This window comes from Aulostomus chinensis, chromosome 7, assembly GCF_037954235.1.
Source record: "Aulostomus chinensis isolate RoL2024-O1b breed Wild chromosome 7, RoL_Achi_v1.0, whole genome shotgun sequence".
Taxonomy (NCBI): Eukaryota; Metazoa; Chordata; class Actinopteri; order Syngnathiformes; family Aulostomidae; genus Aulostomus; species Aulostomus chinensis.
Window position 1 is genome coordinate 11,162,673 of NC_141326.1, and position 72,089 is coordinate 11,234,761.

The window sequence follows — 72,089 nt, forward strand, 5'->3', positions numbered from 1 at the left end:
AACTCAACATTCGGGTCTACAGGAAACCCACCCACACGGATCAGTATCTCCTGTTTGACTCACACCACCCACTCGAGCACAAACTAGGGGTGATCCGAACTCTCAAACACAGAGCACAAAATATCCCTTCCAAAACAGATGGGAAAAGAAGGGAACACAACCACATCCACTCAGCTCTCCAAAATTGTGGGCATCCGAATTGGGCTTTCATTAAAACTGCCAAGAAGCCCAGGGTGCCATTCACACTCACAGCCACACCTACGGTCAATTTGGAGTATCAATCAGCCTCGTCTTCAGTATTTCTCACAATATTTAAGAACCTAAAGGCGTAATTAATGTAATCTAAATCTAATCCAAAGAAATGCAATTACTCCTGTATATATATATTTTTTAAAACAGGATGTGACCTTAAATATCTTAAACCTGTGACTGTATCGTCTGGCACTCTCCACCTTTTTTATGTGTGCTGCCATTTTCAAACTCCTCCTCACCACGTGAAACAACAACAAAATAGCTAGTAAGGCCGAGGATCATTAAATGAGCTTGATGTGTTAGTTGTGAAAATATGCAACAAATAGAGCCAATTTCTGGCCATTTATGGGCCCTTAATAACCCTTTAACATCATCTCAACTCAATCCCGCAGGAGGACGCACCATTTCAAGCTCGATGCTCCGTGGTCTTCACCCGCGAAAAGCATTTTCTATGCAAGATTAGTCCCATCATATATCTTTCGCTTTGACTGAATAAATGAATCTGAAAATTTAAAAAAAGGCTAGAAAAGAAATGAGTGATTGTTCATTCTGAATAATTACCATATAGTACACCCACCTAACTGATGTGGGTTGTGTCTGAATGCACCATTGCGTATCCAATTGAACTTTTTCACATTTCGAAATTGAAAGGGGTGTAGTGGTTTCTATTACTTACTTTGAATTCCTGAAACAGTTCATGACAATATCAGATATAAAAAGAAACACAAATGTATTCATTATTATCCTGTGAAATCTGTAATTCATCGGGGCAAGATTTCAAATATGATTGTCACATTTTCTAAATGCCTCCTTCCGCTTGTTCTTTTTAACTTTGTGATTATGATTCAGCCGAGATATGCACAAGCCAGCCTCTCTGTCTCTGCTGTCAGATGTGGTTTCTTCCTTCCTTTAACAATACCTTTGTAATAATACATAACAGGTAAAACCGCTCTACCTACTTCCTCTAACTGCAGAGATTTTCCCACAGTGAAACAAAAATGTGAAGGTACACCATGTACTTAAATATGTAGCCACCAAAAACTTCCTCTCCCACCCAACAGCCAGCATGCTGCCAGCTTCTCACCAGTTTCTTGCCAGAGGAGTCAACCTCACCATCTTGGAAATGTCCTGAAATTCCACAGTAAACATGCCCTCTCCGTCAATGGAGGGGTGTCACTATAAGACTGGGCAGCCACTCACAAAAAGAGCTAAACTTATTGCAGCATTTCCTGTATGAAACTATAAATTATAATTCCACATAATAATACATGCATTCATTATTTGGCATAATGAGAAGGTCTACTTTTATATTTGTGGAATATGTATATATATATATATACAGTATATACAGCATGTATGTATGTGTGTGTGTTGAAGTGTAAATACCACGACCGATTGTGTGAAGGGTTGTGTGTTATTACAACATCTGATCATGAGGCAAAAAAGCAGAGAGATATCATAATGGCAGCAGCGAACGTCTTTGGCATGTTGATTTGGTAGGAACAAAAACTGTTGTGATTCCTTCTTTCTGCTTTTGATTTTTGACTGATAAACAAGAGGAAAGTGTTATTGGCTGCGCTGCTCACTCTGACCAAAAAGTAAATGTCTGTCGACCTTCAGCTGGTCTCTCTCTTTCTCTGCTCAAACACCAGACATCAAAAACAAAACAGAAATCCCTTTAGTATTAAAAATGTGAGTGACAAACTGAGAGGATGAGTTGTTGCCACGATCTACAGCAAAGAAATATGTTTCATCTCTCCAGGTTTTGAGCCACTAGCATGAGCCACTTTTAATAAAAATAAATTTACTCAAAAGTTTGTATTTCCCAGATACAAACAACCTGTCATACCAGTCACCCTCCCTCAAACTTTAAGGTTAATTCATGGAATAATGTTCAGCCTTTTGAGATTGATATGATTATTTTAGCATTATCTTTTGGATGATTTACAGCACAGTGGTGCAGTAGTTAGTGGATAGCAAGAAGGTTCGGGGTTCGAGCCCCCGGATCTTTCTGTGTGGAGTCTGCATGTTCTCCCTGTTCCTGTGTGGGTTCTCTCTGGTACTCCAGCTTCCTCTCACAGTCCAAAGACATCAAGAGGGGACGAGGCTGATTGATACTCTAAATTGACCGTAGGTGTGACTGTGAGTGTGAATGGTTGTCTGTCTCTATGTGTTGGTCCTGTGATGGACTGGCGACCTGTCCAGGGTGAACCCTGCCTCTCGTCCGTAGCCACTGGGATAGGCTCCACCCCCCACCCCCGTGACCCTTAACAGGATAAGTGGTAGAAAATGGACGGATGGACATTGCCATACTACATGCACACACACATCCCCACCCACTCACTCACACACCCACACACACACACACACAAATACACACACACACACACACACACACACACACACAAAAACACACACACACAAACACGTACACTCCCAACCCCTCAGTGAGACACCTTTCTTGACGCTTGACAATGACATTTTTACATTTTTGTGTGCCACACATAAAATGAAATTAAGTTTAATTAATATGAAAAACTAGGATGTAATGAAATGCAAGAAACAAGTGATAATTAGTTAATATTCTTTTAAACTGGCTCGGCACAAAACAGAGACCATTCTTTCTTTCCTCCTCTCTATCGTCCTGTCTTCCTCTCTGCGTAAACAGAATAACCAAACTGATAACAGAATATCAGTAGAATAAAAGCTAGAATGATAATGGAGAATCCATATTAATTCACAACACTCATCTAATTGAATAGTTGCTTGCTCTGGAAAATTCTGTGAGGTAACCCAATTTTGACCTCACTCTCTTGTCAGAACCAGGCTGTTTTGGTAAATAACAGTCATATTTTGAGTCCCACAGGAAATTTTACAGAACCGGCACTTTCATGCAAATTTATTATTCTATTAGAAAAAGAAAACTGATACTAATTACCCTGGCAAGATAATCATGTATCAGCAGCTTGTCGGTTTGCAAGAGTGCCATGCAAGCAGTGAGCTCAGATAGAATTAGCAAATAATAGTCTTTGATATAACTTGCAACCAAGGTTGGATGACAGTTACTTATAGGCTATTATCACCTCATTATAGAAAAACAGACTTCATAGCAATTTAACACAGCTTGAATTGTTATTCACCGGTAACACATCAAAGAATTGCTGCAAGTTAAATGATTTATAAAGGGAAATATTTGAATGTCTCATTGAAATGAGTGATGAAGCAGACTAACACGTGCAAGGCAGCGTATGAAAGTGACACTTTTGTTCGTGCTGAGCTTTCTTAGAGGTCTGGGCTCAGAGTAACCCCTGGCAACAAAGCATAGGTCCAAGGTGCACACAGCTTCCACAAGGACGCGGCCCAAACCCAGTGCGCCTGCGTTTGAGTTTCCCCCGGAAGTACATCCACGCACGTGTAGCATTTTGACAACCTTGAAAAAGACTCCAAAACAAATAGCTTGCAGCTCAGAGATGCCGGTGAAGAAAGTTCTGTACGTACCTCTTGCCCTTCTATATGTGTTTAACGTGAAATATTCGCGTGGACTCCTCAGTTAACGACTTAAGGTCATTAGCCACAGATCTTTGGTAGATTGGCTAGCTAGCAGTGCCAGCTAACGTTAGCAGCCTCCCAGCTGTACTGGAATGTCTGAATGTAGCCATTTTCACACAGTGTTTTCATGTACAACATTCCACACGTATGCACGTTTGATTCGTGGTTTATATGATCACCGCGAAAGTATTGTAACGCTACGTAACCCTTCTGTAGTCAACATTAGCCTGCTATGCTAAATACATAACGAGCAGTGTCGTCGTGCAGCAGGCGATTTTACAATGACCACTGCAGTTGAAGAAGTTAGCTTTTCACACTGGTAAGACTCCATAAATCAAGATAAAGCCCGTATACTTCAAATGTATGAGCCAGTTTCTTATATATACCTGATGATCTGGGAAGAGTACGTCCCAGTAGTACAACGATGTTCACAGTATAAATGGTACGTTATTACTCACTGTGAATGAAGAGGTGTGCATGTGTAAAACAGATCTAGCGCCCATTTTAATCCTTTAATTGTATCATGCTGGAAGTTGTCTCAAAGTCAGCTATTGCTAAAGGTTGGATAGCTTGCTGGTGGTGCTTGTATGCTGGTAAAGATACATATTATTTAATCGCAGAACAAACTCACATCAAAGCACATAGTTTGATTTGTTAAGTACTGAACAAGCCGCACTCACTGGTTGTATACTGTGGCTTCAGTTTACAACTTTTATAAAGCTCATTTAAAAAATAAACATAAATCTCCATAGATTTTGTGTGATTGCATGAAACAACTGTTGCATGAAATCTTTCTTTTCTTTCAGACACTTTGTCTACCAGCATGGCAACCCTCAGCTGAGGATCTTCAGACCCAACTGGTTCATGACGCTGGTGAGGCCGGGGAAAGAGCTGCCCCCTGACACTGCACAGTTCCGCATCCCATTGGAGTGAGTTTGCAACAGACTTCTCCTGTAGTTGTGCAGAGATGCTTTAGAGTAGAGCTCACATGAACTCTCTATACACACACACACACACACACACACACTACAAAAACGTGTGGTAGAAGTGCAAGTACAGATACAGTACAAAGGATAAAATTTAAAAGCAAAATGCAAATAACTGGTAACTGTGTGGAGCCCTGTGTTACAGGAAAAACAAAGGTACAGTTATAAGCTCTTGGGCCAGGATGTTTAGCATCAACATGACTATTAAATAATTCTAAATCCTAAATTCTGTAGAAGTCATTTTAGGGAATAGTAGGGTGCTGTGTAAACACATATGTGATGAAGGCAGTGTTGCGGTTCATAACTCGTTTTCTTCAGACTATTTCACCCCCTTCAGGTGAAAGAATAGAACTACACACAATACAAACCAGAATGCCTCAACTGCACCTCATGCAGATGTGGTTGATGTGTGTTGCATTGAACACCGGAGTATTTTTAGAAAGAGGGTTAATAAATGCACCACTTTGATACCTGCTTGCAATTAAAAAACGATTTTTAATATTTTATAAAACATTTTCTGTGGAGCTGAAAATTTTCTCGCAGCGTCTAATCAAACCAACACTGTCAACACTGGTTTTTCACTTAACAATTCTGATCTAGGATTGAAGTTCCAGTGTACACAGTAGTCTGAGCATTGATGGTTATCATACTGTCTATATTTAATGATTAGAAAAAGTAGCTGGACGGAAACTGTCACCTTTCACCGCAGCATAAACATCTTCCTGGCTCCTCGAACCCCTTTCAGAAATGCTTAATTGAGAAAAAAAATTTTTTAGACTTAAATTCTTTTCAAGTTTTATAGTTAAGTCAAGTTTTTAAACAAAGCACATTTCATACAGCAACCCTAAACTCATTGTGATGGACAAAATAGATAATAGTTGTCACACATTACTAACAACAACAAAAAATACTTAAACATTAAAAAACAACCTAAAAACATTAAATAAAAACGTACATGATGACATTGTTAAGATGTTGATGATGACAACGATTGTTTTAAAGTGTTGATTTCAAACTTCACTGATTTCAAACTGATTCCCAGGATGATAAGACCTCTTCTACTGAGGGATCTGTCAGGTGTGTATTCAGTGAGCATGTCATCAACATAGGCATGAGCTAGAAGACTTGATAGATTTAAGAACAATACGGAGTATTTCAATACCAGGCTTTTGATTGATGGCGAGTCAGTGAAAGGAGGATAAAATAGAAGTTATGTGTTCAGACCTTCTTGGATTTAGCCAGAATTCTGGCTGCAGCCCCCTGGATAAACTGGAGTTTATGTAACACCTGCTTTGTCAGTCCAGCAAAACAAAACATTGCAATAATCTAGTCTACTTGAAAAGAAATATACGAAGCAGCTTTTCAGAGTCTGACTGTGATAGAAAACATCTCAATTTAGACACGTTTCTAAGATAGTAAAAAGCAGTCTTAGAGATACCCGCTATGTCCTCCGCAAAATTAAAAATTAGCATGTAGAATTACACGTAAGTTTTTGGCATGCCCATACGGTTTAACTGACAGACGAGTTAGAAAAAGATAAACTACGCGCTTTAGAGCCTTGAGACTTGCTAACATGTCTTTTACAAAAGTTGTAACAGAGAAGTGATGATGCAGTTTACGATTCAAGGACATTTACTTTAAATTTCTGTGCCATGGTATCTGTTCTCTGTAGGACCATGTAGTCGGGTATTACTGTACCCACTGCAACTACATTGAAACTGCCTACAAATGCAGCTCCTCTCTGTTCCAAGCATCTGACGTAGCGTGGCTGTCAGCTTGCAGAAGAAAATGCGCGCTCTACACGCTGGCCGAAGCAGGTTTCATTGGGAATACCAGTCTGGTACATGATCACTGTCACAATGAACAGACTGGTCTTTCCCAGCTGTCGTCTTTACCACTGTGTTTTCAGCTGGGTGGATGATTGTTATCGCAGGGGCCCAAACCTGAGCCTTAATAAAGACAGATAGAACTCTAGGGACTAAACCAACTTGTAAAACAAAATTTACTGTCCCTATGAAGAATTAAAATATAGCAAGCCAATGCCCAGTGAAGGCTGTCATTTTTACGGCAGGACTTAAAAAGCTTTTGTTGTATTTGGCAATTATTTTGCTTTTTTTGTGATTTAATTATTACTATTGTTAGACCATAGTCGTTCATAAATTTGTGCTAAATTTTTTTGGAGTTCCTCAGGACTGTTATGCAATGAACATATGTTTAACGTTTTAGGCTGCAATCATTTATTTTTACTGGCACTGACGCCCTCTTGCTGGACAAATAATTTGCATTTACCATCATGGCCACAAGGTGGCGTGACCACCTCAGCGACAGAAATCTGAGGTATATGTCCTCAACAGTTGAGACAGTTCTTAGAAGCTTATGGCTGTCCCTACTCTGATTCAGTGAAAACTTGTGAAAGGCTTACATGAGCTATAGTTTGGGTGCTGAGGGTGGAACTACTTTTTTGGCACTGTATAACTGCCTGCCAGGTATCCCACTCAAAACACGTTAAAGACCCAATGCTATCATCATTATCAGGAAAGAAAGGTTAAATGTTCTTGATCATTCTTCAAACCATGTCCGTTGGAGTATAGAACCTGACTATCCTTTCTTTCATGAACACTCCCTTCCAGGATGCTGTGTGTCTACACTCTAATTGAAGATACGTCATGCGTGTGTGCATGCCTGTCATGCGTGATGCTGGAGTGTGCGATGGCAAGCTTCACACCGTGCTTATGCGCACTGTCTGTAGGAGTTTTAGTTAATAGACATTACATTTTTGTCAACCCTCAGTCACATATCTGATAACATCATGAAATTAGTTTTGGAACGGAAGCTGGACAAACCACCTCCTGACACAAAGTGATTGCAGCGAAAACAAGGCACTATTGGGAGGTGTTACGATACAGTCCAGCCAACAGAGGGTGCTTTGACGTCTCCTGTTCACTAATATCAAGAAAAATAGAGAAGCCTGTGCTTAGCGGCCACGAGACTGAAATAGCAAGTTCACCGTGAAGGTTTGTTTATTTAAACTGAGCCTATGCCTCGGCTTTGCTCCCCTTCACTTTAAGCAGGTGGCCAACAACATTTGTGAATTTGGTAGGGCTTGTGAAGAGCAAGCATTCATTTTCCAACACATAGCCTAAACTACACTTACACATTTCTTTGTTTTGGTGGCATCCTTTATTGAACCTTTGTGACTTTATATCAGACTGCAGCAGCGCTGTGCTTGAGGTTCAGAAATGACATGGGAATCATAGCCTGAGTGGATGCAACTGCAACACTTGGTCCTTTGCAGAGCATTGCTGGTGAAAGCTAACACCAAGTCTACCAGTACTCTACTGAGCAATCAAGGATCTATCTTCTACTCTTTGTTGGACAAAGGGAAGTGACAAACATTTGTCTGTCATATTTGTCATTGGTGACATGAACGCTGCTGATGACGGCTGTCGCGCACTATTAAAATAAATTTTTCAACTCAAGCCAGTCAGTGACACCACTAGGTTCTGTGTGCACACCAGTACTCCCTATATTCAGGGCTCAACATTGAAGATCGCCCAGTTAGGTGAAGGCTAAACAAGATTAATCTCTGGTTTCCGGGGCTATTTTGCTTGCTGAACATGTTTCGTTCTACAAGCGACACAAAACAATCTCCACTTCGGTTGTAATCATCCAGAGCCTCATATTGTTGAAGAGACCATTGCTGGGGAAATGGATGGGGGGGGGGGGGTCGTCATCCCTTTTTTGATTCGCATTGACCCTGATATCTCTGTCCTCATTTATTGAGGTTTGACCTTTAATTATTTTCACCTGCCTGTGTGTGTGTGTATTTGCTTTGTTTTGTTTTATCTTGGAGTGACTCAATTTGTTGGTGTTTTGTGGAAAAATAATTGTGTTGCAAAGGCCAAGAGGAGGTCCTTACTTGTCTACCCCTAACAGTGATGAGTTGATTTGACTGCCTCTGTTCAGACATGGCATTAATTTGCATCTTAAGCAATCAAATCTTGCTTTTCTGGTCAATATGAAAATGAATTATTTGTGTTGTTTTTAACTGGTGGAAGGCAGCAAAGCACTTCTGATGTTTAGTGTGCCATTAGAGACAAAACAACCATCAAAAAATCCGAACGATAGAGAATGGGCCGTGTTCCAGGCAAACCAAATTGACCAAGATGTTTGACAAACTCCTAATGTCTCTGTCAGTTGAGGACAAAAGAACCATTAATCTCTACTCTTGGTTTAAACATTTGTGTGGTGTGGTATTTTGCACTCTCTTGTTTACAATAAACCTAACAGTGCGGGGGGAAGATGGGGACATAAACATTACGATCTCAGAGCTGATTTTCCAACAAGCAAGTGCTTGTTGGCTGTTCAATGCTGGGTTTTTGTTTTGAATTTTCAGACATTTTGTAATGTGATAATGACAGTGGTGGCATGTGAGTCAGTCAGCCCTCTCTTACACAGAGGACCTTAATTGAGTCAGTGGTCCTTCAGTATGGCCCATGTCACATTTGCATTCATTTTGGTAAAAGAGGCCACATGTTACCCGGACCAGCTGTGAATGTGACCTCCAGCTTTGATATCAACGCGTCCTGGTGCATTCACACCTGTGCTTCTGTCTGTCCACTTGTGATTGGATCACCCAGGATGCATCGTAATACCAGGTCTGAGCAAGCCCTTTGATCCGAGGTCACTGAGGTGAGCAGTCCTCCTGCAGGCAATGAGGGATCCAGATCCCACACTGGTGAGAAAAATTGAAGTTTGAGGTAGATCATCTATGTGTCTCTGGTAGGGTTTAGACCGTAATCTGTTCATCCAGGTGCCTGGCCTCCTCGTCTCATTCTTGCCTCTAGTCTGCCAAACTCCGAGGGTGCTTATGTAATTTTGTTTCTGTGTATGTGAATGTGTGTACCAGGTATTCCTCATGTTGTGGGGCCACAGCTCTGTACTCAGCCAAATTATGGGCACTCTACCCCCCTTTGCGAACAAAAAGGAAGATGACCATGACCATGTTTGGTTTAGGTTAGGCCAGCGGTGGTTATGGTTAGAGCTGGGGTAAATCCCAAGGAAATGCATGCGGATCAATTTAATGCCCACTAAAGTATGTGTGTGTGGACTTATTTAACTATAATTTTGGGGTCTGGAAACCTGGAGCCCACTAAACTTGTGGGGTCTGACGTGCTTTGTGGGCCACCAGTTAGGCCAGGGAAAGGGTTAGGAATGCAGTTATGATGGTTCAGTTAAGGGGAGAGGTATTGCACATGAATGAATGGATAAATGTCAATGATGTGTCCCTGCGAAGACAGTTAGATGAACTGTGTGAATACTTGTCAGTTTAAGAGAATGGTGTGCGTCATCATGCGTGTTTGTGTATACACAAAAGTGGCTATGTGATGGGTTCAAGGGAGTTTAGAAGGTTGTGTAAGGACTTTTATTCTTGTAGTCCCGCATGCCTGGGAAAGGCGCATGGCTGATTGATATGCGGCTGGGGCCTCACTGCTTGATGCACTGTTATTTTGTACTTTTCATACACACACTGAAGTAAATGGACACACATGGACAGAGAGTGACACACAACAAATATCACTCCCACTCTCAGCTTATTGATGAGTCATTACAACAGTGTAAGCGCTTGTAGTTATGACTCGTAAGGTAGGCAGTGTTAGTAAGTTGTTGTAGTGCTGAGCAGCTGTTGATGAGAAGTGGTAATATTGGCAATCTCAGGTCTGTTACTCCTTTGGCCTTTGTTTCAAAAGTCCATTTTCAGTCCATTATGATTTTGCTCATATATATATATATATATATATATATATATATATATTTGGAGTGATTTCTTGGTAACAAGTTCATGAAGACTTGGAGCAATAATGATATATGGCGCTGTTGGAGCACGAAGGATTACAGACTTCTACTTCAGCCCAAAGGACATCAGTTGATGTGGTTGTCCTTCCATTTGGCCCGGGGCACACTTGTGTTCACACTACTAATAGAATGGTCCAAATGCAGACCACGTCTGAGTGTGGTCTGAGGAATCATACCACAGTGCTTCCACATTAACCACATTTCCATCGATGTATTTCAATACACATTTTGAAGTACTGCATTGAAGAATGCAGTTGTAAATGGCAATAGGTGAAGGAGTTGAAAAAAGGCAGTTGTTTTTTGGTTTTACTTTTTTGAAAAAAGAGTACATGTGCAAAAAAAGAAGCTGGAACTCCCCATTTTGAATAAGCTCATTTAACCCACATGAACACCCAGCTGTTTCCGTTGCTGTTGTCTCCATGGATATTCCCAATCCATGTCTTCATCTCTGGACTGCGTGCAACTTTTCAATTTTAGCTGGCAAAAAGAACAATTACATGTCCAATTAGGGGTGGGAGGTATTGGCCAACTGTCGAAATTTTCATTATACCGTCCTACCGTGAAATACTATTATGTCATCAAATTGCACATTTGTTTGGCAAAATGGCTGAGAGCAGTGAGCGCATGGAGGAGGAGGAGATCGTTAAAAAGACTGGTGGACGTAGATTGTGTGGACATGGTTTGGATTTAAACTGTTGGATCCTGAGCAGATAAACATTATTTGCGAAGTAGGCCGGGCGACAGTGATTGCACAGAGAAGTAACACAAGCAATCTGTTCCACAACCTTAAGACTAAGCACGTTAGGAGTATGAGGAAAGCCTACTGTTCCAAGTACGGGCGGCACGGTGGTGCAGTGATGCCAGTGCAGTTAGCACTGTCACCTCACAGCAAGAAGGTTCGGGGTTCGTGTCCCAGCTCGGGCATGGGATCTTTCTGTGTGAGTCTGCATGTTCTCCCTGTTCCTGTGTGGGTTCTCTCTGGTACTCCAGCTTCCTCCCACAGTCCAAAGACATCAAGAGGGGACGAGGCTGACTGATACTCTAAACTGACTGTAGGTGTGAGTGTGAATGGTTGTCTGTCTCTATGTGTTGGCCCTGTGATGGACTGGTGACCTGTCCTATCAATCAGCCTCGTCCCCTCTTGATGTCTTTGGACGGTGGGAGGAAGCTGGAGTACCAGAGAGAACCCACACAGGAACAGGGAGAACATGCAGACTCACACAGAAAGATCCCGAAGCTCAAACCTGGAACCTTCTTGCTGTGAGGTGACAGTGCTGACCACTGCACCACCGTGCCGCCAGTACTTGGGACATGATACATGTATTTCTTTGGCCCTTATTTTTGATGCTAGAGGCGGCAAGGCTTATATTGTCTGTGGTCACAGAGTGATTGACTGACTGTCTGAGTGGACAAGTTTAAATGTGCCGGCGCAGCATCTCGACTGGAGTCCTCTCCTATGTTAGCTGAGGGCGATACAGGAACAAGAAGAAGAGAGTTGTTCATTGACATTTTTCCCACACTACAGTTGCTCCAAACTGTGGGATATTGATTTTCTTTCATTGTTGAGTTTTACATCTGCTGGACTCTTCAAGCTGCAATACTGTTAGGAGCAGAATTGGTGCCTGTAATACACCACTCTCGAATGAGACCCAGGCAGGCCTATCTAGCAATCAAAGCAAGATTTTGTAAACAAGACTTGTGTTGAGCTGATCATGGTGATGACGCCGCTAACGTTAGTAATACTGTAGAATGGCAAGTTCACGTCAGCTAAGGCCATTACAAAACTTCTGTTCAAAAACAAATGAAGAAAAAGAAGCTAGTTAATAACCGGAAACTTTACACGATAAAGTCAATATGCCATGTAATCGTCATCGTCTGGATCGTTCTTATCCGTGATGCTGGCCGTATGCAGGTGCTTCTGCTAGCTGCTGGCGTTCCGCTAATGTAATACCTCTGCAGAAGATGTTAGCTTACACATTTTAAAAAGTTTTTTTTTTTTTTTCATTTCGTTCCCACAGCGTTCGACTCACCATTACTTCTCTCTGTAGAGTTGGTGATCACGACAACAGAATATCTCTCTCTATAACTCACTATTCATTTATGTTACTCACGTACCGAGCTTTAGTAACAACAGGCTGCGGCGCAATATGGTCGTTACTTTTAAAAGTACAGTTGGGTATCCAAACCTAGTTCTCAAAAAGCTACTGATACCCAACCCGAGTTATAAGGTAGTACGCAGTTGATTCGTTTCCCTGTTTCTCCGATATGCTCTACCTAGCAGAGTATTTTAAATGGTTCATTCATGCCTGTTCAGTGCTACTGCTAAATGTGTCAAAAGTATTAATGTTCATTCACTTTTATATTAAAATTTCCTTGCATATTTGTAGAGTAACTAATTTTCCATCTTTTGTGCACGTCTCCCTGCTCTCCCCCCCCCCCCCCCCGTCTCACCCTGTGCTCCGGCGTTTCTTGTGTTTTTCTTGAACGCTTTGCAATACATCTAAAACCTATCCGTGTTTGCCGCTCTTTGTTTGAGACACCTGGGCTGCGATCTCTCTAATTCACGCTAAAGGGAAGCATTTGTTTGTGTTTTTGATTGTTCTCAAACCTTTTGTACTACGTTAGTATTTCCTCTCTGTTCTACAAAGAACATCATCAAATTTCTAGGTTTCCTCCCACCTCCACTTCTTTTGCCTCACCTGGCATGGCCAGAAGCCAGCACTGACACACAAAGACAGGAGTACAACACAGAACATTGTGTTCAGTCTGACTCAGTCACATTTTATGCTACTATTCTGCCTAATAACTATGTAATCAGACCATGGTGTGGTTTCTCACTGTAATCTGATTTGAGAAAACTGACCCTGCTAAACAGCAGCTCACATTGTCTTTTCACTCTGACAATTGTACAATACTGCTTTGATCAGACAATGTTATGATTACCACGGAAATAAATTTTTTTTTGTTCGGTTCAAGTTAAAAACCAGGTCATTTTTCAAGGTAATGAGCATAATGATTGTTTCTAAGGAAGTCATTAAGCAAATCCATTGAGGAGGTTAACAAACTGTAAAGATGTTACTGACTTTCCTCTGAGCAAATAAACACAATGGATTGTGATATTGAAACTCCACTGCATATGAAATTTAATTCTTCCTCGGCAAAACAACCAGCCACCAGGGGGCAATGTAGATGTTTTGGCTTCACTTTTGGGGAGCTGTCATGCAGCTGCATGAGCACACGGCAGCAGCAGCCTGTCCAAAAATGTCTTGAATGTTTTTGCCGTAGTCCCGTGTAGAAGAGAAATACAACAGAGAGCAGACATGCAATAAGAAAATTAATAGTCTGGAAAAGAAGGTGAAGAGCTTGTCCCTTGAAATGGATTATTATCCGTTGTTTGGAACTGTTTCATATTTAAGTGATCTGAAGCAGGAATAAATCATAGCCAATGGAATGCAACTAGCTTGTTCAGCCACCTGAGAAAACACCACAAACTGCCGCTCAATGAATATATGAAGGCCAAGAAGAATAACTTCAATGGCATTACCTCACGGAATCCCCGTCCTTGTCCAGTGTCAACAGACATCAATAACAGCGGCACTTTGAAACGCATCACCGTATTCATCCAGCTCAAAAAGATAGATTGACTTAATCGATTCAATCACATTCCATCCAGCCAAGGATATGTATTCAATCCACTCCAGTTGATGAATTATGTGGTTTGAACAAACAGTGAAACTCTGCACACACGCGGATTGCTGCCGCTTGATGGAAGCTAGGCTTGAATTGACTACTGTCCATCATAAGGACAGACTTCAGTGTGCTAACGCTTAGATTTGATTTACTCTTTACATCTTTCAGTGGGTGTTCTCTTGAAACATTCATCTTGAACCCGGTCAAGCAGGTGATTGGCAGCGTATACGCCGTCATGTTTGCGAGTTCCGAGACTGAGGTAAATTTTCCGAAGTAGCCTCGTGGTGCTGGTGGAGTTATGTCTGGGGTGACATGTCAGGGCTATGAGCCACAGCTGCAGATCATCCAACTGAAAATGAATGAGTCACATTGTTGTTCTCTTTTTCATTCAACGTAATTTTATTTATTTATTTTTTTTACTGTTGTGTGACGATGTTCAGTCTCAGTAGCTGAGAACGTCTCTGTACCCCGGTAGCTTCCTAGTCACCAGACTCGATCTACAATCTCAGTCTATCAATGTGAAGGAGGGACTCTGCATTATGAAATGCAAATGATGCCTACACCCACAAGTGAAGAAACTTTAAGCACTGACCCTTTCTCTCTCTCTCAAGGACTGTGAGACACTTTTTGCTTCTTTATTTTGTCTCTTACTCTTTATTTCATTCATCATTTTGATAAAACTTTTGAAACACAAGAACACGTCTGCAAACATGAAGTGTTGGGTTTCTTTGTTGATATATTTTCCTGAAAGAGATGCATGAAAGAGGATTTTGTCATGATAAAATAATCTTGGTGACCAAAACAATTGTGAATTTATTTTCCTCTGTGTGAATCTGGACCAGACTAAATTCGGAGCTGGTCTGGGCTGCATGTGGCCACATTCTTTCAGCACTGCATACTCAAATGTGTCCCAGGCCACATTTAAGGATAGGCAGAAGCAGAGGTTTGTACTATTCAATTCTCAATTCGCATAAGTTGGCTTTGTGCATGATATCTGAAGATGCCAAAGCCCACAAAGACTTACAGTATTACACGTCAAACATCTTGGGCTAATTGGTTTGCCTGGAACATGCCAAGGAATAGACCCAGCCTGTATTGTGACTCCCGATGACCTTTTACTTTGATCTGTTTCTTTCCTTTTGTCTGACCAAAACCCTAACAATAAATGTAATCCTTCACACGCTGCTCTTATATTCTAAACTTCTCGACTGTCTCTTCTCTTGTCAAGTCTCAGGTTCCTGAATGGCTCTCCCTCTAAACCAAGTCTGCTATTATCATCTTGATACTTGGTGTTGAGCAATTCCTGTATATGCATTGTCTGTGTAGATGGGAGGGTTAAGGTAGTCGGTGTGCGTATCTCCACCCTAACCTGACAATGGGGCAGACTGACAATGAGAAGTGCTTTCTTTGGCCTTTCATCTGTGCAGAAAACAACTCTCCTGTTTCATTCTCACCACTAAGCCACTCGGACACATTGTACTTTGATGTGTGTGTGTGTGTGTGTGTGTGTGTGTGGGGGGGGGGGGGGGGGGGGTTGACTGTTTGGTGCAGCTTGGATATAAAACCCGCAGTATATCTATTGAACAGTACGTAGAACCATAAAACCAAACATTACATGACATATGAGATTGTGACATGAAGTGGTCAGCCCACCTTTGGCGATCACCTCCGATGTTTGGCACTGTTGTTGTTGTTTTGGTTTTTTTCCCCTTGTTTGCAACATTACATAAATTTCCAGCTGTTTTGGCATCTGGTGTAGGAACATTTCATACTGCTACATTTCTTAAAAGGATCAACATTAACGTGTGAGATTTAAAAGGGGTTTTGGAGTCACCACCAAGTGGGTCTGCAGTCAATACAGGGCAGAGGATTTTGGATGACGTGATGAAACATCTTTTCTGTTACTCGACAGTTCTCAATCTTGCTGCTTGTTTTGATTGGCAGGTGCTTCTGAAGCCCAGCTGTAGCAGAGCAAACATCCATACCACAAGAAGTATGGCAGGGGTGGGCAACCATGTGCCATGGAGAGCCGCGTGTATGCAGGTTTTCCTTCCAACCAAACACTTTAACAGGTGATTCCACTGATTAACACTCTTCTGTGGCTCAAGGTGTGTTAATCAGTGGAATCACCTGTTAAAGTGTTTGGTTGGAAGGAAAACCTGCATACACACGGCTCTCCATGGCACATGGTTGCCCACCCCTGAAGTATGGCATCCTTTGAATATTTTGTATATAAAGAAGTATTCATTCAAAATATAAAAAAACAAGGGAACGATCCCTTATCTTTGCATTAAATGTAATAAATAAATATGATATATATTTATTGTTTCCGATTTTTCTATTGTTTACGATGGATCAGCGGTCATTTACACTTTTGTACACTGTCCAAAATACGCTGATCCAAATTTTTCCGGAGGTTCCAAATTTGACATTTTTGCTTCATTGCCTCGCCCTATCTGGTAAAATCAGAATTTTCAAGTAAGGCTGAAAGATTTAGAAGATCTAATTGTGATTATCCTGACCGACGTTTTAGTTGTGATCTGATTCACAGTATCAGACAGACTCATCATTCATGTATCATCGTTCACATTTTAATTCAAGGCGATATTGAAACGCTGGTGGGATTTTTCCAGGTTCGTCACTGCACAAAGACAGTTTCTCAGAATGTGGTTTACAGGCTGGGATGTCCATGCAGCACCTCAAGACTGATTTTTTAGCTCAGTTCAATTTATGACTCACTCTTGCATTGAGGTGTGCATGCAACAGTGTGTGTGTTGACTCCAACTTTACTCTTGCACCATCACTGTGGTCAGTACCCTTCCATCAACTCTACCTTACTGTAGCAGGTGAAAGTAGTTGGCAAGATAATATTGCTCATTGTATTTATATTTCCAAACTATCATGGTTGAGCTGTGGCGAGAGGGATAGCAGCTGATAGAAACTGTGCACAAGCACGAGTGCCCCCTGCTGCTGATTGGCTTTGTGTGTGTGTGTGTGTGTGTATATATATATATATATATATATATATTTACACACACACACACACTCCGAACAGAAAGGTAGTTGAAGAAATCTCAGGTTTTCATCAATTCCAACATCAATGCACAGTCAGACCCCCAAAACAACCAACCAACAAAAAAACCCAAACGTGTTCACAAGTATCAACATCGAAATTTTCAAAATAAAGGAATTGGAATAAATTCTAATTCAATTTATTTCTTTATATCTTATTTAAAAGGGACAGTGAATACTAGTGAACATCAGTATAAACGCCTCTGTAAATATACCACAGTTAGCAGAAATGCTAATCCATATCCGTGAATTGTTTTTTGTTGATTTTTTTTTTGGTTTTTTTTTTAACACAGCCCAATATTGCTAAGCTTCATATTGTGACAGATATACTTTTAGTTCAGTATTGGCTTCTGAATATTTGATATTGAAAGGATCGAGAGTCTCTGAGTTCATCAACAACAGCTGCTTGTTCAAGTACACCTACACTGGAGTATATATGTTAGGTCTGAAAAGGATGAGCAATTTTGCTTGTGTCTCTGTGTCATATGACACGTATTCTTGAAACTATGTGCAGCAACATGCTCTCTCAACACAGGTATTCGGAGCATCGCCTTAAACCAGCAGAAATGATTCATAGCTCAGTGTGAGTTTGTCCAGATTTTATGAATCTAACACCACCAAAGAGCTTAAAGGTTTCTAGTCGTGAGCTGGGTCATTTGGACTCATAAGAGCTGGATCTTCTGGGCCTTTCAACTCATTTTATTTCCGACCAAGTTCTCCCTCTTTTTCTGCTCTTTGAGGGCCTTTGTTGATCCATCTTCAAAACTTGTCTCCACTAGAGCCTAGAGACCCTGCCCACAGCCAAGCTACCTGATGCCATGATCTCTCTCTCTCTCATCACACGTGATTGGTTGTGCGCACGGCACGTAAAAGAAACTCTGACAGGAGCCTGCTCTCATCATTCCCTTAAATGCAACCATCACATACCACAGTTGCTGGCAGTGCTGGATTACTGAACGAGGTGTTCAATTTATGAGAAATTTTTATCCTGTTTCTTCTTCCGTCCATTCCAAGACCTGTGTCTTGCAGCACCACTTGATATCGGATTTAGCCTCTGAAGTCTTCGCCTCACCTTGAATATTAAAGAACAATGCAACTTTTCACTTGTCTTCAGTGTTAGCTGACATTAATGTCAGACACCTACAGAAATACCGTAATATCAAATGTGCAAAAGCACGCGACATTCATATTCTCATGCTACTTTACGTTAAACATAAAAAATATGTGATGCGATTGTCACACAGTAAACATGAACTTTGCACATGGGAAAAAAAAATGCTGTTGAATCTTTTGTTGTTTAATATCTGATGAAAATGTGAAATACAATATGACATGAGAAACTCGTCGAAATTCCATTTGGAAAAAAAGTGCAAGGGGCACGAGCTGTAGGATTATGTGTGAAACATTTGTGAAACCACTTTTACCTAAGTATAACCAATGAGGTCACAGATACAAATCCATTGAATATGTGAAACCCCTTAAATTGCATGTGAAACGCATGCACAGCTCTGTATCTAGAGTCAGTATTTGATACTTTGGTACTCTGGCTTCACTAACATTCTGGTGAAGTCAGTCACTTGTGAGTACTGCTGAATGTTTGTGTCAGAACTCACATGAAAATGTGATGAACATGACCTGCTTGGATGTCATCTGGGCTGGTTAGTTTTACAGCTTGAAAATCGTTTTTTTTGCTTCTTAGTTAGTTGCTGTTTTACGCTGATCGCTCTTTTGATTTGTTTGATTTTCTTGTCTTTTTTGTCAACCCAAAGTGAATGTTTGAAAATGTGCAGTAAGTGTTTGTGATATGTTACAATACGTGGTAACATAGCTTCCACATGTGCTCCATGTGGAAACATTTTCCATGTGCTGCACATGGTATAAAGTGCCAGCAGGTTTTCCACATGTGCTCTGTGTGGCACATTTTGTGGCGTATTTCCTGCATGCAGATACATGTTGAAAACACATGGATTTTTTTTGTATGGGGAATTCCCATTTCTCATCTGCTTGGATCATAATTGAACATGATTCGTCATCTGAAGCCCTTCTTGGAGTTTGTTTTTGGAGTCCTTCAGTCGTCGCAGGCAAGGAATCTTTGGAGTGTGTTTGTGTATAAATATATATACCAGTTGCTGAGGAGTGAGTCCTTTAGCCGTAGCAGCTGCATTCTTCCTGCAAGGCAGACGTGCGAAAGGTTATCTTGCCGAGTCAGAGGGGTGTTAATACTGGGAGGATGATCAAATGCTGCCTGCATCACTATTGGAGACATCACACCCTTTGTCTAAGTTTAGCCCTGTTTATGCACACCCTCAACTTGACATTTTCTCCTCAGCTTTCTGCCCAAGGCTATCTCTGAGATTTTATTCCGGTCTCATGTACAAACCCAGGTTAGAGAGAGAACTTCAATTACACGATAAGTCCGTGAATCTGATATGCAGTATTTTTGTGCAAATGAATTTAATCATACAAAGTGTCCCATCCCCCAGTCAGCATATCACCTAGCATCTGCTTGTGGTAGCTGGATAATTAGAATGGTAAGGCAGTAGGGATTTAGAAAATGTTTTCCTCATTAGTCAGGAATCAGGATCTGTGTTCACTCTGCTAATGATCCTGTGGAGATCAAGTCACTTTCCTCTCTTCCAGTCCCTTGCTCTTGCTTTCTAGGAAAGCCTGTCTCTCAGTCCAATAATGCTTTCTTCCTCACTTGATCTCATGTACCTCCTGTCTCTGCTTCGCTTCCCTCTGGCACATACACTTTGAGACATAACTTTAAGGGGGGTTTGCAAAAAGGAGTAAAGGGTTGCATCTGTGTGCCTTATCCTGGGGAACACGATCCTCTTTTCTCTTGACTGGGTAAAAGGAGACAAATAGCTGTAAAGAGATCTTAACAAGCCTTTCCACACCTTACTTCACCCTTTGACACAACAACCCCTGCACTTAAACACCCAGAGTTGTCCTGGACCAATATTGGCTTTGAGTTGGAAAGTTCCCTTTTCTTACAAAAGTGGCTGCCCTAAATTGGGGTTTGTAAGAAAAACCCTGTCATACTCAGTCGTCACCACACTAAACCAACCTTCAATGGTGGAATTACAAATGTGGAAAGAGTTACTCAAGTATAATAAATGTAAGCTTGCCTTGCACGATAAACACAATATAGCAGGTCAGATGTGTTCTAGGTCTACATCAGTGCCAGCTTCACCAAAGTTTACCCTATTATAGTGGAAAAGGCAATTGTTTGTACAGCACGGAACATATATGACATCACTCTTAGGTACAAAGACTCTTTGTGTTCACAGATGGGAGTTTCTCATGAATATGTTTTCCTCACCTAGTAGTTTAAGATATTGTACTGTTTTGTATGAACAAGGGAAATATTGAATTATCCCGCTCCATCAAAGAAACATAGGAGGTGATAGAAGATGCCATATCTGAGGTACTCATGTCAGACCGCAGCATCGTTATTAAGCACTTTGTCAGACGCATTTGGGAAGTGCTCTCTAGCAGGCTAATCCAATTTGCTAGATTGATTAGCAGTTAAAAGCCTTTCTTCCTCTGGTCAGAGCAATCTGCTCCAAATGCCGCCCAGTGGGCTAGCTTTAGCTTGGCTGGCCCAACGGATCTGTTGGTGCCAGGCTCACTTCCTGTGAAGGGTTTTACCGGGCGCGATCAATACATGCAGACTGCTAATTGGATGAGCATTGACACTAACATTTCTCTTCTTTCGTCTTTATGGTCCAGGGGATAAAAACTGAATAGATGTGTAGAGGGGAGTGTTCTGTCCGGTACAGAAATGTAATAGAACAGCGAAGTTTATGGGAACTCAGTGGGACATCTTCCCTACTTTTCGTACACAGACATTGAAATCATTCTTTCACCCCCAGCCATAGTTAACCCTGTTCTCCTCTCCCTCTCTGTCTCTGTCTCTCTCTCGCTCTCTCTCTCTCTCTCTCCCTCTCTCTCTCTCTCTTTACCTGTTGTGTTTCTCTTCTCCTCTGGTTCTTTTCAACTTGTCTGGACAGAATGACCAAGTGTGACGTGAAGAGTTACCTGGAGAAAATCTATAATGTCCCTGTGGGAGCAGTCCGCACCAGGATACAGTTTGGTGAGTGGCCCCACTAATTGGCAAAAGCTTACACAGTAGAGAGAGCACTGAATTGACAGGACTTGTGCGGTTGACACTACTTCATTAAGTATTTATTCTTTGTATAGATTCACTGATGATTATGGCTCTCGAGAGGTGTCTTGTCCTCCATAACTATCAGTATATCTATGATCGTTATGGAACCATTGATGTTTCCTGAAGAAAATAGTTATTAGAATTTCATTGAACAAAATAAACAATGTCGTAGATTTTATAATTTTTGCACACAAACAGATTTTTTTTGTCACAGTTCATCCCTGAGATTGAGCCTTGAATATGGAATATAAACGGCACTATTCATGTAGCTTTAGTTGGAGGTAAACACACAGATCTCTGCAAAATTGAAACAGAGGGGGAGAGGCAAAGCCTGAAAGTGATCTGTGAAAGACCAGAGGGATGATTTTTGTTTTAGGAAGCGTGAAGTTGAATTGATTTTGTTTTTGAGGCTGTCAGTGGTTAGTGGTGACTTGCATTTTCTTCTTGCAATGTATATGGTCTTCCCATTGACATGCAGCGGCAAAAGTGTTTTCCAGCAGCTAACTGCGGTAGTGGTTAGCGTGCCTGGGCCTCCTTTCTACCTAACACACACAGCTGCTTATCTGACAATCTGCTGCTACAGCACTCCAGCATCCAGATGTCCTAGGACAACCCATGCTCGCGCTACACAGACACATACTTTCACTTAAAACTTGCAGCCTCAGGGCCTGAAGTACTTAATCCTCTACGCACACATCCCAACCCTCCTACTCCATCGAGCCAAGGAGTGTTATATCATTCACCTAAAGTACTATTTTGCTTTAATAACAGCTTCAAAACCATTTTGTTATTACACTGATGGGTAGTGGGGAGAATAGTACCCCTTCCATTTCCGCTCTGTGCCCTGAACGCCTGTTCATACACAATCAACACCACGAGTTAATCCTGTAAGATCACCTATGAGAAGTGCGGCCCATGCACGACTGACCCAAACCATGATCTTTGGGCCTAATCCTTACCAGACTTTAGCCAGAGTGTTGACTCTTCCTAAAACATCACTATTTTTCAACAGTGGTTTATAATTTTTTGGAAGGAGGTTTGAATCTAAAGCTTGTGTACACAGGAAGACAGTAGCTTGGAATGTCATGAAATTAAGGGATTAGCAACAGTGTCAGGCAAAACAAATTTAAACCATACTATTGCTAGACAGGTGACACCAACATGGATCCCCAAAATGTTGTTACAGCTTATGACCCAACCACTGCTTTGGAAAGGGCTTGGATGTGCATGAGTTGTTTTCTGAGCTCTCTACTGCTCAAGGAATTGACAAATTCATTGAAGAACCTAGGGAAAGGAAATGTGGATGACATGAAGTTGGAGCGATGCTGAGGAAGAGAAGCCCCCTCTGTGCTGCACCTGAAGGGCCATGAGGAGCCCCTTATCCCTCTGGAGGAGAGACTGGGTTGGAGGAAGGAGGAAAGACGTGCCTGGATTAGCTTAGCCTACAGTGTGGAAGACCCATTAATGCTGTTTATTAGGGTTGTGTCATTAAAAGCTGGGGGAAAAGGAGAGCCCCTCAGGAGGGCGTATGGAAGGAAAGTGGTGAGTGGTGGGTGTAGCGGGGGATAGAGAAGAAAGGGGGTCTCTGGGCCCCGGTGATCCCGATGTGCGTCAGAGAAGGTATCCCTGTCTGTGTTAGGTGTTCCACTCCATTGGCAGCATGAAGACAGAAACAGGCATTGGAGAGTGAGGGGTGCAAACGACCCTTTCTTCCCTCCATGGGCAGCAGGGGTATTTTGGAAGGAGTTGCCATGGTTACCCCTCTGGCCTGGGATTTGTAATGTGATAGCTGGCTGCCAAACCGCAATCTCAAAGTGGGAGAAATAGTGCTTGCGTTTGCGAGTGTTCTATGAAAGCCCTGTCTGTGTGTCTGCATGTGTTAGGAAAGGATGACATGAATTAGGAGAAACACACTTTCTATCTTTTCAACTTGACCGTGTGTGTGTGTGTGTGTGTGTGTGTGTGTGTGTGTGTGTGTGTGTGTGTGTGTGTGTGTGTTTGTGTGTGTGTGTGTGTGCGCGCACATCAACTGGGTATCTGTTTTATTGTTTATGGGGAGACAGGTCAGTGTCTTGCGTTGCTCTTTCAAAGGTTGTAGCATTTCCCTGTGGATTTCCTCAGCAACCCAATCTCTCTCTCTCTCTCTCTCTCTCTCTCTCTCTCTCTCTCTCTCAAACATACACGCACGCACGCACACACACACACACACACACACGCACTTCATTACCTCTGTCTCCCACCCACACAGGGGCCTCCAGTTTGTCGGGGCGAGGGAGGGGGGTGTTTTACAACTCTGCTCAGGGCTTTCCCTGAGCAGTGGGCTGCCTGGCTAGTGATTACTAGCTACACGTACCAGACACACACAGACACACACATGCACACAAATTACTCACTGCAGCGGAATGTTTCTCTCGTTTTTCATGCTATAAACCGTTCCCATGGCAATGGCAGTTACTCTGAGGGCCTGTTGACTTGACCACCAGGGTCTCATTTGGATTAGAGTTCTAACAGTTCGAACAGTTTGATGCCCTGGTCATTATTCAATATTTATAGCCTAGTTTTTCTATCACTGCTTAAGATTTAGTTACCTATGTGAACCGCCACTCACTCTGATTTATATTTAGCTGTGCCAGAGAGAGCGACACAGACACACACACACACACACACACACACACACACACACACACACACACACACACACACACACACACACACACACTAAGCAGCTCCCTGAGTCCCCTGTCTTCCTTCCACTTGGTGAGGTCTGACAAGAGAGAGGATGATGTCATCATCATCTCCAGCTGGGGAAAAGGTTAACCTGCCCTCCCTGGTCAATAAGATCAGGCTCCACTTTTTCCATACGTGTACAAACTATGCAGACCCCTCTATTTGACAAAGAAATTAACAGGAAATCATCGTAACCTGTCTGTTATTCACATAGGAAAGAAACATTATTTGATAATTGCTGTGTAGCTAGATGCCACAATGTGCTTGAGTAATTTTGCTGACACTTTGTGTTAACACTGACAAACATAGAAAGCGGTGCCTTATATCGGCAATTGCCAATTAACGTTAAATTGATGACAGACCAAAGTAAGATTTGGCTGTGAGGTTTGTCGGGTGTCGGGTTTGTTTGCTCTGTACAAGTTGATACTCCTCAGAGATGGTTTGTGTTGTGCGGGCAGAAGTCCGTCTTAAGTTCCAGCAAAGCGATACACCTTCATTCTAGTAGATTATGTTTCATGACTGCCAGAGGCACATTCTCCCAATTCAACTTTCATTCATTTACCAAGATTTTCAGCTTATAAAGATAATGTGTTTGAAGCAGTAACCTATACAGTATGTAGCTCATCATAATTGAGTGTGTCAGATGATGTAGTCTATGGCTGTTTCATTTCAGTGTGTCAGATAAATATTTAATCACCATTTAGGTTGACATAATTGGGTCAGACTCTGTTCTGACAGATACTAAATATTTGACTTGTGTCAGGATCGGGGCCAAAAAAACTAAACAGGACATATTGTTTTAACAGTTCACAGATAAATGTAAAATAAATCATTGCAAAAATAATACTGAATAACACTGGTACAAAAACACCACTCACTATTTTGAAAGTCAAGTTACATCATCTTAAGTTTAAATCTTTGGAATAATATGCAACACTTCTTTCATACCATTCATCAATGTCATCATCATCAGTCTTATTCAGCTGTCTGCTGTCTCACATGATTGTTTCTTTCTCAGGTACCAACAAGAAGAGGAATCACCTGAACCAGAAGGTTAAGCGGCCTGACTATAAAGTAGCCTACGTTCAGCTGGTGAGAGGACACACACGCGCGCGCACACACACATGCACACGCACACACAGCCGCCTACTCCCTGTCTTTTCTGGTTTGTGTGTTGTTTGAAGTGTATTAGCTGGTCGACTCCTGTCCAGTACACAGTGGGAGGTGGAGACCTCACCACAATAACTTTCACTCTCTCTGTCACTAGCACCCAGCCCACTTTGTTTTTTGGGTCATTGTGGGGGCTGCATTATCAAACACAACAAAGAGGAGGATTGGGAATTTTGGGAGCCTTTAGCCTTCATCCCTTATCTGCTATTTTTGTACAGGGGAGATCAGTGAGTTGTTGTTGCCCCATGGAGCTCTCAGGGGCTGGTCCCCTTTGAAGGTGAGCTCTTAAACAGACACAAACAAAATGAACAGCGTGCATACACAAAAAGGCCCTTTCCTGTAATTTCAAAATGTTATTCTTTGTTCTCATTCAGGGTCTGAAATTAACACCTGCCAAATGTGGGTAAATTTTTTTTTTTTTTTTTGCTTGGCTTGCCTTGTCGGAGGACAGTCCGTTTTAATCAGAATAGTAAAGTAAAAAATAACTTTCATGATCACAGCCAAACAAAACTTGTGGAGGATTCAAGAATATCTGACCTCCAGCTCCAGCCCGGACCATTTATAGGCCCTGAACTGCAGATGCATGCCTCTTGGGGAGTGGACACACCGGCACCGTGAGTCAACCTGCGGCATTAAAACTTTGTAGCCCTGCAGGACATGTGACACCATCTACATTTGATAGGTGTAGTTGGGCCATTTCCTCTCAAAAACTAGATTAATTGTGCAGAAACAACACTTGTGTAATGCTGGCTGTAAACACGAGACTTTTTTGTTGTGTTCAGGTGCTCCGTGTAAATTCTAAAACCCAAATTGTTTTGTACTGAAAAATGTTGGAGAACTCACGGTGCATTCAGAGTCCTTGTACCATTCGAGAACATCTCGTCTGTCCCACAGCTTGACCTAGCATCTCTCTCGCAGCCCTGGGCTCTAACAGGTCCCGATGGCAACATGCCAGACTTCTGACAGAAAACACTGAGATATAATTATCATCTCATGTAGCTCTGCTTTCTTCGCATGTTTTTTAGGCTGCTTTTTGCGTAGTTGGGATGGTGTATGTGAAAGGGGACTCTACAGTAACAGTGGCGTGTCAGCTTTGGTGCCTTCACACCTGTGGTTGTGGTAGGTGAGCTTTGGGTCAGGAAGGCCTATCCCCTGGCCTATCCTCGGCGATGTTTGAAGTCTTTGAAATCAAACAAACCAGCCCCCAAAATGTCAAAAAAGTCGCCTTTGATGCAGATGTATTAAGCAAGGAGCCTTTGTGTTCCGCCTGCCATTTTGATCTTGCCCAGATAAATCAACAGCCGTGTAGACTGTTGTTTACGCTGCGCTGCCCACCCAACTGGGAGCCATCAATTCTGAAACGGATGAATAATGAAAATTGTCTAAACACGACAATTTGAAAGAGGATACATAATTGAAGCAGCCATGAATCTTTTAAAGGGGAGACTTCCTCCTGTCTGACACCAAGAGAGTGGCCTGTGATTTTGTGTGCTTCGGGAATTCCCAGCGGAGTCAGAAGTGATGCTTCTGTCTCACCAAATGCACACGACGATGATAGGTGTGATTATGCAGAACCGTACACATGAACATCTGTGACATGTGTGCATCATTCATGCATGCTGAGCCCTAGAGGATGTTTTTGCTTGAGTGTCATTCACTTTGTAGTTGCAATCATGTCGCGGTTTTCTGAAGTCATGCTCATTTGCCGGTGAGCGGCAGGCAGAAATGCTGAAATGCAGGCTGTTTTGTGCTTAAAATGTCTGGATGTAAAACCGAATATCCGGCCTATTTCTCTGGTAGTTTTTTTGGAAAAAACATGCTCTCACTCCCTTTCCTACCACACACACACACACACACACACACACACACACACACACACACACACACACACACACACACACATAAACGAACACACACACACAAATGCGCATGCACACATTGAGTGAGAGAGAGAGCGAGCCCCAGAAAACCCTCCTTTCTTTTGCAGCAGTGGGTACAAAACAAGATTGTTCCTAATTGACTCCACATGTGTTCTGTGGGTCGATGCTCACACCGCGGTCCCCCATTCTACCCTCATCCTTCCCTCTCCCCCTCCATCAGCTAATATTGCAGCTGTAATATGTTTGTCCCCCCCACCACCCCCCATTCCATACCACTGGTTTGTGGTTGTGGGGAGGCCTCCTGTTAGCGGGGTTCCGTGACGGCCATTTTCCTCAAGCTTAGGGGGGACCCCAGTATCTGGGGAAGCAATAGTGTCTGCATGTGTGAAATGTGCATTGTGGTGGGAAAGAGAGAGAGAGAGTGTGTGTGTGTGTGTGTGTGTGTGTGTGTGTGTGTGTGTGTTTGGGGGGCTGCAAGGGGTGAGTCGGAGAGTTGACTAAGGGCATGATGGAGTCATGCCAGAGCGGGGAGGTCCAGAGACGGGGCAAAGTTATCAGGGGGAGGGGGGAGAGAGTGTGTGTGTGTGTGTGTGGGGGGGGGGGGGGGGGGGGGGTTTCAGGCAGAGCGGAGGTGCTGGTCATGGTGGGCTGACAAAAACAGCGGGACAAAATGAAAAATCTCGAGTCTATCAGACTGTTTCAGGTCTGGCTGCACTTCAGTGGGACTGGTGGTCTTAAAGTCCCTGCTAAGGTTGACTCTCGGGTCTCTCGGGAACATTTTTCAAATATTCACTGTCACCTCCTCCCTGTTTTTGATGCCGGAAAGGGCTCATTTGGAAAAAAAATAATTTGACACCACTTTTTTTTACCAATGTTATTCGCTACTCATTTACAGGAGTCGGAATTAGATTTCTTCTCTGATTCATTGTGGCTTTCTTTTAAAAAAAAAAAAGTACTACAAATCGTTTGGTGTATATAATCCTCTTTTACATGGCCAAATGTTTATAATGTATGTCAGATCCCATGGTTTACCCTAATTCAGTTATGTTGACCCATCTCTCCACGGAAGTGCAAAACGCCACCATGTACAGTACAGTCTTCCTTTAAAAATCTGCAATATGGTGCTTTTCATCTGAGAGAAAGCCTTCGCTTGGAAATCTAGAAATTTGCTGTCTTTTTTTAGAGCTGCTATTTTCAGTCAGACATTTGCGATAAAGTACTCTCTACCTGGCATGCATAGTAAATGAAAGACTCTGGTGAGTTATTCTTTTGGAGTGGCAGCTAGCTTTCCAGCAAGCCTTGCTGGCCAGTGCAAGCAGCAGCAGCAGCAGCACTTCTGTGGCCTGTGAGATCTGAGAGTATGTTGAAAGCTCCCAGAGGGTGACGCTTTGAATATATGAATGGAGTGCCTAACCAGACCAAGAATTTCTGAATGATCCAGTTTAGTGTCCGTGTCAGGATGTTCTAAAAATAAAAGTGTCCAATCAGCAGATTTTTCTTAAAGCGTATCCCGCTCATCAGGTTTCCTTTCGAATGCATCGTTAATTTTAACCCAAATTTACAAAAAGTCGGCAAAGGAAAATGCAACGATATGCGTGGTTTCAGCCGTCATTGTGCAGTGAATGTTAGGGGCTTGTTAGTGACGATGACCACCAGGTGGCGTGCGAATTCTCTCTGCCACTGTGTACTCTTTACCACCAGCGATGTGACGTAACTAAATGCCTGCCAGTCAAATGTCAAACAAACACTGACAGAAATGAAGGAAAACAACAGTGGGATGGATGTAGAATCGATTTGGTCGGCGCGTGCGTCTTTAACACCTAATGTTACAGTCGTCTAAGAGGAAGTCTGCGAGCAGCCCTCAAGATCACCATTGAAGTTCATCAGAATTTAATTGCTTCAAATTTGTTCATTTATTTATGCAAATTTACCTTTAATGGTTACATTTAAGCTTTCTACCTCCTCGGAATGTAAATATTTTTGAAATATTTGTGGGATATCTGTGTTTGTGTGCAAGTAGAAGATGCAGTTAAAGAGCTGGATGGAAATGCACCTTTAGTCTGACAAGATTTAACAGGATTGGGGAAGAAGTTGCAGTGACGTAACTGCAGTTTTGTCACTGCAACGGAGAACATTTTCTTGACCTCAACTTGAAGAGGAGAAACGGCATGAGCTCACATACTTGTTAGTTAACTTTAAACTTTTAATTCAGTATTGGAACATCAACTGTATGGGCAGGGCACCATATCTGTGTTGGTGATGTGAAACGCCACCATATCTGTTATACCCCCCACCCAGGGCTCTTTCGTATCGTTTTAGGTACTCGTGTCTGGTGCTGCTCTCTACATTCAACTGCACCCCAAGTGGTGGAATAAATAAGTAATTTGTTTGCCTTTAAACAGACTTCACAATAGTTTGCTTGACGTCCGACTCTGCAACACCTCACTATTAACATGCCATGAGGGCATTTACAGCTTACAGTGTTTGGAGTTCTCGGGAACTGAGGGAGGTGCGGTTCCTATGTAGTAACCTGTTAAAGTGTAACTTGACTCTGCTGTTTGAAAATCTCCCTCAATTATTATATCTAATTAATTAATAAAATTGATCTATTGAGAGAGACTTTGGCTGCTGAGAGTAATTTGCACTCTGTGTGTTCTCAGTTCTCACCGGTGCTCCGTCGACACGAGAGGAGAAAATTAAATCAAATTGTAAGGCTCTGGACAGGATTTTTTCATTAATTTCATTTTGACATGTTCCAATGTAGGTCCTTTAAAAGGCATGTTGAACTGAATATACGTCTCATGTTGTATGACTTTACCCTCTCATGGACAAAATGTACAAATTACAAAATCATATTGGTCAAACCGCTGTCATATTTTTAGAAGGAATATTGTAAATGTCATTCATGGGAATTTTTGATATCTCTTAAAGGAAAGAATCTCAGGAATTTTCCACAAGTTGTTTACACAGGAGGTCAATAGGGGAGGGAAAGAAGTTTGTGTTGTTGGTGTGTTGGCCAGCGCACGGTACGTCCCGGCACCTGTGGGATGCTTGGAACCACTTAGCATCAAAACACCTGTTAACTGTTGCTTGACAGCTGGTATACACCTAAAGAAAGCACGCGGAGTTGAGCAGTCCGTGTGCATCATCAACAGCCATCTGAGCTGCTGGGAGTCTGTAAACACCGTTGTTAGTCTGTTCTTTGTGGGGTGTGGTTGCACAAATCCCACACAAACTCCAGTTCATCTGTATACAAATTCAGCCTTCATACAGTCAGAGAGGAGTCTGCATAAGAGTGAAAGTGTGTGAAAAGATAGGGAGAAATAAGTGTAAACTTTGTAACAGAAGGGAGAGGAGGCACACAGATGGTCCAAGGTGTTGTCACGAATTTGGGCATTAGGCGTCATGGAGTGAGCAACTAGTTGTTTTTACACACAGAAGAATGATGTCACTGTTTTCATAGTGGTCACGATCTCCACTTCCCGGGAAAGCCAAGACATGTGTATACACATCTGAATCGCTTTTGATTTAATTCAATTGCGCTGATGTTTCAGTGTGATAATTCAGTGAGGATTAAGTCATTTTTGTATGAAAGTCTTTGATACAAAAAAGTAATTCACCTCCCTTAGTTACAGCCATAAATATATTCAAGTTCCTCAATTGAATACTCCGGATTCACCGTCATACGTTTGCAGTGCTGGCACTCGTGTCACACACAAACGACTCTATTATTGTTTGTGTGTCTGAGTTTTCTTAAACCTTCTAAATACGGTAACATGGTTTCTTTTTGGGGCCCTGGTCGTTGACAACAATGCAGCCAACCATATGCACCAGCCAGGTTATGTGGTGCCTCAGAGCAATGTCCCGACAGCCACAGAACAAAACAAGATATGGGGTTGGACCAACAGTTGTAGAATAAGTGGTAGCTTCATTCAAATTGCTCATTTCCTGTGTTTCTTTCTGTCGCTTTCTCCATCCCCGCTTTTTCTGCGGGGAAGACATATCCCAAGCAAGTAGTTGGGAGCGAGATGGAGGGAGAGCCTGAGTGGCAAACATTGGATGGGTTGTGACACAGTTGAAACGGCAGTCTTGAGAGTGATTATGAGAGAGGGAAGAAGGGGCTAAGTGTTGCTCAGCTGTCTGTGTGACTGACACTAGATGGCAACGTTTTGCTGCACAGCCTGACTCACCTCCCTTCTTCTCATAACTGTTATTGACTCCTTGTTGCTTAACAATAGATCTCTTGGCTTGTGTGTATAGGTGTAACTGTGTATTTTGCCAGGCTGGTGCAGGATGGGGGGACTGCAAACCCCAATGAACCCCCCTTCTGATCTTTGATCTGAGCAAAGCCGTGGCTCCGTAGAGCTGGAGGTGCTGAATCAGGCTGCCAGGCCGAGGTGGAAATATTGCTTATCTGTGTGGAATTTTATTATTTTCAACTATTTGGATCATGATGGTTCCTGTTCTCCTTCCCTCCCTCTTCCTCCTTTTCACCTTGTCACGCAAACACAGACTTTCCTCACACAGCCTTGTCTGTCTGTCTGCCGCTCGGCTTCCTTCCCTTCCCGGTGCTGCCTCACCCTTGCTTATCACACCAATTAACATTTTTAACTTCTGCCACTTTCCCCCCATTGCTCTCTTCCCCTCTGTGTCTGTCTGGTTTCAGTGTGTTTTGGAGCGGACAGCAAGATTTCCACTTGGATTCAAATCTGCAGTCTGATCCTTACAGTTTTACAGGAGTCTGATCTTTACATTATAATGTTTCCGCTGCTCCTCAGCAGCCTATTATACAGTTGCAGTTTAGCATAGCTTCGTGTAGATATCAGTAAACAGCGCCTAACCCCACTATTCACAGGGAGGGCATCCACTTTTGTTGTTTCACCGGGTCCAACAACGATGCAACTGTCCGCGTTTGAGTACCTTCGGTAATTCTATCACTTTGCTTTGTCACCATTTAAAAAACAACCGATGATCAAATCAAGTGCAGCTCTGGGCCGCTAAAAAAGCGATCAAAGTATGCTTTTATGAATCATTTCATACCTGAGTAACGTGGCCTTGAATCAGTACCACTGTTGTTTCCAAGGTATTTCACAATAGGTATGGATGATGATTGACCACTCAAACACTGTTCTCCCACTTCCCCAACAAGGTCTGTATTGTTTGCATAGAATTAACGGGAGTATTAACTTCTGTGAGCAAGACTCAGTGACCAGTTTTAATGCCACTTTTAAAATGTTTTCGGTTAATTGTCCGACCCCAGCAGCTGCCGAAATCTAAATCTCAGTTCATCTCAGTTTGAATTACCACCCAATTATTTGTTCAGCCCAACTGTAACCTTTTTGATAATTAAAGCATTTATCATGCTTTTCATTCTTCTTGCATGGAATCATAACCAATGTTCACGTCCGAAGGTTCCTCCAAAATTTAGAGTAAGATTTAAAAAAAAAAAAAAATTGTGTGACTTGATTGAAACAACACTGATGATAGCGAAGGGCCAAACATTTTACAAAGGCTGATGTCCTGTTGTAAGTAATATTCCCAGACCGATAGACCGTAGCACTTAAGGAACAACAAAAGTCCTTCTTAACTCTGTGAATGCTGTAAAACCCTGACTTGGAAATCTCTAACCACAGATATTTTATCAAGTGCCACCCCATATCCCTCCCCCCAAAACTGCAAAAAATATGTCATTTTTTTCAACAATTTTATGAGGCGGAAATGTCCGTTATCTCTTTTTCCCAGGGTGCTGAAGCCAGTCTTTGCTTTGATAAATGTCATTAGTCAGCATTGTCGGCGTATAAAAGGAAGGAACAGGCTGATACACTAATTGGAACCCGCCTCATTTTCCTAGGTGTTTCTTGATTTGGAAAATTCTGTCTCAAGTAAAGTTAAGTGTGTGTGTGTGTGTGTGCGTGCGTGCGTGCGTGTGTGTTTGTGTGCAAGGCGAAGTGTTTGTGTATGGCAAAATGTGAGTGTACGTGTAGATTTCATAAGAGCTCAGTGGAGAGAGAACATGAATTATAGAGAGCAGAGCCGGTCTTAACCATCTGCTTTGGAATCTCACACGCAAACCTTTTTTTGAAAGGCGTCAGTCAAGGCTCTTTGTTAGGACTTATCTGACTTTTCCACATTAATTTCGGATAGTTTCTTTTCGACAAGGCCGTAATGACCTGACTGTTGTAGATGCATCACTCCAGCACGCGCTTTCTTCATAGAAAACAAAAGAAAGGTCAGCGGGACTGATGTATCAAAGCTTCAACGGTGCAGGAATTTAATGTAAAAACAAATGAGTAGAACGATGTGTCAGTTCCGCGGTGTCTTCATTCATTCATTCATTCATTCATTCTCTCTCCATCTCCTATTGTTGTCATCTATGGATCCTTACTTTATCTCTCAATGCTGCATCTTCTCTCATCTCCCTCATTTCCTCCCACATTTCCTCCAGGTTCCCCTTATTTAGATAGCCATGGCAACACACACAGGCGCACACACACAGGCACAGACGCACATGCTTGTAACCTTTCTTGATTACCCCTGACCTTATGACCTGTAATGACACAGCTGCCACTTTGATCAGCCAATCAGCATGCGGCGCCACCCAGGTTCTCAGCGGGGCTGCCACTGGCCTGATAAAGCCCCCTGATAGGCCCCTGCTGATGCATTTCCTGTTTTGGTATGCTTCTTCGTTTTTTATTTTCTCCACCAGCTGGCCCTGCATTCCTCAGAGTCAGGGAGGGGGGCAGGGGCATTGCCTGGATGTTTATGTTGCATGTACATGTAGGGGTGACTGTGTGTTTTTGTGTGTGTGTGTGTGTGTGTGTGTGTGTGTGTGTGTGTGTGTGTGTGTGTGTGTGTGTGTGTGTGTGTGTTTAGCCTAGTTAGGGGTTGGGGTGGATAGGAGGAGGACGTGCTTGAAGTGTGTGTGTGTGTGTGTCTGGGGGGGTTGTTTACATGCGTTGGTGAGGGAGAAATGGGGTACAATGTGGGGGTTGGGGGGGTGAATGACATAGATGGAGGGGATAATGATAGTGAACAGCTGTTTATATGTGTGTATGTTAAATGGGGGGTGGATGGTTGAGAATGGTGAGGTTTAGGTGTGAGCTACAAAGACTGAGTGGGTGTACCAGGTCTGAAGGCAACATGTTTCCCCATTTGTTGTTCATAATATGGAAATATTTGTTGTTACTGTTTGTTGTTGTTGTTGTTGTTGTCGTCGTCATCCTCCTCCAAGTGTCCACTTCAAAACCAGATGGATGTGAACGTCTTTGTGGGCATGTATGAATTTAGATGTTGGGATCTTTTCCTGTGAGCTCTGTTACTAGGGTCCAATGTCTCCAGTTGCAGGCTGGGACAGACATGCCCGGACATGAAAACCATCATGCACGCGCGCGCGCACACACACACACACACACACACACACAGACACACACACACAGTCCATTTAGTGTTTGTCTCTGGGCAGGAGTATGTTGGTGTGTTTTTGCATGTATCAGTGGACTCTGTGCACAGTAAGTCCGAGGGTCCCTTCATTACATCTCATATTGATATCAGAGCTGATGTTCTTCCACCAGCGTGACTTCTGCTCCTGCTCTTGATCCTACTGAGCACGTACCAACTGTTGTTTTGTGACAGTGTGAAAAGAAAGGATGAATTAACATCATTCCATCACAGGGATCAAAGAATGTTCTGCCGCACCGGTGACACCCTCACCAAATACCGATCCAGTATTTTAATGTTTCTGCAGTACAGTGTAGCACTGCACTGCAGAGATTATTGACTGATTCTTTTGACAAGATTGTCATTTTTGATATTAGAGGGAATTGTATTTATTAACACGTTACATACATGAACACAGTATTTTGACACACGATTTGGCCTAAGCAAACAATGCACCTTTCTGCCACTTGAAAATTGCTGGAGGCCGAATTGCAATTTTGATCACTTTCCAATAAACTTTGCAGCTCGATTCATTACTTTTAATATATACGTGAGCAATTCAATGAGGAACCTGATATGAATGAATGTGAATTTGAAAATGTGTTTGTTTTTCATAAATCACGGTGAGAAAATGAGTGTCTGTTACAGGCTAATGCACACCTGAGTGTGTGGGATGCCACATGTCCGGTGGAATGGATTAGTGCAGCCATGTGGTCAGATTTGAGCATGTATCTTTATTTTGATAGAAAAAAAGAAAAGAAAATGGTGAGTATTTATCAAGAAAAACAAAAAGTGCTGTTTGATGATGCTCCGTTTTTCACCAATAGGGGGCTGTTTTCCCTACATCATGTATGACAGGGCTTCAGTATGTGCTTTTGGTTCATCTTCCCTTTCCCTCTACCACATAAAACCCCAAATCTTTTCAATGGATGAAGAACAGAGCACTCAGTCCAAGCCATAAAAAGCTGCAGACTCGGCTCTGGACGTTTCCGTGTGATTAAAGTCCACTCTGAGATTCCAACTCATAACCTGCATAGTAGCCTTGGACGGTGCTGTGAGAAACGGCTCATAGAAATGGTTACAAGTTTATTTTTCCAGCAGAATTAGATTACATTCACGACAATAACTTTCTTCATAGAGCTCAGAGGAAATATGTGCCTTTTTAGAGTATAAAGATATTGGTAGTTTTGGTATTTTGTGTAACGTGTGTGTCTCCTGGTTTGTTAAATGTGTGCAGGTTAAGACCACATTCATTACATTCCTCCGTATGTCCTATTTAACCTCTGTAAAATCAGATGTTTATGCTGTATAGCCACCAGACGAACCACGGAGTGACAATTAGGGCCCAATATATTGATCGGCTGATATATCTGTCGTTACTGGCAATCGGAACCTAACCAATATGTGACAATGTTAAAAAAAAACTTTTCTTACAATTCATAAAATGCAGAAAACAGTGCCTATGGTAAGTGTCACCAGCAGAGAGCGCTCCAGTGCCTCCGCCTTGTTTATTTTACTATTTTATTTTGGTCTCCATTTAAATGATCATGTATGATAATGTTTAATATTTTTTAGGAAGGTAAGTTATTTATTTAAGAAAGTCAGCATCAGAGTATCTTTACTTACTCATATCAGTACAAAAATGTTGACCATTGAAAATAGAAAGGGTCTATTTTCAGTCCAGCACACAGGTCTCTATTTCCCTTGCGCATAGTTGTTATCTGTGATTGTTTCCTGCTCTAAAATCCCATATTGGTGGGGCCCTAATTACAGTCAACTATTTATTTATTTATTTGCTTTTACTTTTTTATTAACTTGAGAATCACAAGCTGACTGGTATTGTTTCCAAGGGTTTCTATACGTACATACACATTGTCTGCCTCTGACAGGTCGTGATTGTAATGCGCATTAGTATGAATGAATGACATGGAGTAACACTCAAACATACACTGCTGTTTGCCAAAGCCCACCAAGTTATTTGGCTGTTGCTGGCCTGTGACGGAGCTGACATTGTAATTGGAGGGAGGGCCAGGGTCATGACCCCGAACAAACCCACAGCAGGATGCTTTTGGTTAGTGGTCTACTTTCACAGCCACTTATCTGTGTTTTGCAGGGAAACATGATTTCATTTTCTCTTTTCTCATGCTTAGCTGTTATTTTTCTAGCTGTCCTTCAAGCTATCAAGTCCTCTATAGACCGGGGTGCTCCTGGTCAGATCAGGTTTATACACGGTGTAAACTCTAGAAATTGCCCTGAAAAGATGACAACCCTATCATCTAGTATTTACTTTGCTCACCCTCCCTCTTTCTCATTCTATCCTCATTTCTGTCTCCTTCCTCTGTTCCTGGAATGGTTTGCACCAGGAGGTCTGGACGGAGGCACAACGGGGCAGAGTATTGTGTGTGTGTGTGTGTGTGTGTGTGTGTGTGTGTGTGTGTGTGTGTGTGTGTGTGTGTGTGCGCTGTGTGTCAATGAGATAAAGTGAGAGTGAATATGTGGCCCACCCAGGGGCCTGGCAGCCAGAGCTGTTTACAATCATCTGGCTACATCTCCTCTCCTCTCCTGCACTCTTACATCTTCTTTCCTGCCTCTCCCTCCTCTCCTCAATTCGTCTTCTCTGTGATTGCAAATAAAGAAGCCCTCTTGAATAATGTAATATTAGGCTAAGAGACTAGAAAGCAACAGTCTGAGATTGTTCGTCTCTAATGGGTGCAACAACTTTGAGTGCGTGCATACGAACCTACACTGAACATTTGGAGTGTGTTCACGTTAGTCATATTTTGACCAAATACACCGATTTTTTTGTGTGTTTCTTCAGGTTAGAGCTGAATAACCCAGGTTTCCTTCTTTCAGAGGAGGAGTAAATAAGGTTGCTTCATCATTGCACACCAAACATCAGTTCAGAGCCTGTCTATCCATCCATCCATCCATCCTCTGTATTCAGGGTCGTGGGGGCTGGAGACTATTCCAGCTGTCATCAGGCAGGAGGCGGGGTACACCCTGGACAGATCACCAGTCCACAGCTTTGTATTGTCATTTATTACAGAAAATGAAGAGTTTGTGTTGTTGGATTGACAAGAAAAGCAATTTATTAAAAAGAAAAAGTAGTGATAAATCATGAGAATAATCTGAAGATTAATCAATGATGGAATCATCTTTAGCTTCAGTCTTAGAAACTTCCAACGTGTCAAAACACCAGGGTAAGGAACAGCCGAGCCAGCGTCCCATTGCCTGCCATTCGTGAGGCTTTGTCCCCTCTGGATCAGGTATCTGTGATGTTTTCATTGTGCATCACAAGTCTCACACTGTGCAGAAGGCTGATGTAGCCCATTCCCCTCATCAATTTACAGTTATTAGCCGCTGTAACAGGTGGACTTGCTGAGTTGTTAGCGTTAGCAGTTAGCCCAGCATCCTTGTCCTCCTGCAGACCTTCCAGCAACTCCTCTCACTCTCTGTTTAGTTATGTCCTGTTCACTGAACTAGAACTTACATTCGTGTACACATTTGTTAAATGTCAATTTTCAAACAACTTTTAGGGACATTTGAGAGTCAAGACCCCTCAATATTAAAGTACCGCCCTCGATATGTGATCTTGCAATGGAACAGCAAAGTCAAGAACATGCCAATATCATTTACAGGAAGAAGAGGGCTGGGTTAGCTAGCATAGAACTACAAAGTCCAAGTTTAAAAACGCCTCACACTTTCTGTACTTTTTTGTTTTAACCAGTCAAGAAACTGCAGATTAAACAGGGAGAGTAGTATCAACAGACCACATGAAACAACTGTCTATGAAGGTGCTGCCCATATTTTTGGGTAATTTACCAGCACAAGGAGACAGCTGTTGACACTGGATAGGCAGCAGTTCATTTTTGTCAAATCCAGCTTATCTGATATGAGTAGCAGAGATATGCTACATTATGACAAAAAAACTGAATTAAACTAAAACACAATGCTTAGTTAAACCTGAAGGAAATTGAATCAGATTTGTTTTTATTCCCTCTGCTCGTTGGCTGCCAAAATTGGTAATCTTGCAGGATGACAGGTTGCCAAAACTCTGTCCAATAAGTAAGCTACTTGTGAGTCCATCTGACTTTGTTTTACAAGACCCGGTTCACTTGTAATTGGGTAGTGTGACCTTAAATGAACCGAAAAGAAAATTGCAACAAAAAAGACTTCATCTGCGGCTGAGACCAAAGAAAACAGACTTGCAAAGGTGTGCTCACTCTTCTTTTCTTCTTTCCCCATCAGGAGAGTAAAGAAAACGCTCTTCCCTGTAGTTGAACAGATTTTGAGCAAAGCATTTAGCCCTGCCAAGGGCTGGTCACTGGCCAACTATAGGAGAAGGTATCATGGTCTGCATTTCACAGCTTCACTTCTCAGTGCACGGGTTGCTGCAAAAGAGCACGATGCATGCTCGGTCAACATTACACAAGGTAAATAGGGTTCCTGCGCACGCACACAGACACGCGTATGCTCCACACACACAGCAGGGGGGGTTGCCCTCAGCTCTAATCCTTGTAACCTCACCGCTGTGGTCCTGCCCTCTTTAGTCTGCCAGGCTCTTCTACCATGCGGTCAAAATGGGATTCTACCACAATTTGAACACCTCTCTGGTCTCTCTTACACACATATACACCCACACTCCCCATCAGGACTCTAGAAGACTGTGTGCTTTGCTACCCCACCACTCTGCCACCGCAGCCACATGACCCACAGCCTCTTGAGATTTCTCACCGCGTCGTCAACACCTCTCTGTTTCAGTGTGCGGTCCAGATTTGGCCGTACTCAAAGGGCAACCGCCAACATCTGGTTGACTTTTATTGACTGCTTTGTGGATGGCTCTGTCTTCTGATGCACTCTGGCAGGTCCCTCCTCAATGAAACTGATGCAAAGTTAGTCTAACATCCACATTCTCAGCCCATTTAAAGGCTTTTTTGGGATCTGTTAGCACATTGTGAGCTCGGCTGTTCTTTAACTCGGTTAATGTGGTCATCCAAGAAGTTTTTGTGCTCACCCCCCAAGTCTTCGGTCAAGTCTTGTCTCATCTCAGGTTGTAAAAGAGTCATTGGAATATGCAAGTTTTTTGTTGTTTTTTTTTTTTAAATGGATGGAGTTTCATTTTGTCTGGATAATGTGAATGGAAGTTGCCATTTGATCTCAATTAGTTTTACAGCTGTTGAACAGTTTTCAAAGTGTTACAGCAAATCTTTTTCATTCCAGAGGACATAAAAGCTAATGCCATGGAGGCTATTCTGTGCACTGAGCATATTGGAAATTGAAGTCAAACATACTACAATAAGTTTCACTAATAGTCTTGGAATGCCTCCTTTTTTTTTTTTTCTTCCTCTTCTTCTTTTTTTTTTTTTTTTTCATATTTATAGCGAAATTCACTCCTGAGCTCATCCACCACATGGGGATGTCTGGTCCTGTAGCTGCCTCAGTCACATCCCGTATGTTTTCACTCTCAAAGCAGCAGGTTGAATCAACCTTTTGTGTCCTCAGCTGGTGACTGTGCCATAATGTTCTATTCAGCTCCAGGTCGGAAAAGAAACATGCACCGGCACCTTCCTGTTTTCATCAAAGACATTTTAACACATCAAGTCAGAACAACTATGGCTTTCATATTTCATACTTAAATCTAAGCTTATGAATAATAAAACACTCACCCTGCTCACATTTTCCCGGTATTGATTTCACATGCATTCCAAGGTTGCCGGACACACATTTGTCCATTCTTTCAATGTTTTTCGCTCTTTTTTTTTTTTCTTCTTTTCTTAAGGGGAAATGATTACACATAAAAACAGTTTTTTCCCTCAGCTGTGTTTGAGTAATGACAGCATGCTCATTTTGTAACCGATCAGAAGCAAAGGTCAGTTAGATAGAATACAGTTGTCCTTTGTGTGTCTCTTTCCATCTCTTCTCTCTCTCTCTCTCTCTCTCTCTCTCCCTCTTCTCTCTGCTGCTGTGTACAGTTGTGCTCTTGAGTTCCACCGTGATGTTTCAAGCCAACAAGTTCTTCCCAACATTACACCGTTGTACATGTAGCGTCTACAGTTTCCCCAGACTGAATTCACCGTGTGTAGTATTAGATGGAGGCGCCTCTCACGGACAGTGCTATATGACAGCTGCTCAGCTCAAATCTGTTTTGGAGTATTAACTAACACGAGATATACGGGCGGTTGTTTTGTGTATATTTTGCACATCTCAGGCGCACAGACGCACTGATTTAATGCAGTCGTGTGACAATGTTACTATTTATAAATGGATGTATTTATATACGTGGTTATTGTATTTTGGTACCTAGTTTGAAGATGATGGGTTTCAGCTGGCGTCTGACAACAACAAGCGCTTCCTGGGAAGAGCTTGTTGGCTCCAAATGTCACTTTTGCTCAATAAATCCTTTCATGGGAGCTTCCTGGTGTGTGGACCTTAGGCTTTTTTCTACTTGTTTGTTTTGGATCCAGCAACCATAAAGGGATGTGCATGTTTTTCTTTTTTGATTTTCATTCTGACTGTGTCACATTCACATGAGCAAACACACAAACGTAAATGGAACATTTCACTGTTTGTTCCCTGGAGACTTATCACAAATATTAACTGTACAAGCCAGTGAAGAAACAAACCAGTTTCTGTTGGGTAAACAATTTGGGGACACATGTTGGTGTCGCTGTGTTTAACAGTTGTCCTGAGGAATGAACAGGTGAAGAAGTCTGACATTGTTTCCACAGTTGTGATGCAGCTCTTAGCAATACAGCTTCTTGATCTGGTACTTCTAGTTAGGGTTCTTTCTTTTGGGGGTTTTTAACACCCCCAAAAAAACCAACAACAAATAAATAAGAAGAACTGGGTTAAATTATTATTATAGAACCCTAATTATATTTTTTTTTAAAAAACAACAATTGTACGAATTATATGGTAAATAAATTTATATTGATACACTATGATATTGTGATGATGGAATTGTGTTTCCTATGATCACAGTAAATTTCTGAACAAATCTTTCAGGATGAACGTCAGCTACATGGTTGCTCTCCTCTTATTGGTGTGGCTCAGTTAATTTGGATCCAACACAGCTGAGGTGAAGGAGGCATCAAGGGGTGAAACGTGAGCAAGCAGTAAAAATCCTCCATTTCTTCACCTGGTGCAGTTCACATAGTTGTAAAGAAGAATTTATTGTTTTTCTGCCCTCACATGCGAAATGAAAAGGAACGCCAGCCCTGTTTCGAGTCAGCGGCAGCGCGCACCTTTTGGTAGACCGATCGCAAGTGAACAGCTCCGAGTGTATGACTTTACGCCCGACACCTGAATGCAACCGACGGCTTGCGATCACATCTCATTTCTCACTCTTAAATGGGGCAAAGTCACTTCGGCTGAGCCTTTCAATCACTAAAGAGCCTTTGTGTTCGGTTTTGACATTTTTTTATTTTGACCTTTCTGTAACATTTTCAAGGCTGAGATCGCTGCTGTTTTGTGTTTTCTTTTTTCACCCTCCTCAGAAATAATATGTTCAGCTGGTTAGGTGTTCTTTCAGTGTGGTCCAGATCAAATGTGCAGCAAAGAGAATGTGGCCACACCACCGCTGAATGTGGTCCCAGTGATCAAATGTTGACTCATCTGACCAGCTGAGAGTGGCAGAGAAATAATGGGAGCAGAGTTTATAAGATAACTGGCGCAGTCTAATCTTCATGTATCTTAAATACATGTGACATCTCAGTAGAGAACTACATCAGTGCCACCTGAACCTGCCTAGCACGGGCGCTGTGCTACCCACCCTTACTGACATGCTAAACGCACGCTTCCTGGAACAGCGCAAGGCTTTGAGTTTGAAGGAAACAACACATACACACAGTTGGGGAAAGTGAGTGGTAATGAGTCAATGACAACATGTGTCAGTGTTGTCCCCTGAGCCTCGGTCCCTCTTTTCCCACTGAGGGAGAAACTGTGGGTGTAATGGGTAGTTCATGTGCGTAATAAGCGTATGTTTACATGGCTAGCAGCAAAGGCCTTGTCCCAGTGTTCCTGGATGCAGCTTAATTCAGTCGGGAGCCTGGTAAAGACGATGGAGGAGTGACGGAAAATATCCTCTTCCAGGCAGTATAGTAGGTAACAGAGAGAAACTCTGGAGGCACATAATGCCTGACTGTCTCCCTGCACTTTTGCCCTTTTCAGCTTGGCCTCAGTCTTCCCCATAAATCACTCGTTATACACTCGTACACACACTCGCTGTCTTTCACACACATAAATATACAAGAAGAGAGGCAGACAAACACACAGGAAAGATCATTTTGGCTGGGAGCACATGGAGGCTGTGGGGACGCTGGCTTTGTGTCTGCTGTGGTGCGATGTATATATTTCAAACAAAAATATGGATGTTGTCTGCCAGCACTTTCTCTCACTGCGGAAATGTGTCCAGCAGACGTTTGACACACACACACAAACACAATCAGGGCGCGGCCTGCTGCCAACAATAAGACTTGTTTAACCGGTTTCAGCACTTTGTTGATTTCAGTGTCATAGCTTTGTTGTTTTTGTGAATCGCACTCTCTCTCAGGCATGTATTAATCTCTGCTGTGTGTATACACAAGGTGTCCTGTATAACTGGGAATTGTCATGAGAAAGCATTAGGTTCAAGTGGGGTGAATTCGTGTGTGGCTCAGAGCCTCATTGTTCCTCCAGTTGCTTGGTTTTAACTTCATAGCGTTGTGGTAGACCCCTTCCTCTGTCGCCCCTACTTTCCTCTTCCCTCAGTCACTTCCTCACATCCTTCACCCCATCTCTCTCTCTCTCTCTCTCTCTCCCTCCCTCTGTCCCTCCCCCACGTTTCTCCTACTCCCGCAGCAAACGTCCCTTGGCCTGGTTCAGTGTTTGTGTTCTGGACTTTGCGTTCCTCGATGGCAATGTGTGCAAGAGCTGTGAGACACCGAGGGCCTTGGCTGGGCAGTTAGTTTCCAGGTGCTTCTCTGGGGTTTTGCAGCTTTCTTCCTACGCCTGACGAAGCCGCTTTCTCCAGAGTGAATCTGCACTCTCTTCCCCTGCTGCTGCACTCAGTAGAAAACCTCCCGTGGTTTGCAGTGCAGGCATTAGCGAAAGCAACACAAGAACTGGGTGGGTTTTCTTCTGATTGAAGGTTGCGTATGTTTTTGCTGCAGCTGCTTCTCTGAGCTGGAATTGCAGTGTGCAGACTTCAACGGTCAGGTTTAAGACTCTGACATGAATTGAAGTATCAAACCCAAACCAGTGCTCTCCAGAATGCATCCTGGATGTTTGAATGCGGTTAGAAGCCGGGTCATGTCAACGTGTTCAACGTGCTAGACTTGATGATTGTGTTAATAAATAATCATCCACCAGGGTTTATGGCTGTTACAGAAAACTCAATAATCAGCGAAATTTTATATATATCGTTCATTTGGATCATTATTTTTGCAGTTATTACAGTTTACAGTGACATTCAGTTTTATGAATGTAGTTATACAACAGCCTACATTAATAAAAATATCTTAGGCATAACATTTTGTAGTTAAACTGTTTATTGTAGTTTATGAGACTTGGCCGCATAATATATCATTTCAATGGAATGAATCATAAAGGATTTTAAACCTTGAATGTTTTAGCCAACTGGCTAACTTGAACCTATAAAAGTCCAGTGTGTATAATTTTGAATGGATTATTGGCAGAAATGGAATATAATCTTCATAACTATGTTTTTATTTGTGTATATTAACCAGCTGAAACTAAAATTGTTGTGTTTTCATTAGCTCAGACGTCGCCCTTTATATCGACGAGGGCACGGTTCAATTTTCTGCCATCATTGGACGACCAAACCTAGATTTGCAAGAGTCAAGAGGTTATTGCCCCGAAAGCTGTCCTGTCCATCATGAAATTCTTTGACATCTTCGGCTACATTGTCAAATGGTGTGATGCTGTACGTAGCACCATCTGTAGAAATCTTTTTACACAGAACAGTGTTCAAGTGATCGGCCAGTGCAGTGCAGACCACTTTCGCTGCAGCCAGAATAAACCTATTTGTGTTCAACAGTGTCTCCTCAGCTGCACACACTACATTTTGCATGCATGACGCATTCCAAAAAAAAATGAAGTTGGAAAAGACATTAATCTTTTCTCTGAATTCCATGAAACACGAATGGATGAACTGCAGCGAGGCCAAATTTGTGTCCCAGATCAGACAGTTGATGTGTGCGTGTTTAGGTTTCCCGTGGAGCTGTGAAGCATCTCTGTAACTTGAATGTTAGAAGAGGCTGCAGCCAGTATGCACCCAGTCACTGTTGACTGCCGCTGAGCTGAACCCTGCGGGCCGTCCCCATTCATCTCCTCCTCGCATAAGACGACACTCAAGCATCTGCACGGACATGAGTCCATAGGCAATACAATACCAGAGAATCCTGCCCTGGTTATCCCACCCACCCACAGCGAACAAGGCCAAGTCCACTCTGTGTCTTGGGATGAGTGAGCTTCATGTTGGCTCCACCTTTGGGAATTAAACCATGCTATGTGCTAATTATATGCATATTTCTCTTGGTATTTTGAGGGTTGGAGACAGACAATGTAACATTCATATCAGAACGAAACCATTCCATCATGCCTACACACCAACCCCAAACAACATATTTCACATATTTAAACAGAATACTTGATTGACATATTGTGTTTATGGAAGCAATTCATTTTATAGTGATAGGCCTCCTTATAAAATCACTTAGACTTTTATGAGTCACATGAGGATATTTGACTATTTGTCGAGTGGTAGCTTTTGCTTAGTGTGAACTACTCTGATAGTGATCATAAATCTGGCGGGGAAAATATATTATGATGAACAAATCCAAACACAGTGATAAAAATGACTGTTGTAAGTTATGATGGGGCTTCACGTGGAGCGGAGTCATTTAAGGACTGTAACGATCTGGCTCCTGTGGACTCTGATGAAAGGGGATTCTTGTTGCCAGGTGTCCATGGGAGAGGCTACGAAGGATATGTGTGCACGCCTGCACCCACTGACCTGTCGTCGCGTTTGCAGTTGTGCAAGTGCATTGTGTTTGTGCGTGCGGTGTGTGTGGTGTGCGCTTGCACGCGTGTGTGTGTGTCTACACCGTACTGTACTCCGCAGCAGGCTGACACAGACTACGGTGGGCCAGTGATGCATTAGCCATGGCCAGATATGGGTTGGTATGGAATAAATAATGGATACCATCCTCTCCCTCTGAATAAATCAAGACCAGAGAAATGGAGAGAGATTACATGTGGGAGAGAGAGATGGAGAAATTGAGTGTCAGAGAGAGAGGGAGAATGTCAGAGAGAGAGAGAGAGTTTGTATAACAGAAAGAAGAATATAGAAGAAGGAACTGTCCTGAATTCCAAATCAGTATCAAGAAGAAAATCAAATGGTTAATGGAAAGTGCATGTTTTTAGCTTCACATAAACATGATTTATGGATATAAAATTCCCCTCCTATTAGATCAGCTCATTTTTCTCTCCGTATTTGTCTTTACATCCCAGGCTCAGGGCCAGACGTTCACCTTTCCTGACATCTTCCCGGAAAGGGACAGTACTCCAGCCGAGGGCTCCATGGAGGACGTGCAGAAGAAGTTCATGGAGGACGAGAAGCAGAGGCAGAAACTTGACCCCAGGAGAGGGGGGGTCACAGAGTGGTTCGGACTTTGAGCTGGCCCGTGGACCGGGAACTCAAATCTGTGTGTGTGTGTGTGTGTGCGCGCGTGTGTGTGTGCGTCCTCTTTTTCTCGGGTGTAACATATATTGATGTAACTGTTGAGATTTCACTACTTTTATTTCTGTAACGAACACAAGTGTGTAGTCAAGACGGACGAGCATTTGTGTGTGGGAGACTGGAGACTCGTGTGTCTAATTGTGTGTGCGTGTGTGTGTGTATGTGTTTGTAAGTGAGTGAGAGAGGGAATGAGTTTGCAGAGATTCAGTTCACTAACCAGAGCCAGAACAGAATCACAGGAGGAGGAGAGTGGCCCAGCTCCATGCTTCATGAAACCAGCCCACCAAAAAGAATCATCATCACCTCAAATGACCTCCTACTCTTCCTGATTCTCCTCCCCATTTAGCACCTCCTCTTTTCTCTCTCCCCTCTTCTTTTTTTTGGGAGTTTCCTCTCTCGTGTTACCTCGGTTGTCCCTATGTCTTCCCCTCCTTGTCCTCCTACGCTGGTCTTCCTCCACCACACTGGGGGAGAAGTCTAGAGTGGTGTAACCCTGACATCCAGCCAGTTGGATCAGGCTACCTGTACAACCCACATCCTTTCTTTTACGAGTTTGCCTTTGATTAATTGACCAATTTAGGTAAACAACAACTGAGATGCTTCAGCAAAGCAACAACATGCAATTTGCTGTAGTCTTTTATATTTATTTATATATATATATATATATATATATATATATATATATTTTTTTTTTCCTTTGGTAACACCTCTCGCCCTAACTGAGCAATGATTGTACCCTCTCGTTGTGTACGTGCATTTGCCTAATGTATGGGACCTGCCAGTGAATCTGTCTAATTGTAAGTGCTGTTGGAATAAAATGGAATAAATGGTCACTTGTCCAAAAGTGGTCTGTTTTCTTTTTCTTGAGTTCTCCTCGCCTCATCTCCCATGGCTGCTGCACTCAACAACTGGCACTTGTAGACGCTGTTCGCCACACAGGCTGGCCTGCGCGTGTGCCAACATGGTCTGGTAGCTGTTTTGACAAAGTAATGATCTGTGTTTGAATCGGGCCACTGGAGGACTGAGCTCTCTTACCGTAAAAAGGCCCATAAAGGGGAGGGACCTCTCCTGGGCTCGCTCAGACCCTCCATTATGCTTGGAGGCCAAGGTTACAGTAAGTGTCCCCCAGCCGTAACCGCTAATGCTGGCGAACACAAAGGTCCAGTCCCTGACCTCACCCAGCCAACTCAGCTATCACTAAGGAGAATGTCAATATTGATCCTGTTGGCCCATTGTCTGCTGCCTGGAACCACTCACCCCCTGCGTCGCTATAAAGCAATCTGATTTGGAACAGAACCCTCGGCCTGTTACACAGCCGCTCCATTTTTACCCTGCCTGCCTCTTAAGTCTTTTTTTTTTCTTCTTCCTTCTCTCTCTGTTGCCCAGTCTGGTCCTCCAGAGTACCAGCTGAGAAGGAGACCAAATTCCTGTTCTCACTCTCCTCGCAGCCTCAACAAACCCCACGCGGAAGTTGACAAATCAGTAAAGAGTAATTCCAGAAACATGCAGTTGGAATGATAAAGCTCGGCTTCTGCATCATCAGTTGAGTCACTGCATGAACAGAGTATGCCCTGGAAAATCATTCCCGCAAAAAAATAAATTAAGAAATTGATGATGAAGTGCCTGGAATCAGTGTATGGGAGTGCCTGCTCCAACTTAAAAACCTCTCAATGAATCAGCTCCACAGGTAGTGCAATCAATTGATTGACAGTGCCAGAAATGTTCATAAACGCTTTTTTGAACTGGTTGATGTTAAAGCTACAGAAAATTCACACAGTGAGGTCATTTACCAATAAATATGTTAACATATTTATATTGTTAACATATACACATTCATTTTATGTATTTTCTGATGTCTTACCTTTTTTTTTTAATCATGGCTGTGAAAAACACGCCTGGTTGAAAGTTTTTTTGGCACATTTTTTACATTTTTTTTTTTTTTATAAGTGGGAAATTGTGTCTGCATGGTTTTGGTCTGTGTGCATCACAAAAACATCCGGACCCTGTCCCTCTTCTGCTGCTCCCTGTCTGGGGAGAACTGTGACACACTAACAGTAACAGCTCTGATGGAGGCTTAGCAATGCTGGTGAGCAGAATTATTTGGGGACAATCGTTCAGGACGCACATGCACCCTTTGTGTTTGGGGAGAATTTTCAGTGAGACACGCTGAGCTCATTTGTTGCTCACATGAATGAATGTATCTTAGTCATTTAAGCACCTCATAAATATAAAAAACCAGGAACAACCATTCAACTGAAGAGCATTCAGGTTTGTTATTCGTAGTAAAAACAAGTAACAAAGTTCAAACACTGGTTTCCCAGGAATCGAATTACCGCAGTTCCCAGGATTATCAAAGTTCTAGCCTTTTTCCTAAAATTAGATTATTACTCATGCTTATTTAATTGATAATGTAATTTGGTAGGTTAATTAGATCAGTAAAAGTAAAAAATTGATGCCAACGCATTTTTTAAGTGATATTGTGTGTGAGTTGCGTAGCACTTGGACACGAACAAAAGCACGATTGTTTCAGTCTGCAGAAAAAAACAACAACACAGGGATCAACCCTTCGAATGCAAAGTTAACCCTAAAACATTCGAGGCAGGATGCAATTGATGTAACTCCTTGATTTCATGTGATTCGACTTTTAAGAGACACGCACAGATAGTTTGTAGATCACCAGAAGTCTTGTTTTTCACCAAAGCAAAGCCATTCACCTATGAAAACACATGAACTGGGTTGCAGAAAAATGGCAGCAGATGTCATCTGATGAGTCAACAATTGAAGTATTTGGCAGTAATAAAAGGCAGGTTTTTCATTGGCGTGCTGGGGATTGCTACAAGGAGTGACTGCAGGAAGCAGGGAAGCATGGTGGAGATTCCTTGCAGGTTTCTGGCAGCATCACAAATAGAGTTGGGGATTTGGTCAGAATTAGTAGTGTCCTCAAGGCTGAGAAGTACAGGCAGATTGTCATCCATCATGCAGGACCATCAGCAGGTCCCAAAGTGCCAACCCTTAACAAGCAGAAAGTACAAGGAGTCCTACAGATGTTGAAGCCTGTGAGGGCTGAGCTGAACACCATCCAGTTAACCAAGAGCTTCAGAACTTACCCTGGATGCTGGAGGAAGAATAGTTTTAAAACTTCATCATGAAATATTTTCTTTGAATGGTCTTGGATTTTTTTTGGGACAAATTTACATTTAATTGACTCTATATTACACTGAGCAGATATTTAAAGTTCCCGTAAGAGAAGATCCGCATGGAAACAACCAGGATGCTGCAAATACACAGAACTGTCTGCTCCTGTGAAAAGCACTTGGAGTGCTAAAGAGCTTCAAAAATCTTTTTTTACACTCTGCCCCTCACCCTACCTTCTTCCATGTGCTCCCCATGCCGCTCCCTCTCTTCATACCCAATAAAAAGCTGCAAGCACAATGTGTCTCCCCCCTGTCCAGCCATGTCCATGCAGCTGGAAGCCATTTTCCTGTTTGTTAACACAGCATTCTCCCTGCATGTCAGATGATGCCGTGTGGCTGGACTGTGAAGGAATGAGAGGGTAGAAAGATGGAGAGGTTTGGGGCGATACTGGCAAGCCTTACATATCCTATATCAGCTTAAGTTGGGATGGCTGCTGGCTTTACTGATAAAGGGATGGATGTGTATCTGTACATTGTAATGCACCACACGGTGTGTAACTGCGGTGAGGGGGGGGGTGCAAACATGTGCGTGCAAGACGCAGGAAAAATATAGAGAGAAGAGATGGAGATGAAGAGGGTGAAGGGAGAGTGTAAAAAGAGATGACATCACTGAGAAAATGCTGAGCTGGATTTAAGGGCTACTGGATGAAAGAGGTCTACTCCCACAGTGCACCATCCCTCTCCCTCCTCCTCTTCTCTCATGAGACGTACAGTGCAGGCCGTGTTCCCATCCCTACATGGCTAGTTAATGGAAGGAGGGTTGAATATTTTAAACAGCTCTTCACTCTCCTTCTTCTCTCCTCCATACTCCTCTCTCCCTTCCTTTTTTTCTCAGTTCGGTTGTGCATTAGTCAAGTGCACACACGACCCTGTTTCTGTTACTGCAGTCCACATTTGGAATCTGCATGACATCATGCTGTATTTTTGTGATCATAGGGATGCATGGCGATGTAGTGAGTGTCCTCCCCGTCTCTCCATTCTTGTAGATCTCCTCTTTGCTCGCTTGCTGTTGTAACTCACAAGAGCTTTTTTTTTTCTTTTTTCTTTTTTTTTTAAATCAGCGTGACTTTGTATCAAAGAGCATCGTTTGACTTCAGCTGATCATGAGGCGGTGGAAATGTGACTGTGTGCAACACTGAAAGTGAGGGCTTCTCCTAAATTGCAGCCTACTTTGACCAGTCACAAAGAGGCTTTGTCCTGTAGACATACATTTAAACAATTTGTCTCCAACTGTCTGTAAAATTACACACACACTTGTACTGTATAACTTTACACAATTACAACCATCCTCTTGTGCAGATGCACACTCCCACACACTCCCACTTTTGCTCACTAAGACAACCAGGGTTGCCTGCTGAGGATTCTGAAGGCCTCTCTTGGACTTGCGCCATACACATTCCTCCTTCCCCAGGTTGCCGTTGGTTCATCTGAGCTCAGCCAGTGCACTCTGTCACCCCATATGTGTGTATATATGTGCATGTGTGCACCTCATTCGGTGTGAGTCAGTGTACTGCATGCACCCTTACATAAAACAACATTTTCCCATTTTCCAAGAATTTACTACACACATGCACACATGATACTCGTGTGTTCACGCCTCCTTGTGAACCATTCACCCAAAAAAAATCTACCCTGATGTGGCCCCTCAGTGTGGTCATACTGTACTTGCGTCTATGCACTGGTGGGCTGAATGCCAGGAGCAACAACTGAAGGAGAACACAGAAGAAAACATGTGGACGGACTATTTAGTCTTGCTCGGAGTAAAAAGAATCAGTACGCTTTAAAACCAGTATTATCTGATCTTTACAAAATATGATGATTGACTTTTGTCTGTTTGAAAATAGCGGACAATGATTTTGCTGCACTTTACTGTTGGTGGGCAAAACCAGCAGATCTGCTCTTGACATTGCAATTAAATGTCAATAAACAGCATTAACCAACAATGAGTACTTAAAGAAAGGTATTTTTTTTTCTCCAAATCAGTGGTGAACAGCAGGTTTTTTTCACCCACATATTTTGTTCATTACCTAACTGCATCCTTATTTTACTCACAGGATGCAGGGAAATAGGATACATTTCACACCGTTTTACATTTATGGAACTGTAGTTCCTCACGCATGATATTTGAGCTTAGTCTCGTGTCTCATTATTACTGTAGCTGTAATTATTTATGCTGTCTAATGACATTTATGTCATACATACAATTATCATTTTGCAGATTTTCCTCATTAGTCACAGCACTTCCTTTCTCCTTTGTTTATATAATTGTTGGTTTAACTCTTCAGTTGCTCATTCATGTCCTCTTTGCGTGAGGTTAACTTGAGTTCCTCCCCACTGTTGTTTTGACAGGACCGTAGCGACTGTGACAACGGAGAGTGAAAAAAATAAAAGGGAATCCCGAAAGAGAGTTGATTGTCATGACTGTTCTGATGTGTTGGTGTTGTTATGAAGAGTAAAAGAAAACTGGGTTACATTTACATGACAGGAAGTTCATAGTTATCATAAGTTAAAAAAAATATATAACTAGGGGGCGCTCAGAGAACTACAGAGATCTGGATCCAGTTTTTGATACAGTTATCATAATAATAATAATACAAGTGATTGAGCTAACACTTTTCAAGATGCTTTACAAAAAAACAAAAAGGGGAAATATCATGATGTCGGCTATTATAAACTAAATTTTGCTGCTAATACCCTTAAGCAAGGCATTTCTATTTTACTAAAAGACCTGGGAAGGTTTTCTACCATCTTGTCCTCTGGTTTGCGTCAAGCATCTTATTGCTTCCATGTTTGTCCACTGGTTTCAAGTAGAAGACAAAGGATCAATCAGTAAATGCAGCCATGTCTTATTCTGGTTTGTTCTGCAGTACTGCTGCTTAATAAAAGCTGAATGCTGTTTTCCATCTTTGTCCTCCCCTAGAGAGCCTTCCCTCCACCGCCTGTCACAACATCAATTAGGATCAATAGAAGCCTTGACAATAGAAGATGGCACATGCCAGCCTTCATCTCTAAAGTAAGGCACTAAGGATGTGGCAGGGGCTTTGATCACCGAAAGATTTGTTTGTGTTGACAAAAAGGGGGAGGAGCTATTGGCATTGTGTTTTTGTGGTATAGCGATTGTGAGGCTAATGCATAGCCGTCTGCCTGAAAGAGGAAAAGAATTTCTCCTGACACTCCAGTTCAGCTTATCTGCTATCAACACAATGCTCCCCCAGCAGCTGGGTGGTCCCTGTCCCGACCAGCTGTTCAACACACACATTTGCATTTTAAACAACATAAGAGAAGTGATACATACGTAAGAGGAGCAGAGGATGAGAAGGGAATTGAATTGGCTTGATGCGTACAGTGTGCGTGCCTGTGCGCAGAGTCTGACAGAGAAGGACTGAATAGTTCAAATGAGTTCAATCGTCATAACAGAATAACAGAAATCAACTTGTGCCTGCCTGGCCACCCATCTGGCCTGCAGAGCACAGAGGCCTGGGCTGGAGTGTGGAGAAGCTCAAAGGAGCACACACATCCACACATAAATATATGTGCACTTGTGCAGTTAGTGAACCCCACCACTGGTGGAACTGTACTGGCTGGAAGCTTTGCCAAGTCAATAACGCAGACTTATCCCTGATTCTGAACTTCCTGGAAGTCCCGGTTGGTCTCAGCACTTCATGTACCTGCTTAGTGCTCCAGCTGCCGCCTGGCTGCATAGCTGGCTGAATGGGGATCAGCGGGTCTATCGCTGCTCTGCGTCTGCCTGCAGGTCAGTCCGACTTGAAACATGGGAACAGCAAGCCTCCGAGATGGGGTGAATTCATTTCCTCCGAGCGATGTGATCTTATGTACTTTATCGCAAGTCTCTTTTCATCACGCACGATCAAACTAGGGTCTCCTATCTTTGTATGTGACCGAGGGAGCAGAGCCTCAAGGTTAAGTGCCTGACAACTCAATGGAAATGCGGTGTGTGTAAGGGCTACCATAGCACAAGCTAATAGGATATCCAAAATGGTTTGAGTTACAGAATAGCACACAGATGTAAGACTCCCACACCAGCTCTTACTTTTGAACAGTCTGGGGTGGGGGCAGGCCGGTTCCTGAGACTTGCATATGTTCATTTTGTTGATCCTGGTCATTCATATTGAGTGTGTTTGTGACTGATGTACAAGGGAGGTGTGAGAGGAGGGTGAATGTGAGGTAAAGTGGTTAGGAAAATATTTTGGAAGGTGAAGTGGTGAAAGACAGATGGACAGAGAGGAAAGCAGAATGAGCTTTAGAAGCTATAGGTCTTGGTTTTTGGGGATTAGGCAGAATGGATGGGGTAGGACAACTTGTCTAACTCATCTCTGGTTGAAATGGCTTTTGGCCACTGGCTCGCACTTAAATCGTCGTCTCCCCTGTCTTACGTCTCATTTCACTGCCAGCCCTCAGCTTACGTCACAGAATCCCACTATTACCCAACACTTAGCCAGCGCAATGACAGAACTGCTCACTCAGCCAATAATTAATTTCAACGAGCGTGGCTGGACTTTTGTGGCCTGGATTTACTCAGCAGGGTTCAGCTTCCCTGGCCTAAGTTTGACCATCAGGGCTTGATTAGAGTGGCCTGGGTTGAGTAGACACTGAGCTTGAGGAGTATGTCGTCGCTGGCTCTGTTTCAACAAAGGGTACTCAACTAGTGCGACCTGAATTTGACTGTCTGGCCGCAACTCATGTGGCCTGCGCTCAGCAGATAGAGCTTGACTTGTATGGCCTGAGTGTTCCAGATGGAGTCCCAACATTTTGGCCTGAGCTTGTCAGACAGGGCTCAACTAGTGTGGCCTTGGCGGATACAGGGCCTCTGGGTGATTAAGGATGTGTTCGTTTCCCAGGCAGCAAGCAGGCAAGGTGGCGGCATTGCTCCTGCACAGCCAAGGACTTGGTGTGGGGGTGAGAGAGCCAAAACAAACTTCTGTGATTGCCTCCCATATGCCCTCCTGACCTCTGAGTTTCAATTGCCAGGCTAAGAGGAAAAAAGCGAGAGGGGGTAGAGATGTTTTGGAGAAATAATTATCCATCTATCTATCTATCTATCTATCTATCTATCTATCTATCTATCTATCTATCTATCTATCTATCTATCTATCCAAAAGGAATAAAGAGGGAAACGGACAGGAGTGAGAGAAAGGGAGTCTTGTCGTCTGAGAGTTGGTGTGGTTCGGGTTAGGTTGTGGTTGAAGCCTTGAGAGAGCAGGAGGGGAGGGGGGAGAGAGGGGGGCACAGGGGGCTAGCAAGGCATAGCATACCCGCAGCATTCAAATGGAGCTCCCATTGGGAGGTTTTACGCTTCAAAATGGTTTCCTGTGACGTGGATTGTGTGTTTGATTTGAGCTTTGAGGGGTTTGTGTTATTCTCGGGAGGGGAGAATCTAGCACGCTCTCATTTCCGCACTACCAACAGCCAGCAGAAAGTTGGCAAGCCGAAACAGGGGGATTGTAAAGACAGATTTTTCTCTCCCTCCTCGTAAGAACCACATTTTTTCTTTCCTTCTTTCTCTTTCACTTTTTTTGTCATGTTTTCTCTACTGAGCCTGCTCCAGGACTAGCTGTGCATATTGATGGATTGTTCATAATAATTGGACCTGTTCAAACCCATGTCCATCCATGGTTTTCCCAGGCTGCCCGATGTTCTGCTCATCATAAAAGGCTCAGAAGTCCCTGCAAAAATCTACAAATATGTAAAAAAGTATACAAGTCCGCATGCTGTCAAGCACATGCCTCGGAGCTAATTGCAAACAATGGAAGCCAGCTGGGTAGTAGGTGTAGCAGGCAACACAACTGGGCCCCATGTTGATTGGCTATTCTGTTGTTGTTTCAAGTATGTCGCAGAGGAGAGAAAGAGAAGAAATGGCTGGCTAAGAGTGAGAAAAGGTATGGAAGAGAGGGTATGCAGACAAGAGGCAAGGGTCACAACAGAGGGAGGGAAGGGGGCATACGCTGAGGCAGCGGGAAGCCACCTCTCAGACCATGACAGCTAGTCATACAGACCATCAGAGAGCTTACTGTTCTGCCTACTACTGTACTTCACTGAGCCAAGAAAATGACAAAAATCAACAGTGGATGTGTTTGTGTTGGGGGAATATCCGTAGAACCCCCTCACTTTCCCGGTCAGCAGTTTTTCCTTTCTCTCTCTTTCACTTTCCCTCTCTTCCTTTTTCCTCTCTCGCTCTCACTATACCTCCTGTCTTTATTTTCTTACTGTAAATACTGTACTCTATATGTCCTCTGCTCGTGTAAGAGGACAATTATCATAACAGCGTCTCTACTGTGTGGGGCACATGGAAAAGCTAACTGCTTGCCAATTTTCTCCATGGAGTTATGTAAATAGTTTTGATGGAATGACTGGGCTTTCCCCAGTATGTGGTGGCGTAGTGGGGTCTGAGGGGTTCCACTGCCGCACTAATCCCCCACCCCCACGTGTCCCTGCATCAGTGACTCCTTTGTCAACAGTGTAACAGAACATTTGCACTTTTTGTATTTATACCAACAGATATGCATCTATGGAATTACATCTCGCCGTAAAAAATCCTCAATTTGATGCGCATGGGATTTCAACTGTCGTCATGTTGAGTCTCTTGATACTGCATCTGCTGAGCGGGTGGACAGTGGTGGGTAGTGACGCATTGCAATATACAGCTAAACAACATGCACATAAATACTGTTCGTAGTCATTTCTATACTGTGCTCCTACCTTTTTACCCTCGTTTATTTTCGAGCCATCGGTCTACATTTTGCTACATTTATTGTTCGTTACAACTAGTATAATAATATTATACTATGTAGCTAATATTATTTATAAGCAGTCAGGCACAAGGTTGCGGCTGAAGGGACGACTAGTGCAATAATAAAGATGAGGGGCATCCCATTACATTGTTTTTGGAAAGTAAATGTTCACAGTATAATAACCGTCACTCATCAAAGCGAGGTATATTTTGAAAGCGGTATCCTACTATGACCTTGCAGTAGTGTCAGGAAGATGTAAGTCCTCCGTTTTGTCTACCTATTCTTGACATATCAGAGTCTGGAAAAAGAATTATAAGGATGTTTCCCATGTCTTATTTCTAATTCTTAATTATCACCCAAAACCCAACCCCCTGGTGGCTCTTTTTGGTAGCACTGGAGAGAAAGTCCTGCACCTGACTACAATCAAATACTGCACTTTTGGCCAAATGGGCTGTACAGCTAAGATGGAGGGATACTGTCCCACCCACTCAGGCTCAGTGGCTGAGGAACATAATGTCCTGTCTAAACTTCGAAAAGATACGCTACTTGAACTGACACGCAAACAACACCTTTGAAAAGATGTGGAGATCTCTGAAATACATTCGGTCACTAAAAACTAAATTCTCTCTCTTTTTTATATCCCTGTCAGTGATACTAAGAAGTTTACTCCTTTTATTTATGTACTTCAGTATTTCCATGTATTTATAGCCAGTGTTTTCCAAATCCAAACACTGCTGTATTACTCCGGAGTTGTGTGCCCCTTCTTCTGTGTAACTGACTCATAAATGGGGCTAGAGGGGGAGTTCTTCTATTACAACTTTGTAGACTTGGACTATCTGCAGTGCACTTTACAAATGCCTCAAGTATATTTTGTGTACTTGTTTCATGAAAATATTCTTGAGGACAAATTTCAATGGGTGTGGGTGTTTCGACACGTTTAATGCACAAGTGGTGTGTGTCCTTAAGAGCCAACAAACAGCTGGACTGATACAGACAGCCAAGTTGCAACACAAATACGTGCTTGCAAGCATGCAGAAACACTAACATCTGTCTATCTGTTGTCTTTCTGAATGGGTCGCCTACCCTGGGGCCTCGTGGGTGATGGATTATTACTGTAACATATAGTTGGAAGGTCAAAGAGCTCAATCCAAGTCAAGGATGTCATAATCAACACTTTCTGCTCCCGATCCAGATTGTAATTGTTTTCTGTTATATTGAGAGTACATTCTTGGGTATTTATGCATCCTCCAACTGCACTGGCAAGTTCTTGATTGTTGTGAGCTGTTAGCAAAACCATGTGGGTCAGGTTAGGCTAATGCCAAAAAGGAGACAGAGCTTGAGAACTGTGTGTACTATCCAAGGTATGGTTATATGTGCTTGTACAGATGAAGATAATCCATGAAATGTTTTGGGGGTTTTTTTTCATAGGGAGCAGGGGCAGGCACAGATTGTTCTTCTTTTTTCCATAGCAATCAAGAAACCTTTGGCTGCAAAATCAGATCAGACCCAAGTGAATGTCATCTCCATAGAAGATGCTAGAAACTCTTAAAAATGTAGGCTTTAGTTAAGGTTGGGGTCATGGATGGACATGTTACTGGTGTTTTATTTACAGGGTTATTCTTGTATTCTTCAACCTGAGCCTATTTCCCCGTGCAGGTTTGATTGATATGATTGAAAATGGTTGGAATCATTGGGTGAGAAAACAACGACACCCAAAGGCTCAGAGTATTATGAATTTAAATGTCTGAAAAAGTTGTTGAAAGGACTGAAAGACATGAGTCCCAAACATGTAACTGAAACGCCCCATATGAAATCTCTTGCTCTATTGATTTTTTTTTCCCATGATCCTTCTGGTCTCAGCGATCTCTTCCATTTTATTTTGGACCATATGGAGGACAATCTCCAGCACAGTACTGATGATCAGTGGGGTGTTATTCACTGATGCAGTGTTGTGTAGAGTCAAGTCTCCATAGCTGCTGGACTCGTGGGGAGCACCAGTTTAATATCTGGTCCCTCTTACTAACGCACAGGTGTTGGTCCTCAGTGGGCATCAGATCACAACAACTACAGCGACTCCACCATTTTCCCGAGCAGGTTCAAGCTGCTGCATCTCTTTCTTACCTGGCTCTCATGCTCATCACATTCAAATCCTTTGTCCTAATCAAAATCAGCTAAATCCTACTTCCTGAAATTGAAATGAAACTTGTTGCAGGCGACTAAATGCTCTGATAAACTTTGAGTGACTTCTCTTGTTAACGTGTCAAAACACCCCCCACAATGCTGCTGCACAAAGTGGAAAAGAAACTTAAGTACCCTTTAAATGCATGATTCCCAAACCGGGGTACGTATAGAGGGCATGCACCAGGGGTATGTCTTTATTATCCTCTCAAAATCCTCCATCAAAAATAAACCAGTGCTTTGTTATATTATTTATATTGGTTAGATAGTGTTAAGTTCTTCATGCTCGTATTCTGTGAGGACCTACTCTTCCACTGATCGGCTTTCACAAATGTTTGGCACCAAGTTTTAACCAATCAGAGGCAGTGTAGGGCCGAGGGCAGGTTTTCTGGGGATACGCTCCCGATATACGATACCTCAAACAAAAGGCCCTCTGGCACCTGATGTGTGCTCAAATATGGATGCATGATTGAAACAAGTGGTGCTAACACCATTTGGGGAGGCAGAGTGGGGACAGGATTGTAAAAACTCTTGACACCATCATTTTAATCATGTTGTCAGACACTGAAAATAACAATCAGAGCCTTCCAGTGGTTAAAATTAACAATTTCAGTGGACAGATTTTGACATGGACACTTGCCTGGTATCATTATGTTGCAGCTGTTTTCAGCCATTGTGTTCTTGCTCAGTATTGGATCAGTCACAATAACACTTGACCCAAGCACATGGGAAAATAGAGCCCATGTTGAAAAAGTACTAAGATCCAGAAGTGGAGAGAGTAGTAAAAAAATTCTGCTGGAGTAAAAGTACTGTAACTTACAAGTAAAGTTACCGTTCTATACTTGTCCGCAACTAAATATAACAAGTAGCTTGTTTAAAAGTATGAATTACTTAGTTACTTTTTAACATTCAGAAGGCGGATCTCTCCTATGTAGTGCAAAAAAAAAATGACAAGGGTATCTCAAACTATTTTTTGTAATTATTGGAAAGTCTTTAAAAATTAAATTGAAATAACGAAGTAAAACACATTGACACATAACATTTAAAACCCTTAGGAAGTGATAATGCATCATATTAGCCTATTGTCTATTGTCGTCAATGTTCATGTCACTGACCAGCACAATTGGCATGAGACAAGACTAAAGACCAGTGAGAATGTTGACCATGATTGACATTGTCATTTAGCTGAGACAGGAAAAATACTTAAACCCTCCAAACAGCTGATGGATGAATTTAACCATTCTTCCAGTCAGTGGGCGGCGTGCCTCAGAGGTAGAGTGGCTGTGTAGCAACTGAAGGGTTACTGGTTCGATCCTCACCTCCCCTGGTGACCACGTTGAAGTATCCTTGAGCAAGATTCTGAACCCCTAATTGCTCCTGATGGACTGGCGACTCGTCAAGCATGAACCCTGCCTCTCGCCCACTGTCAGCTGGGGTAGGCTGCAGCAGCCCCCCCCCCAACGGATAAGCAGTAAAGAAAATGGATGGATGGATGGATGGATGGATGGATGGATGGATGGTTAGGTATTTAACGCCCCTCTGTTTTTGATCACAGGCTGCACGGTGGTGCAGTGGTCAGCAGTGTTGCCTCACAGCAAAAAGGTTCCAGGTTGGAGCCCCGGCTCAAGCACAGGATCTATCTGTGTGAGTCTGCATGTTCTCCCTGTTCCTGTGTGGGTTCTCTCTGGTACTCCAGCTTCCTCCCACAGTCTAAAGACATCAAGCGAGGACGAGGCTGATTGATACTCCAAATTGACCGTAGGTGTGACTGTGAGTGTGAATGGTTGTCTGTCTCTATGTGTTGGTCCTGTGATGGACTGGAGACCTGTACAGGGCGAACCCCGCCTCTCACCTGAAGGCTGCTGGGAGAGGCTCCAGCCCCCATCTGCGACCCTTAACAGGATAAATGGTAGAAAATGTATGGATGGATATTTTTTATCACCATCACATAGCGTTAGCATAACAATAATCAACACAGTTAGTTACAAGCAAACGGCAGGACCAGGAAATGATTTATTTTTGGCTAATTCCAGCAAAGCCTCTTACCATGAAAACTTGTTATTAACTACCAGTGCAGCGTCTCCATCTTACTTGTGATTTAGTGCCGGTTCATTCTCCTACCAATCATTCACTGCAGTTGTTACTGGGCCCTGACTTGCTTTTTCTTTATGTTTTTTGTAATCAGGCTTAGAATATTTTTTTTAAAAACTCATTTATAGGTATGATTTTTAAATTTAGCAAAGTACATTACTTAATAATAAGCCTACTTCATTAAAAGTGAAATAACAGATTAAAAAAAAAGACTTACTAATATATAAGCACTCTAAGAAAACCCCTCAATTACAGTAAGAGGAGTAAATGTAGTTCGTTTCTGCCCACCCTAACTTCCCGTATTAGACATATAAATGTTTTTAACATTTTCCAGCCAGGATTATAGGCCCAACGAGCCACAACTGTTTATGATTGCATAAATGCTGTATTAACACTACCAACTGTCCAGGTTGAGTATTATAAGTGTGGCAGATAAATGTGCAACCAACCTTAACTACTCATTGAGGTGCTCTGTCTTATTACTCTATAATTGTGTCTGTGAAATAATAACAGTGTTTCTGTGTCTTAGCTTGCCAGCGGTGCCCGTCTCATGTTTATGACTGAAACAGACCACAGTGTTCTTGCATCCATGTTAGATAGCCTCTAACTTCTCCATATGGATCCTTGTGGTGATTGAGGACACAGGAAGTAAGCGGAGATGGTTGTCTCACAGTGACAGAGACATACTGCCCGAGGAGAGACAAAGAACGAGAACAGGCTCTGGCTGATCTCCCATCCCGCCTCTTAGCAAATTGGTTGTTGATTGTCCACAGACATCATTGTTTGTGCTCTCCTGTAGCAATAAAGCCCAGCGAAGAGAAGAGCAGGGGCCCTCCAGGTCTTGTTATTGTACGTTTTGGCTGGAACTCCTATTCTCAACATGAAAAACAACAATAACAACATCAGCCCACAGCCCTGGGAGCTGGACCCAAGTCAAAGGTAGTCTGGGGGTGGGGGGTGAATGCCCATTAATGTTGCATGCTGTGGATCCATCTGACACATCATCAGTTGGTCCAAAGTGACTGGGACTGCTGCTGGTCTTCTCCTAACAACCAAGTGCACAGTTATTGTCCACTTGGCAAGTCAAACAACTGTGCACCAGTTGCATGTATTCTCAAGTCCCCCCACCCTCCCTATCCTGTCCTCAAATCAGCCCTGGCCCCCGTCACAGACAGAGATTCCTGGGTCTCCCAAAGACGAATAAAAGGGGGAAAAAAACAACAACAACAATACGTTATGGGAGTTTACAGAAAGACCACACAACAACATAACAGTGGGCTAATCTATTTGTAATTATAAAGTTTGTTCTGTCATGACCTCAGACAGACAACATCGTCGGCCTTGCTGGGATCATAGCCTGCTTTGATTTTTTTTTCTTTCATTTCTGTCCTGTAACATAATATCTGTTTGTGTGAAAGATCCCTCTGTTGTGTTGACATCTTCAGAAGGCAGGCCGTCACCCCCTAGAATGACTCACAAAAGACAGATTCTATTGTGTTTCTTTGACCTGTCTCTGCAGTCCTCATGTCTTTAAACCGTCTTACATAACAGCATCATATAGACAACAATGACAACAATGAATATATCCTCTATCTCTGGCCCTCTCAACACAAGCCCGTTCTCCTGTTACGCTGTGGATCCATTACAGCGAGTGCATTTGCAGTAAACCTCCAAAGGTGGCGAAGAGAGAGGTAGAGAAGGAGGAGAAAAAGAAAGATGGAGAAATAGATGAAAAGGGCTGGAGGCCGCAGGCAGGCTCAGGTGACTCAGCTTTCCCCCTGGAAGCTGATAGAGGGGAGCTGTGGGTTTGAACCCCCCAAAGTTTTACTAGAAAACAGGCTTTTTAACAGGAGGGGAAAAACATGTAATAGCTGCTTCCTGCACCAATGAGTGTTCCCCAGCAGTAATGGGTTGGGTCATAATGTTATGATCTGGCATCAGGTGAATACTTTCTTCCCAACCTCCTCCTCCTCCTCTTTTCCATGTAGAGGATTAGGCTCCAGTGTTAAAGAAATATCAGTCATCAGCGTTGTTATTGCGCACTCATTTGCTCCATCTGCAACGCTGGCACTCAAACACACTCGGTGTGTTAGTGGACACCGTGGCTGCTCTCTCTTTTTCTCTCTCTCCATCTTTTTCTCTTTGTTGCCTTTGTTATTTCCCAACAAAACAAACCGGAGGAAACTCTGATGTAAAGCCGACCTTCTTGCTTGTGTTTGAGGAAGCGCCTTTGTTATCTGTCACCAATGCATGACAATGTCCATTTCCATAACTTCAGGTGAAATGTGTGTGTGTGTGTGTGTGTGTGTGTGTGTGTTAAGTATGTAGTATGTGCAGTTTGTGTGCCAGTTTTGTGATACAAAGGAGCTCTGTCAGGTTCGGCAGTATGAATCAGGTTGCAGGGCAGCTGAATGTGTGACAGTAGCAGTAAAAACAAACAGAAGTTCTCCACTCTGGAAAAATCTAACGCTATGAAAATGGCAACTATGGCAGTGATGGGAACTGATCCATGTTAAGTTTCCAAACTGTGTTGTGTTTGGCCTGTGAGGAAAATGGCAACAGGGTAGAATAACATGGATATATCTGTAATGGGATACTTACCAATGTAGGGTTTATACAGTATGTGTGTGAGTTAGGAACACAGGTGCTTGTGTGTAGCCTATAGTACTTATGATGATTTACTTCTAAAAGTACTCGTTGCATCTTTATGTGTCTGTGTGGTGTTGATGCAAAAGTATCCTCATTAGTAGATATTATTAGCTTGCCTGCCGTCCCCAGTCTTTTACCTTAACCTCAACCATCACATTTTTAACCACAACTCTGACCACAAACCACGTCTTGACCTTCAGACAGCCTTGTAACCTTGCGGGGGTCAAGCATTTCGAGCTCTGCAAAGCTGTTGGACCCCACAAATAATGAGGGCCCCTGCCCTCCAAACCCCACAAATATGAGTTAGAAAAAAATTGTGGTAGAAAAACATAGACTCCTGTTTTCTTAAGTCACTTTGGGGGTATTTACAAAGACATTAATTTCCTGGAGACTTTACCCTAACCATAACCACTATTAACCCTGATCCTTACACTAATCCTTGCCTACTGTTTTAAAATTGGATCAACTTTTATCTCTAATCACCTGGTTGAGTTCATAGTGTTCCAAGGTGGTGGAGCGCTGTGTTGTGCTACCTTCCAACCCGAGTGCTGCACCCCAGAGCAGCAGAGAGGGTGAAGCAGCAGCCAGGTAGCTCAGTCGGTTATCAGTGTTCAGCTGGGGGTAAAAACAGGTGATTCAGAAATGAATAAAAAAAAAAAAAGATAGGCTATGTTTTGTTTTGGTGTAACACACATTCAATATAGATAGAGTTTCCTGTACCTTTCACAGGATCTTTTTTTTCATTTTAAAATCCTCCATATATATAAATCCATTCAAGCAGACATTAAACATTACACAATGCTGTGCTGGACCATTAGTCGAAAGACATATGAGTTGTTTTGCAAGCTGGTGACAGGATGTAGATTAATCATTAATGCTAATCTGATTAATCATAGATAAACAGATCAGTAAATGAATGGATGGTGTGTGTAAATTTTCTCTCAACCATATGCAATGGATCACCCACATGCCGCCTCATGTGATTGGGATTAGATGGACTGTGCTAAGGAGGCTAGGGGTGTGTGTGTGTGTGTGTGTGTGTGGGGGGGGGGGGGTGTTTGTGCACTGTGGTGTTTGTGTCAGTTGAGTGTGTACGTGTGTGTGCATGCTGTGGAGTCAGGAACAGGACTAAGCCCAGGGGGTCGTTTTCCTTTGGTCAGACAGACAGTCATCATTGAGTCCATGTTATCTCATGTCTGGAGCTTCCAGATGAGAGCTGAGCAGGCAGCAAACACATTCTGTTGCCATGAGTCATACTGTGTGTGTTTGTGTGTGTGTGTGTGTGTGTGTGTGTGTGTGTGTGTGTGTGTGTGACAGAGAGAGAGAGAGAGAGAGAGAGAGAGAGAGAGAGAGTTTGTGAAAGCACGAGTGAGAAATGTCTGTGTGCAAGTTCGCAGTGTGTACACAGTGTGTTTTTCTGTGGGGAAGTGTTGAGGTGCATGTGTGCGAGGTTGTGTATCCCTTACCTTAAACACAGTGACCTCATCCACGGAGGGGTTTAATAAATTCACTGCAGATGATGAGTGCCGAACTGTGCTCTAAAACAGTAACACTCCATAACAACCCACACCACTATTAGCAACATATCCATAATGCAGGCCTTAATGGTGGCCCGGAGATGGATGGGCTGACGATGAGTGGGATCCTGATGAGGGTGGGTCTCCGGCTGCAGCACCGCTGTGAATGAGCCCTTTAGTTCAGAGAAGATCACGTTGGTCATGGTGCATTGTGTTTCTTGAACACTGACTGTCACTGTAACTCACATGTAGACAAGCACTGTCCCGCACTGGACCTGAACTCACGGCAAGTGAAGAGGACATGCTTAGCCTGGCGCCGACCTCCTTCCGCTTAGCTCAGATTTCACTGAGGTTCAGTCTGGCTATGAGGGTTATCTTAAGGATTGCACAAGCCAAATTTTTGGCTGGACCAATCAGCAACTCGCAGCAGTGGTTGAGTTGGTTGACAAATAAGTCAAGTGCTTGTTCAAGGGAGTTCACTCATGGTGAGTCACTCAAATTGATTTGAGTTATTCTTGAAACTTTGTCAAATATACTGATATTAAAGCTGGAACAAGAAAAATGCCTAAAAATGTCTAATTGCAGGTAAAGGTGGTTGCTCTACTGCTAGTGGGGTTTTTGAAAAGTTCCATTTGCCAGCTGGCACCTTTGTTTGGTTGGTGGGATCAGGGCCGATTGATCTGTGGATGCTCCCATTCTTTCATACCTTGCCGATATCCTCAACAAAGCAGACCCTATTCATAAAGTGAATTTATTCTTGCAGTGAATTATGGGCCTGATCCACTAGGCAGTGAGTGTAAAACCCATGGATATTATTGCCAGGGAGAAAGGCTTACTGTCTGCACAGCTCGGTACCGACTGGTTACTCTTACTCTCAGCCCCTAAACATCACTCTCATCCAAGATGCATCAAAGTCACAACCACTGCATGGGGGTGGGGTTAGGTGGTGGTGGGGTACATGTAAGCAAGGAACTTCCTGGCTGGCATTCCGTATATTTGGTGGTGTCTGGGATCAGGGTTTAGAGTGTGCAAAGCAGTGTCCACTTGTTCCTGTTGCAATGGCGTCATCTACTTGGGAGGGGCCATGCTGTACCCAGGATGCACTGCTACCACCAACTGGCTGAGTTCTATATAAGGGATAATCTTCCACTGAGGAACCTTGAATGCCCTTGAGCAAAATCATCCTTGACACACAAAGAGCCACTGCTGGAGTGACTCAATATTTGCATGATGCTATCTCCTCTGAGCTACGTCAGCAAAATGGCATTTGTCCTCTGACTTGGACCTGTGAGCTCCGAGCTGGGACACAAGTGTTGACATTAAAGAATTTATCATTTTAAGAACAGCAGGCTCCTTTCTCGAGAATCTAATCCCAAAGAAGAACAAAACCTCCCACAAACTACTCAGAAAATGACCTCATCTTCGTCTATCTTGGTTAGTCAGAGTGTCTTATCGATTGTGATGTGGCCAACTTCTATATTTCACAAGAGAGCTCGACAGTGAACAAAACTAGAACTATGTTCTAAGATATTATAGGGAACACACTGAAACCGTAAACCACCCACAAAAGCTGTTGGAACAATTGTCCTGGTTCTGTTTTACTTGACTTGGTGAGGTATTTGTAGCTGGCTTGATAAGTCCAGTATCACACCAATCATGAATTTCCTGAGTTTGTGTATTTGTAAAAAAACAGATTGAAGGACCGAAAAGGCAAATTGAGAGGTTATGAGAGGTAAGAGTGTGAGCTCCACAGCTGGCCTGGAGCACCAAGATGTTCTCCGTTTATTACACCTTGCCTAAAGACACTGATATAAAAGAATCCCTATTAGGGTGACCGAATGTCCTGTTTTCCCAGGACATGTCCTGCTTTTATGTCCTGTCCTGGCCGCTCTGTTTTGATTTTTTATTTTGTAATATAAAAATATCCTTTCCATGAAGACGGGGCATACTTTGAATGTATTGAAATTATAAGGGATCTTCGAGCAACCTTTGAGTGTAATTTGAAAATCTCATTGTTGAGCAGACTGACTCAAAACTAGCATCACTTTCTTTCTCCTATTAGCAGTTTAAAGAGGTTTAAAGGCCAGGACCATTTCTGACAGGATCCTAAACCTGGTTGCGGTCGCGTTTCTTATTAATACTCATTCCTATCTGTGCTTGTTGCTCCATTTCTCTGCTGAAGTTCCAGTCTTTGTTATTTTTTGCAAGTAAATTGCTGTGGATGGCATAAACATCGGGTTAACTGTTGCATTTCCAGGTTTTCTTCTTCTATGCTGCATGTGACAGCCATTGCGATGTTGCCTATACTGCCATCTACTGATGGAATTACTTAAACTAGTTTAAACCACTGAAAAGAAATTGCTGTAACTCATTCAGTTCGTTTTTTTTTTTTTGGGCGCTAATAAATACTCAACAGCCCTTATACTGAAAATAACACCAGAAAGAGCTCAGGCCAGAGGAGGAGATGCTGTGTAAATGAACGTGTGGAAATATTGTTTGTTTGTTTTTTATTCCTGACTTTGTAACCCATTTTCAAACACCTGTTGCCATTTTGCGTCAAATCCTGGGCACTACCTGTGCCTAACAGACACTACCCATCTCTGCCAAACTGGGGCGTGCCCAGAACTGGACTCATGCATCCTCCTGTACATGACTCATTAGCAGATCGCTTCTTGTCACAAGACAGGGGGGACATCACCAGTAGGACGTAGCGCATGGGAGGAACACTTTGTTCCCACCGATTTTTTTCCCACTTCCATCAAGCACCCCGATTGACCAGAGGAGGTGCTTTTGTGACCAGGATTGTTGCATGTTTTCTGTGAGGGGTTCCTGTACAGGAAACCCTTGGGGACATGGAGAGAACATGCAAACTCCACACAGAGAAGCCCTTTTGCCAACCCCACCCAAGGTGTGGGCACCCCACAGCGTCCTCTGTGGGAATCAAACCCAGGACCTTTTAGCTGTGAGGCAACTACGCTACCACTCGGCCACCGTGCTCCCGGGTGTGTGGAAATATGTACGAGAAATTGTGATGTTACGAGGTAGAAAAGTCACAGCTGATCTGTAACGCTGTGATGTTGCTAGGAAGGTGCACGTCAGGCCAGGATGTAGTCTGCAGCTTAGGGTATGCAGCTACGCATTTGACATAGAAAAGAAAATCTAGCTTCTTAAGTACTTATAAATAAGGAAACATTCGTATGATGTTACAGTTGGGTTATTCTTCATTTATTATCTTTGAACTACCAAATGAACACACTAGATACTGACTTTGATGAAGTAATCAACACAGGTTAGCTGTGAGCTCCTGGTCAGGAGCCATTAATACAGGATATTCATGTGTAATGCGTGAGCTATCCCAGGCTTTCTCTGGTCACCATTACGCAGTGGGGTTCCATGTAAATACATCACCAGTTTCTCCTTGTGTTTATTGTCACACCCTGTCTCTTTTTCTGAATTGAATTATGTTAACAGTCAATATCATTCCATTTATCTGACCTAAAAGCCAACCAGGTTGGAGAGAACAACCTGCAAAACTTGATTAAAAGAGAGCTGATGAGTGACATCATTACTAGCAACATATTTTCACAGTTATTTGCTTCACAGTTCGTAAAAGTTTTCATGCGGAAAAAAATCAGGTTACTGGCTACAACAGAGGAGATAATGAGATCAAAGTTACTAACTGGGCATCAGAGAATCAGACCAACCACTATTTAAAGTGCCTGCTCTGCTCCAGGATTCTAACACTATAGCAGTCAGGTTGGACTGTGTGTGTATATGTGTGTGTGTGTGTGTGTGTGTGTGTGTGTGTGTGTGTGTGTGTGTGTGTGTGTGTGTGTGTGTGTGCAAGTGCGTGTGCATGTGCATGTGCATGAGTGGTTTCGTGGGAAGCCCTGGCAGAGAGGAGTGGAGTGTTTGGGAAGTTGCCATTAAGACACAAAGCAGATACATCCGAGGTGGGCTAATGACCTTACATGGTTCTGTGTTTGGCAGAACTTTCCAAAATGTGGGGTACATATACATACACACAAACACACACACACACACACACACACGCTCCAACAGATCTTTGACAGGGTTTATAGTGGAGTTTGAGGACTCTTGGGGGTTTGGGTATTTAGCTTAAGACTTGGTCAGTCCATGTCCTCATTTTAACTTGACTGTGATGTGGACCACCACTCAGTGGGCTTTCATTTATCAAGCAAACTGCAAACAAATTTGTACAAAGAGGATTTTAAATATATGCAGTGAAAAGCTGCACGCTTGTCCTGATCTGAAAGGTTCATAAAAACATTTATTCTATATGCATAATTTCTGGAATAGGTTTTTTGGCCCTGCGTTTCTTAATGGCTCCATGGTTTGTACACAGTCTTTCTTGATTGATGATGCCCAGGAACAGGATTATTAGCCTTTTTGTATGTTTTTGTGTCTTTCTTTTTAAAGAGAGTGGGTGTGTTTGATAAAGAACGGATGGACAAGGCGTGGAAATGTCTCTTCAGCCATCAGTGGAGGTACATAAAAAAAAGTTATCTGGAAAATGTGTCGGGATTCTGTGAGCGACAGCGATCAGAACTTTGAGTTAAAAAAATGTTTTGGTTTTTTTTTGCCATTGCGCAGTTTTGTGTAATTAAGGCTCAACAGTGTCAGTTAATCACTCTTAGAGTCGTGACATTACATACGCCTCAAACTTCACAATGGTCCATCTTAACAATGAGAATTTCCTGATGAGCTGGAACCACCTGTAGTTCTCACAAAGATCATCTCCCCACATCCTTCAAGCCTTTGACTTCCAAAGATTAATTCATGAGATTCATCCGGAGATTTCTTCTGGGTCACCAATTAAGAGAGCTGAATGTCATGTAAAGTCTCCTGAGACTTTGACCTGCAGTACCCCACTGAGCCACATGAGGTAGCTTGTTGGGTTTCTAGTATGCTGGAATTCTCTGCCATTATTCTACCAGATATAAGAGATGAATGCTGCTGATGATGAGAGGAAACAACCTTAATGAGAAGCCCGTAAACTTCACCTCAATGTAATTCTTTATGAAAATATGAGCAGTGATGCAGAGATGTTAGTGGAAATGATCATGGATGTCTATGTATTCATAAATTTGTTGTTTTTTTTATTTATAGATTTACAGATGTACCACTAATAGATGAATCCTATTGTTGTTATAAAACCGTGCTTTGTCTGAGATTTTTGAGCTCTCCTTTATTCCAGGGTTGCAGTGATTTCTTTGCCATAAGTGTTTAGTCACATTCACACCTTTTTTTTTACTTAATAGGTGACGTCATTGTCCTCCTTACGCTGTTTTGCTGTAAAGGAAGTGTATAATCTTTTTAGCTCCTTGGTTTCTCTCATGTACTTGGGTGAAGACTCCATGTGTGTTTGGCAAAAAGTTAAAATTCTCCTCCTGCGACACAAAATGTTTTCCAACTGTTGTACAGGCAGAGGCAACTCTGAAGATCTCCTCAACAAATGTCTGTTTTACGAAGAGCTCATCTTCATCTTGCTCAACACTTCATCTTGTGACAGCCAGCCATGAGAGGATGTAAGGGAACCTGCGCTCTACCTGCTCCAGCAGCAACTTCGTATGTTAATGAGGTGTGGTCTGGTGCAACCATGGCGCAGATGATATTTGCACCGTAGACACTGGCCTCCTTCCAGAATTGCTTCACCTCTGATGGCTTCAGTGGTTTCCTACTGCTCCCTCATATGAATATTAGACGTGCTCGTAGGCCTTATACATGCCCAATAGTTGTGAGTTGCCTTGGCTTCATGACATTTGCAATTTAATATGCTTGATAATCCTGTGTTTTGAGGACAGAAAATGTCCGTTCAGTCTTGAGGCAGCACGCTCATTCTCAATGGTGGCAACCTCACCTGGTGCCATGGCAAAAATTCTTGTTTCCAGCTCTCGCTCCTTTAGGACCTTTCTCACACTTTGCTTTCCCTTGGCAACAGAGGTTGTACTTTTCTAACTACCTTTGTCCTGTGTAGTCATCGCAGGTCCTATACGTGTTTTTTTATTTATTTCAGTGGTTTGAATTTATGGCCGGGCAGCACGGTGGTGCAGTGGTTAGCGCTGTCTCCCTGTTCCTGTGTGGGTTCTCTCTGGTACTCCAGCTTCCTCCCACAGTCCAAAGACATCAAGAGGGGACGAGGCTGATTGATACTCTAAATTGACTGTAGGTGTGACTGTGAGTGTGAATGGTTGTCTGTCTCTATGTGTTGGTCCTGTGATGGACTGGTGACCTGTCCAGGGTGAACCCCGCCTCTCGCCAGAAAGCTGCTGGGATAGGCTCCAGTCCCCTCCCCCCGTGACCCTTAACAGTAATAAGCGGAAGACAATGGATGGATGGATGGAATTTATGGCAAACGTCTCCACCATATACTGACCCCCCCCAGGAGGTTTCCTCCTACAATAGAACCATGGCAGTACAATGCAAGGAGCTGCAATGTTGAGAGCACGTTCCTATAGTGAACAGGTAAAAGATATAAATGATAAAATGAATGTAAATATAATGATAACATTTTTTCATATAGAACGTTTGATTTACATTGTTGAAACACTATTAGAACTCTTCAAGCCTGAGGCAAATCAAATCAGTCATATTTAAACCATATAAACCGGAATAAATCATCAGAAATAAATATATAACCAACAACAAAAATAATGGTAGAACAGATGCTGCTGATGATACCGATGCAGGGTCTTGATTCGTGATGTTCTACTGTTCGCTGGACTTCTGCGTGTTCTTAGTGGACTCGGTTCAACGAAGTCTATTCCGTGGTGCCATCATCGGTCCGTCATAGCTATTCATGAACATGGGCCCGTGCTGTGTGCTCATCTTTTTCTGCAGACCGCCTGATTTCCTGTGGCTAATAAATAGGATTTCCCTTTTGCAGACCTCTCCTTGGTAGAGGTGGTCCAGAGGTTAAAGGCCCACCTTGGACCCAGCTGCATCCGCTCCCCCTCTACCTTCCTGGGCAAGCTTTCCAGGATGCCAACCCTGACACCAACCCGCCTGTTATTCGGGATGTACCTTTGTCATCCACTGGGTCAGTGAGTTTTAAATATGAGACAGGATATGTTTTTGTCCAGTACTTTTTTTTTTTTTTTTTTTAGCTTGATGTGTTTTTCAGGAGCTGTGTGTTTTTTTGTTCCAGACTGCTGAAC

At 42.8% G+C, this 72,089-nt stretch overlaps 1 protein-coding gene across 1 annotated transcript; it reads left to right on the forward strand.

Annotated features, from left to right (window-relative positions):
• The first annotated feature begins 3,584 nt into the window (after nucleotides 1-3,584).
• mrpl23 (mitochondrial ribosomal protein L23) lies at nucleotides 3,585-47,375 on the forward strand. The gene is made up of 5 exons (XM_086207708.1): nucleotides 3,585-3,742; nucleotides 4,608-4,730; nucleotides 21,422-21,504; nucleotides 25,325-25,398; nucleotides 46,305-47,375. Exons 1-5 carry the CDS (start codon nucleotides 3,723-3,725, stop codon nucleotides 46,467-46,469), a joined length of 465 nt encoding a protein of 154 aa, XP_086063834.1. The 5' UTR covers nucleotides 3,585-3,722; the 3' UTR covers nucleotides 46,470-47,375.
• The last annotated feature ends 24,714 nt before the right edge of the window (nucleotides 47,376-72,089 follow it).

What these genes read in the sequence shown, in the direction of transcription:
- mrpl23 (XM_086207708.1), top strand. Translation starts at nt 3,723, where the DNA reads ATGCCGGTGAAGAAAGTTCT. An exon ending in CAGTTCCGCATCCCATTGGA is followed by an intron (nt 4,731 to 21,421) that starts GTGAGTTTGCAA and finishes TTGTCTGGACAG; the next exon opens with AATGACCAAGTGTGACGTGA. An exon ending in AAGTAGCCTACGTTCAGCTG is followed by an intron (nt 25,399 to 46,304) that starts GTGAGAGGACAC and finishes TTTACATCCCAG; the next exon opens with GCTCAGGGCCAGACGTTCAC.